Here is a 72,089-nt window from a genome sequence, read left to right on the forward strand (position 1 = left end):
GGTCGAGATGCTGGAGAATGTTAAGCACAGGCTGACACACAAGGGTATTCCAGGGTCTGTGGGTCGGTCTGTAACCCTGGGAGAGAGAGGCAGTGCCTTCAGCGCAAGAGAAGGACAGTCATCGGACGTTTTGTCAAAATTGGTCTTTAGCAGTTATCCAGCAGTTGAGAGATTTACAGTAAATGAATGTGGAGCGGCTTCGCAGGGATAACAGATGGGTCAGGAAAGATTCATGCCCTCAATATATTTCAGACCATTTGGACAGAGATGCTCAGCCACGGATTGTCGTGAATCCTTTTGTTTCTCTCAATAAAGGCTTTTGAATTACTAATAATCCATACAATTCATAAGTGGAGTCCTGTAGTTCAGTGGTTAGAACACTCGGGAGACCTGGATTCGACCCCCGGCAGGGGAAAACTTTTGGCAAGTTTCCTTACTCCACACGCCTGATAATAATCCCTCAAGAGAAAAAAACAATAATAAAATTGGTGACTTCAATCCACAACTGTTCGGCTGCCGTGTTCCTCCCACAAATATACAATCAATTCACTTTACAGTATATTCTGGGAAGCGCTTTGAGACGTGAAAAGCGCCACAGGAAAAAAATGCAAGGGTTCTGATTATTATAACGCAGCTATAACATCAAAACTTACACTGCACAGTAACTGCTGTTAACTGTAGTGACTGTGTATTTGTAGGTAAACAGAACAACCAACTTGCGCACAGCAATACCTCCCACAGACAGCCACAAAGTGAACAGCCAATTTTATTTGTGGGGTTGTTGGCCAGGACACCGGAGAGAGAGAGAGAGAGAGAGAGAAATTCCCTTCCTTCTATACTGTAAAGTGAATTGACTGTACAGGTGTGTGGTCGGAACACAGCAGCCAATTGCCAATTGTTTACAACAGGGTCCCACAAACAGTCGTGGATTGCGTACAGCAACGTTCCGCACATAGCCATGAATGCTGGGTTTATTTATTTTTATCTGAGGGATTGTTTGTCCGGGATAGTTATTGAACGGGAGATTGCAACAGATTTCCCCTCGCTGTGCTCTACAGCCATGAAGCTGTGCGGAGTGAGGTGTGTGATAGAATTTACAAAGCAAGAATATCTTGCCTCTTTGAACATGGCTGGCCTGAGATTGATTTCCACTCACGTCCCAAGACACTGACGTATCTGAGCAGGGAGTCAGGCAGAGAGGCTGAAGATATGATCCCTGCAGCACATCTGGCTCAAAGTTAATGGCTTCAACATGGCTTGTGACAAGAGCTCACAGGAGTTATGATGTCCCACGTCAAGGCGCTGTGAGATCAAGAGCCTTTTCACTGGCAAATCTGTCAAACTCCGGCTTGTACAGATTAACGGGCAATTCGATCTGTTGGACACATTATGATTTTATTTTAATTGGATTAAAACACGATTTCCTAAATTATCATTCCTTTTAATGGCTGTTCGTTAATGTCAGGCTATCTGGTAGCCGGTGCACTAAACCTGCATTCAGGATTGTCATCCATGTGAAATAAATCAGGGGCTTCACTGCAGCTCTCGGCTTGTTCAACAGATACCTTTTCCTGGGGAAAGCTTTTTAAAAAAATACCAATGTGGGACGTTGCTGGATGCAAAAATAGCTGCTGTGTTCGTCTATTAAAATACACACGTTCAACCTTCAAATCGTGTGAAGTGTTTTTGAGGCAATCCTCCTGATGTGAATGACGCTGTGTTAAAGGCAAGGATTATTAGCCCAGAACATGGCACCAGAAATCCCTATTGAGTGTAGTGACTGTGTAACCAAGTGTGGCACCCAATTTGCGCAAAGAACTCCAGAGTTCAACCTATAGACATAGGGCTCAAACCCACAATCTTCTAACCCAAAGGCAAGTAGGCTATCAACAGCCAAGCTGCCACCTGTAAAACATACCTGATAAATCTGTTACACATCACTTATAACAATAATAACAATAATGCTTGCGTTTGACACAGTGCCTTATCACGTCTTCGAGACGTCTCAAAGCGCTTCACAGAATATACTGTGAAAGTGAATTGACTGTACATTTTGTGGGCGAACCGCAGCAGCCAATTGCGCACAGCAGCGTCCCCACAAACAGCCGTGGATTGAGTGACCAAATTATAATTATTTTTGTATTTCAAGGGATTAACACCCCCGGAAAAGCGATGCACCAATCGACGAACAACCGGGTTCCTACTTACTGCTGGTAAACTTCTAGGAGAGATGAACACTTTATTCTTCTTGTTCTGTTCTTTCGTTTGAACAAAATCTCCATCTCAGGACATCTGATCTCAACAAGTCCGCTTGATGCTGATGCTCAGAGAGATGAATTACCATCCACAGTCACAGCTTAAGGCACCCCTGGTTATTGTATCTAACTTTAACTGATGTTAATTCAGCCGCTGACAGCTCCGAGACAAGTCCCTCGATGGTGCTGCTTCGATAGACATTTCCTCCAAAAAAAAAAATCAGAGGAAGAGAGCAGTAAACGAGAGGATGCCAATGATCAGAGGAAGGACATTTTGATGAAACAAAGCACTTTGGAAGTAGAGTAATGTTCTGTGGAGTCCTGTAGCTCGGTGGTTAGAGCATTCACCTCACAAGTGAGAGGACCTGGGCTCGATTACCGGGCAGGGCAAAACGTTGGGCAAGTTTCCTTACTCCGCACACCTCTGTTCAACTAGCAGTAAGTAGGAGCCCGGTTGTTAGTCGATTGGCGGATCACTTTTCCGGGGGTAATAATCCCTTCAAAAAACCCAGGTAAATTGGTTGTGTGTTTCATGGCTGTTCATGGGACATTGTGCAAATTGGCTTCTCCTTTTACCTACAAGTATATACCAGCCCTCTGACAAGCAGATCCCAGCGAAGCACTTTGAAAGATTTGGATGTTGCCGTCTCTACATCAGGTGCAAGGAATATGATTGTGGTTAGATATGACTGTCACTGGGATTACACACTTGCTAGAACATTGATCGTATTGATTTGTTCTTCTAGGTGTCCTCTGGCTGTCTATCGTGGCTGAGATACTGTATATCCTCCTGCTCTTGGTTGGTCTCAGCCTCATGTGCATTGAGATCTGCCATTACACCAATGTCATTGATGGTCTAAAGCTGAACGCCTTTGCTGCCATATTCACTGTACTGTCAGGTAATCCTGTTGTATGATGTCTCTCGCTCTTGCCAAACACTTTTACTCTGGTTCACTCAAATAATCCATTGGGAATTACATAGAACGTTACAGTACGGAAACAATAACGGCTACTCGCCGTGGTGTCCAGCGCCCTCAGGTGGGATAGCGTCTCGGATGCTGCACATTGGTGGGGAAACAGGTCATTGTGGTCTGACGAGGAGGTGCACCAATACAGCAGGATGAGAAGAGCTAGGGGGCAATTTCAGGACAGATACCAGGAAGTGTTTCTTTCCCCAGGGAGATAATTAATGACCGGAACAGGGTTGTTAGGAAAGGTGGGTTTAACATCTCATCGAAGGATGCCATCTCTGGCAATGTAACACACCCCTCAATGCTGGGTAGGAGTGTCAGCTTAGACACCGTGAATTCAAGTCCGACATGGGACATGAACCCACAACCTGCTGACACCGAGGCGAGACTACTACTACTGAGCCAGGCTGACACACCAGACCGTCCCTGTTGCTGATATTTACGCTGCGTTTCCAGCCGTAACTGTAAGCTGTGTGAACAGTTAAACTCCGGTGCCAGTCAGCGGGGAAATCACCGCTTTTCCTCATATTTCCCAGTGATATACTGCTTCACCAACCTTGAAGCCCTGCGTCTGTTTCTTGCTGGAGTTATAAGCTTCTAACAGTAACGCTGGGACTTGTTTCACACCCGTGCCGGCTGGCTCATCAAGATTCCCAGTACCGAGGCATAAAATTGATGAGGACATTAAGTTCCTCACAGTAAAATTCGACCTTCCATGTCTTGGCATCGGCGGCTGAGTGGTTGTCAGTTTCAGAGAAACAAAAGTTGTGAATCGCATCCTCCCAGCGTTTCGCCCACAAAACACACAGTCACAGCACTTTATGGTATATCCTGTGAAGCGCTTTGAGCCGTCTCAAAGACGTGATAAGGCACTGTATCAAATGCCGGGATTATTATTATTATTATTATTATCCATGGTTCACATTCATATCACAGCCATTTGGGTTTTTCAACCGTTTAAAATATCTTCATGATCTGCAGTTGATTATAAAATAATTCTGGCATTTGTTAATAATAATAATAATTCTACTGAATCATCCCTCTATTTGGGATGGTGAAGTGGTGGGAGTGTGTTTTGTGGGCCAACTCGGAAGCCAAATTGTCCCACAAACAACTACAAACGAACGTCCCAATTCTATCCTGGGGATCGTTGGCCAGGACCAGGGACAAAGCTCGGTTCCGGGGCCCCTAACAGTCATGTCAGTGGGTCCCTGAGCAACCGAAGTTGGGTGTCTCATTTCCTGTTTTAGCCATCAGACAACCAACAGCCAATAGACATTTTTTAGATATCCTGACTTTTGGGTCACCCTGGGTCTGTGTGTATATATATATATATATATATATATAAGAGTTCTTGGCAGTCAGACTCTATTTAAAACAGTTTTATTTTGCAATCGACATAGGCATAAGTTGTGCTGCTGTCAAGCACTCCGCGTTTGGCAGCTCTTTACCTGAGCCAATTAAACACAGGTGCTATTCACAGGAGACACTTAATGCCTCGTGCACTTGCCGAGTAATTAAGCCATGTCTGTGCTGTCTGTGTAGACCGACTAAACATAACACTTACATTTGGATCGACTCCAATAAGCAGCGAGTGACAGCACCACGTGCCTCGTCCCAGCGATCGACTGGGATGGTCTAAATCTGGGATGGTTTGCGTTGACCAAAGATGAATTACACACAACACAACTCTGTAAGCCTTGTTTGCTTTCAAAGAGACTGTCGCTGGGGGCGAGGACCCTTCCTCCCTCTCTTTCTCTCCCTTCCCCCTCTCTTCCTCTCCCTCGCTCTCACCCTGATTTTCTCTCTCTCTGTCTTTTGCTCACTTTCTCTCTATCTCTATTCCTCTTTCTCCCTCTCACTTTTCTGTGGCCTTGACATTTGCAGATTGTATCTCGGTATCAATATTTCATTGCTTGGAGGAGAGCCGTTGGCTTCACACAGTCTGACTGACACACGTCCACTCACTGAGGACACAAACATCTCCAATATTTGCAAGTGACATTTGCAAATCTATTTCCCTGCTTTCCTCAGTCCAACAACTTGCATTTATACAGCGACCCTCAGGCTGGGTAGTGTCCCAGAGCGCTTAAAGTACAAAGCACTCGCATACTCCTGATTGAAACAGGCGTTCACCTGCAAACACACAGTCACTACACTTCGCACTAAATCCTGCAAAGCACTTTGAGATGTTTCAATACCGTAGTAACAACAAACAAAATGCAACATCCAGAGTAAGGCTCTATGTTAAATGCAAGGATTAATATTTATTAAATGAATAAGTAAGTAAATAAACAAATAAGGAATTCCATTTAAAGATCACACATTTTGCACATTACCAATGGAAAATAGGGAGGCCATTCAGTCCCTCAAGCCTGTTCCGCCATTTTATAAGATCATGGCTGATCTGTACCTCAACTCCAGTTCCTTGCCTTGTAATCCCTCGACACCCGAACGTTCCACCCGGGTCCAGATTGACGCTGTATAAATAGCATTTCAAAGCATCCAGAATTTGGCAAGTTGTTCCAATTCCGTCTCCGGAGCTGCTATTCCGTGGCGTTTCTTACAGGAAACTTCACAGAAGCCCTGGTCTCAAAATCCAAGGCTGTATTTTAAGAACTCGCCTAATTCTGGAAAAATGTTACGTTACGAGAGCAAATCTCGGCTCGGGCGAACTTTTCCCCTTAATATCTGCAATAATAATCCGTGCGTTTGACGCAGCCGGTTCCCGCACCACGTCGTCGGGACGACTCGAAGCCCTTCGCGGCGTTCAGTGCAAAGTGTAAGTGACTGTGTGTTTGGTGGGCGAAATCCAATCACCTCGTCTGCTTGCGAGGAGCTCAGCAGTTTATTCTGGGGATTCGCTGACTTATCGGCGGTGGCTCTCAGGTGACTGCTGTTTGGCGGAGGCACAGCCTCGTTAGTGCGACACTGTCGGGGAGCAGCGTTGAGTGGATTCTGTCCGGTGTGAGGGCTTTTGTTGGTTTGGTGCCGCCACCTGCGGGTGGTTATTGGGAACTGCGGCTGTTAACCAGCGTTCGGAGCACACGCGCACACACCTGCAATCTGACCACTGTCTTACGTTCAATTCCCAAATCCCACCTGGACGAGGGTCCCAGGGACGCTGTGACCCACCAGGTTGCCAGGTGTCGGGCTTCCTGTAGCTCAGCGGTTAGGAGCCCTCAGCAACAACAGCAACAACGCCGCCGACGCCGTACACTCACCTCGCGAGCAAGAGGACCCGGGTTTGATTCCCAGGCGGGGTGGGGGTGCTGATGTTACTGTGCTGTGTTTGCAGGTCTCCTGGGGATGGTGGCCCACATGATGTACACGACTGTGTTTCAGATGACAGTCAATCTTGGGCCCGAAGACTGGAGGCCACAGACCTGGGACTATGGATGGTCGTATTGGTTAGTGATATCATCCCCGCGCTCTCTGTGGCTTCACACGTTAGCAACGTCCCTCAGACAGCAAAGTGCAGGAGGAATTGGCGGATTGTTGACCGGGCGAAACTCCCTTCTCTTTTTGAATACTGCTGCGTGCTGTTTTATTGTTACTATTATTATTATTTTTATTATTATTACTATTATTTTTACTGTTATCATTACTGTTATTATTACTGTTGTTACTATTGTTGTTACTATTATAATTATTATTATTGCTGCTGACTGTATATCTGCTCCTGTGTCACAGTCTGGCGTGGGGTTCATTCACCTGCTGTATGGCCGCCTCAGTGACCACCATAAACACCTACACGAAGACCATCCTGGAGTTCAAGCACAAGAGGAAGAACCTGGAGCGGAGCCTGAAGAGCAAACCCAAGCTGCTGGAGCACGAGGCAGGGGAGCGGGTGTGGGACAGGTACATCAGCTCAGCGCCCAGCTCCACCGAGGAGTTCCTCGATCTCTCCAGCAACGGCCGCAAGATGTCCAGCAGCTCGGTCTTCGCTGACCTGAACGACATCCTGGAGGCTCAGAGCGAGGAGTACTGCTGAGAGTCACAGCAGAAAGGGTTAATCGCTCTTGTCCCCACATTGTGTAAAGCTCCTTCGCCTCAGCTTCCCCCTCCACTGTCCATTGGTATTTTAGTTGGATTATGGCTGGATCCATTCAAAATTTTCAAGACTGAGGTGGATAGATTTTCTTGTTAGGTTCAGGGGCAAGGGCGGGTAATCGGACTTGAGGTACAGATCAGACTTGATCTTCTAGAATGGCAGAACAGGCTCGAAGGGCTGAATGGCCTCCTCCTGTTCCTATGTTCCTAGTGCAGGTAATGACAGACCCGCGAATCTCAGTCACCCTCAGTAGACCACTGCACTACTGCGATCCTTATAGAGTGGGCAGGCGGAAGCGAGGGAGTGGGGGGGTGTGGGAGTCGGGGTGAAGAGGGATGAGCAGAGGGGGGGAATCCCAGATGATTGCTGGCTATTAACTTGAATGGTTTGAATTGTTGGGGTGTAAACTCCCCTTCTGTAGCTTCGTACCTGTCACAAAGTGTCCGAGATCACGGCAATCTTAGTCCCCACTTCTTAATAATAATAATAACAATAATCCTGGCATTTGACACAGCGCCTTATCTCGTCTCCGAGACGTCTCAAAGCGCTTCAGGATATACTGTAAAGTGGAGTGACTGTATATTTTTATTTTGTGGGCAAAACGCGGCAGCCAATTGCGCACAGTAGCGTCTGATAGGTAGAATTTCAGACCTTAACCTCCCACTGATTTCCTTTCTGCCTTCCCTCCCTCCCTCCCTCCCTTCCTCCCTCCCTCCATCCATAAATTGATCCATCTACACTTTCTATTAAAAAATATTGAAAGTTGGAATCCAATTGTCGATGTGTTGTGTTTTACAACCTAAAAGGTTCGGTTTAAATAAATGCAAAAGTCTGTCCTTTTTGTGTGGGGGTTGGGGGGTTGGGAGTGCTGTAGATATGTGGAGTCCTGTAGCTCAGTGGTTAGAGCACTCGCTTTGCAAGCGAGAGTCCTGGGTTCAATTCCCGGCAGAGGGCGAAACCTCGGGCAAGTTTCCTCACCCCGCACAGAGCCTAATAATAATCCCTCCAAAACAAAACAATAATAATTTGGTCATTTTCAATCCATGGCTGTTTGTGGGACATTGCTGTGCGCAATTGTCTGCTGCGTTCTCCCACAAATATACAGTCAATTCACTTTACAGTGTATTCTGTGAAGCGCTTTGAGACGTCGAGAAGACGTGAAAAGCGCCAAATCAAATGCAAGGGTTATTATTATTATTATTTATTGGGCTGATAATATTCTGTGTAGTTTCTAAATATTAATTATGGTTTATAATATTGTAAATGATTGAATTTCAGTAACGCACACTCCATTGTTCTGTATATTGAGGAGACATTACTGTGGAAAAAAGTTTGATGTTTTTATGTACAACTGTATATTTTTAAGCAATGATTGTTAAGCTTAATAAATCTTTTTTTACAAAACAGGTTAGTTTTCGCATTAGAATTTTCCCTCTCTGTCTGCTTGTCTATCATTCCCCACGCACTCAAGATCCTTCCATTTGATATAGCGCCTGATCACGTCGTCGAGACGTCTCAAAGCGCTTCACAGAATAAACTAAAGTGAATCAACTGTGTAAATGGCTGCATTAAGCATCAAATTGATGCGATCTGGAAAGCGAAGTGTTTTACTACACGTAAAACGAGCATTCTAAGCCGAAGATTGTGTTTGATTGAACTAACGTCCCATTATCCCATTACTGCTTTGCTGTGAGTCTGGGAGATTAGTCCAATAATTCAACCCTGTGTGAGCGCTCTCTGTGGTCTGAAAGCATTTACCGCCCCTCAGGGGAGACGTGGGATTGCACAGGATACAATTATAATCCTCGCATTGATAATGATAATCATCACTGCGTTTGATGTAGCGCCTTATCATGTCTTCGAGACTCTCAAAACGCTTCACAGAATATAGTGTAAGGTTATTTTTTCTTTGAAGGGATTGTTACGCCCGGAAAGCGATTCACCAGTCGACTAAGAACCAGGTTCCTACTTACTGCGGGGTAAACAGAGGTGTGTGGAGTAAGGAAACTTGCCCAATATTTCGCCCTGCCTGGGAATTGACCTCAGGTCCTCTCACTTGCAAGGTGAGTGCTCTAACTACTGAGCTACAGGACTCTGTTTGATAGCACTCCTCAATCATGTCTTGATTGGGCACACAGGGAAGTAAAGTTCAGTTACTGCCAACTCTCTCACTCTGGAGGTCTTAATCCATTACGTTTTTATTCTGATTCGTTTTATGAACTAATCAACCGGTTGATTAATTGTCCTTGGCACCCTGTACGCAGATGAGTGTCAGATGTATAATGCATATTGATTTCTCAATTAGCAACCCATTAGTTTTGTGTTCAAGGCAGTTAGCGAGTCTGGGAGCAGACATGTTTCTGAGGACTATTTCCGTACTCACTACAATCAAGGATGACGGTGTGAATCAAACCATTTCTTTTTTTTCCACGGCCTGAGAGTAATCATTGTTAATGCTATCTCCAGCTTCCTTCTGTTCCTCACACATCGTACTCGGCCGTATCTTTTGAGTATAGACAGAACCACATGAACAGTCGCTCCATCATCGCCTGTGCTGGCTCTCCGACAGAGCCCCGAGCTTCGCCCCAGCCTCCTGCCCAAACACACGCACTCAAACCGCACACACACACACTATAATCAGACTTTAAACCCGATCAGGTGGTCGCTGCACGTAAAAGTATTCAGCGGAACTTTTCGAAAAGAGAAGGTAGTTTCTCCCACTGACTATCTCCCAAATCATGTCGGGCACTGACCCCCCCCCCAATCCGCGGCTGTTTGCGTGCGGCGTTGCCGCATTTCGCCCACAGGTACGTAGTCCCTTACAACGTTCCCCCGACACGAACGGCGCAGCAGCAAAATGGGACTTATCCTTTGATTATTTGCTCATTCTTACGCCCCCGAGGCTTCGTCGGTTGGTGAACGGCTGCAGTGCTGTGCGCTGCCAACGGGTGGCACTGTTGAAGCTCCTTTGAACTCGGTCCCATTTGCCATCAGAGTCCTTCGACTCGAACTAATGGTTTAATTCCATTTTATTTCTTACCGCGGTGTCTATTCCGTGTTACGGTGCAAACTTTCTCTCTCTCTCTCTCTCCCTCTCTCTCTCTCCCCCTCTCTCTCCCCCTCTCTCGCTCTCTCAGCGTGTCTAAGAGAAGCTGCAGGACAGTCTTTCCGTGTAATGATAATCCTTGCATTCGATACAGCGTCTCTCACGCCAATGAGGGGGGGGGGAAAGTCTCAAAGCGCTTCACGAGATTTGCTGTCGAGCGTAGTGACTGCTCGGTGTTTTGTAGTCGCAGCCAATGTCCCGCAAGCGGTCGCAAAGTGAAGGAGGAGTGTCTTACGGAGGGGATTGTCGGTCAACGCCCTCGACCGACGCTCCGGAAATTTACAGTGAGCTCCGTGTTCTGTTTTCAGATTGAAATCTGTTCTGAGTGAAGTGTCCCACCTCCGGCTGTGATAGCCCGGCCGGCCTCGGAGCTATCAGTGCGCATTCGCTTTGAATATTGATTGAATTTATCAGTCAAGATTTCAACGCCGTCATCAGTTACTGGCCTCTGTGAGGGGAATGAAGATGAACAAGAGGGGGAATGATGCAGATGGATTGCTCCCGATCTCGTGTGTCCACATCATGTCCAACAGCACCAGTACCTCTCAGCCTCGCTGGGTGTCATTCACACTCCCCCTGATTTGTTGAGGCTGCCCCAGCACAGCAATCTACAGTCATAACACTACCAGCGCCATCGGGTGTCACCCTGGCTCAGCGGGTTGGACTCTCTCTCTCGCCTCTGAGTCAGAACAACCTGTCTGCTCCGGCCTGATCCACGACCCCCAGCCCCACCATCAGCGGTCGGGGCTTCAGTCTCCACTGCCCCCACCCTTTAGGCAATAAAGGTTTGAAGGTCAGGGTGAGTTACTGTTGTTGTTGAAACAAGGATCCCCCCCCCACTCGCCCCACCACTCTCTGGGTCGGCATCAGGCTCCACCACCGTCAAGCGCTCCGAGACGCTATCCTGCCTGAGAGGCGCGATAGGAAAGCAAGTTGTTGTTGTTGACTTCAGAGCCTTGCGATGTCCTCCGACCGTGAGAGGTGTTATCCAAACATAATTTGTTGTTGTTATCGCCCACAAATATACAGTCAATTCACTTTACAGCATATTCTGTGAAGCGCTTTGAGACGTCGAGAAGACCTGAAAAGCGCTATATCAAATGCAAGGATTAGTGGTGTAGGAAGTGAAAGTGGATGTGGGAGTCAGTCTAGCGGGGCGGGGGTGGGGGCGGGGGGGGGGTAATCAGTGTTTGCAGCCGTGTGCAGGATGCAATATTGGTTGCAAAACAGAAAGCTGGACGTGAATCTAATATACAAACTGGAAACGATAGCTTGGTCCTGGGAGAAGTTGAGCAGTAACCTTTCAGCTCGGAAACTTCTGTAAGTGACATTTTGCAAATGAAAAGGTCAAGTCTAACGTCTGTCTATAATTCAGAGGAATACAATATTTTTTTGGAACTGGGAAGGTGTTCAGTCCTGTACCGTATCGGTTAGAGAGCTCGCCTCACAAGTGAGAGAGCCCGGGTTTGATTCCCAGGTACGTTACGTTTGGCAAGTTTCCTGAATCGTCTAAAAAGCCGGGTTCCTACCTACCGCAGAGGGAAACAGAGGCGTGTGTGTGGAGTAAGGAAACCTGTCCCGTGTGAGGAATCGAACCCGGGTCCTCTCGCTTGCGAGGCGAGCTACAGGAATACTAAATATGTTTGCGAGAGAAGTGACCAATAATATCAAACATTTGGCAGCGATTGAAAAGCGAGTGGGATTTTTATTACCGACTCCCCCTGGAGTCATCACTGACCAAACCTCGGAATGTATCACTCAGAGAGTACTGTGTGAAACACCCAGATTGCACATTTGTTCCCACTTCGAGCCAGCAAGTCCCAATCGGGTATTTTACACTCAGTGTTACATGACTAATGTGGCATTTTTGACTCGAATCCAAGAAAACAAACGCAGCAAAATTGGATTGAGAGCACAGCATTAAATGGTTTTATTTGGCACCTTTTAATTAAGGATTTCATTGAATTTATGTGTCAATTTAATACGAGGCTAGAAATGAGGTGTGTTCTTTTTTCACCAATCACCATTTGGAGAAGTTAATCACTAAAGCTGGTTGTTTGCCAGACTGACTCCAGGGATATTAGCCCAGACCTGGGACCTTCTGGTCTCTTTCACTGAGCTTGGGAAACCACCAGCGATCTCCTAATGGGGAACACAAGCCACAATTCAGCACACGGGACCCAGCAGGCTGAGTTTCTTCATTGGATTCCTCAATAAGAAATCAGAGTCTTGCACACACGGACTCCTCCTGGGAATTAATAATAATAATAATCCTTGCATTTGATATAGCGCCTTATTACGTCTTCGAGACATCTTCACAGAAAATGCTGTAAAGTGAATTGACCGTATGTTTTCTGGGCGGAACGCGGCAGCCAATTGCTCACAGCCGTGTCCCACAAACAGTCGTGGATTGAGTGACCAAATTATTATTATTATTATTTATTTATGTATTTTTAAGGGATTATTACCCCCAGAAAAGCGATCCGCCAATCGACTAACAAGCGGGTTCCTGCTTACTGTCAGGTAAACAGAAGCGTGTGTGTGTGTATGTGTGTGTGGAATAAGGAAACTTGCCTAAGGTTTTGCTCTGACCCCAGGAATCGAACCCAGGTCCTCTCGCTTGCGAGGCGAGTGCTCTAATCACTGAGCTACGGGACTCCACAGCCTCTCACATGATAAGATCAGGAGGAATTTCAGATCTCGGAATGGGAAATACTTTCAAAGCTGTGCTTTAAAACACACCTTGTGGAATGTTTCTCAATAAATCTGCTCCATCCTTTCCGCTGACTTTAAAATTGCTTCCGAAAGGATTTCTCACTTCAGTACAAATTGTATTTCCTTTCAGGGCAAGTTATGCAAAACTATAGCAAAGGTGCCAACAAACTGACATCGCTGTGTTGAATGACAGTAAATGGGGGTGGGGGAGCGGTTTTATGGGGGGAGATTGAATGAATCCTGGAAATTGTCACTTTCAATGTACCAACACACAGTCAATTCACTTTACAGGTTTATTCTGTGAAGCGCTTTGAGACGTCTCAACGACGTGATGAGGAGTTATATCAAATCAACATTGTTATTATTATTATTATTTTGTGGGCGATCGCTGATTTAAGGTTTCTCCTTAAGTCGGGGCCATTGAAGACAAAATGGTCTCGCAGGCTAAGACTGGGTGGGATTTCAGCACCTCAGCTGAAATCATTCCCGTCAGAAGAAAATTAATAAACCCTTTCAAGGGATCAAATCCATCTGCATCTCCCCCAGTCCCCACAAGCTCTCGCCTCCTCCCTCCACTTCAGCTGCATTGCATTACATTTTATTTTATATCTGTTGTGTTGAGCTCTTTATTGTCAGCTTAATGTAAGCAGCAGCTCACTCGTCTCCTTGTCTGGTTCGGTAATAGGTTCTTTAGGATCTGGGACCGGCGCTTGTTTTAAATGGACTCCTGTCAGAATGATGCAAAGTGTGGAGAGGGCTTCATCCTTTCCACTCCAGCTTAATTTGAATTAGATTTACCTCTTGCCTCGAGATGAATGGGGGCTGTGCGTTCAGTGTTAAAGTACTCTTCCATTAATTTGACCCAGTCGCTGCTGTTGCATCAAAACCTGTCTTCTCTGACAATTCTGGTACCGCGCAGGGAAGACTGATGGCAAGTCTCTCCCTGTCTAACCTGCGATTAAAATTCACCAGCGAGCATTTGGGTTTTGACATATTAGCTTGTTACAAAACAGCCTTTTTTTGTTTTGTTTCCTGTTTCCTTCATCCTCGCTGTAAATCCAACCGCTGCCTTGTCTCGTGGAAGTTGCCGGGCACAGCTGGTTACGGTGCCATCTGCTGCTGGCAACACCGACCCAGGGGGCGGTGGAGATCGTCAGTCAGGACGGAAACCGCCTCGGCCAAGAGCCACCTCTCCCAGTCACGGCGGGTTTACTGAGGAACAGCTCGTGCCGTGACAATAGGCAGCTCATGGGTGCAAATGGGTGGCTGCTGATATGTCCCCAATTGGCTGATGGGTGCTAATGGATGGATGATGGAGGTAGATGGATGTTTGTTGGGTCACGGTATTAAGGGATACGAGGCAAGGGCAGGCGGGTAACTGGACTTGAGGTACAAGTCAGCCTTGAGTTTATAGAATGGCGGAACAGGCTCGAGGGGCTGAATGGCCTCCTCCTTTTTCTATGTTGCTATATTATCAATGATTCCCTGATGGGTGCCAATGGGTGGTGGTTGGGTAACTCAGAGCGCTGTCTCACCTGCAAGGGATTATATTATTTGCTTCCTAAGCATTTTACACACACAAGTGGTTTAAGCAGGTAATTTGATATGAGGGGAGATTCCCTGACCCAAGCGAGCAGGACAAAGAGAGCAGATCGTGGATGGGTTTGGGGGGATGCATCTATACCTGTTAAACTGAAAATCTTTGGCTAGTGAATGCATTCATCCGATTAGTTTGTGTCTGAGTGCTGGATAATAGCTGGGGTTACAGGCGGCGGCAAAAAATATTGGGATTTTTAGATAATCTCGGCATCACGTGGATTAATTTATTGGAATCACGGCTGATATGAATGGAAGCAGCAACAGTTACAGTGAATCATTTAGTTTAATTCATTTTTTTGGGGCCTCTATTTATATCCTTGTTTCTAGCCTTTCCACCTGAGAAATTTCATGCCAGCAGCATTTTAATGCCAGACCCTTCTCTACCCCTCACCCCAAACACACACACTCACACACACACACAGACCCCATGAAGCACCAGCAAAAGGTCCTGAAACACCCACGAGACAAATGATAAGAGTATAATAATTCTTGCATTTGATATCACGTCTTTGAGACGTTTCAAAATGCTTCACTGTAAAGTGAATCGACTGTGAACTGAATGAAGGGCTTTGATATGTGAAAGGCACTGCACCAAATGCAAAGATTATTATATTATTTATTGTCAAAGTCACTGGCGTTAGCACCAAGGAGAGAACGGGTGCTTTAAGACTTGCCCGGGTGCCTGTCACAGCAGGTCTGATACAACTGCTCCCTTCCCATTGCATTGATTACCCATTTCCCTCTTTATTATAAGCATCCATCTTCTCTTTCAATCTCAATAAACTATTAATAAGAAAATAATTAAAAAGGCACATTTCAATCGAATGAATGTGGCCATTCAGGTATTTTGAAAGAAGGCTAATGTGAAAGCTGATCGTTTTTCTCCGAGACAAATGGTTTCTGAGCTTACTTGCACAAGACTGATAAGCGGCCACACACTAATAGGGTGCAGTCCAAATGCTAATAAATAGCTGAGCTGTGAGTGAGTGAGAGAGAGAGTCACCAGGAGAAAATCTCAAACGCTCCTCTCTGCCCCAAACTGCATTGTCATGATCAACATAACCTGTTTGCTTTGGATGAATTTAGTAAACTGTCTGATTAAAATAATAATGCCAGTGTGCAAGGATGGTATCGTGCGTGAAGAAGGGCACTGTATGAATGTGAGTTGTTGTTGTTGTTTCTGATTGCTCCCCATTGAAAGAACAAGCACCAGCGCAGACGCGATGGGGGGAGAGAGAGAGAGAGAGAGAGCAGAGAATGGGGTTAGAGGAGCGAGCTCCAGCGGGGGCGGGGGGGAGCGAGCCCCAGCACGGACACTATCGGCCGAATGGCCTATTTAGATAAATTGTTGGTGTTCGAAAAATGCCGTATATTCTTATGTCTTTGAACCCTTCAGGGGAGCGAACAATTTTGGCCAAAGTCAGCATTTTCAAAACATTTCCCAAATTTTAAAAAAAAAACTTCAATTAGGTCAAACCTCAAAGTTTCCTCTCCGCAAAGGAAAACCCATTTCTCTTCTGCAGAATAATTTGTGTCTCTCGGCCGTACTCTCCGAATAAGTGGGGCACGGAATAAAATCAGTCTCTTATTACTGGAAAGAAATTTAGCGAAAGGTGCAGCAATCTCAAAAGGGAAACACACACTAAGGAATTAAAGTATTCCTTCCACATCTCGCCAGGTTCCAATTTAATTAAAGTTTTTCCCGGCTGTTTCATATTTAATCCGGATCCCGGGGCTCAGACTGGTCCTCCTCGGTTCCTTGAGAACACAGCCTTTGGCGTCATAGAATCATGGAATATTACAGCACAGAAGGAGGCCATTCGGCCCACCTCGCCTGTACCGGCTTTTTGGGAGAGCTGCCCAATCAGTCCCGCTCCCCCCCCCACCCGCTCTGACCCCATATCCTTGCAAACGACAACTGATTGCGAGGGTGGATTGGCTTCAGTGAGTAACAGAGATTGCCGTGTGAAGCAGGCATTCATTCACAGCACAATCTTGCCCCAAGGTGGTGTCCCTCGTGCCCTCTGCCCCACTATTGGCAGCCGGGCTTTCAGCCAATACGCCACAAAGCTTTGGAACTCTCTCATTCCCTCCGCCTCGCCCCTCCACTCCTTCCCCTCTTTTAGGTCACCTTCCTCTTCGACCGTGCTTACGGTCACCTCCTCCCTACCTCTCCCCCGGCTTGGCATCAGGCTCTGCCACTGTTAAGCGCTCCAAGACACTGCCCCTCGTGAAGGGCGCTGTGTAAATGCAAGTCGTTGCTGTTGATGCTCCAGTGAGGTCCTGGCATCGTCTGAGATGCTGACCTTCAGATGAGACATTTAAACCGAGGTCCAGTCTGTGCCTGTTCAGGTGGACATTAAGGTCCCACGGCACAACTTGAAAAGGGATGGGAGATTCTCCTGGCCAACAATCTCCCCGATAATATTAATATAATCCTTGCATTTGATATAGGGCTTTTCACATCTTCTCGACGTCTCAAAGCGCTTCACAGAATAGACTGTAAACTGAATTGACTATATTTGTGGGCAAACGCAGCAGCCGATTGCGCACAGCAGCGTCCCCACAAACAGCCGTGGATTGAAAATGACCAATTTATTTATTGTTTTGTTTTGGAGGGATTATTATCAGGTGTGTGGAGTAAGGAAACTTGCCCAAGGTTTCGCCCGGCCGGGAATTGAACCCAGGTCTCTCGTTTGCGAGGCGAGTGCTCTAACCACTGAGCTACAGGACTCCACAAATATTGGACATTCACTTTGTGGCTTTGCTGTGTGCAAATCTGGCTGCCAGGTCCGCCTACAAGGTACAGTCACTGCACTCAACGGCAATTGCTTGCCGGGAGCCTGGTGTCGAGGGGCCGCAGCAAGTGCAAGCTTCATTACATTAGCATTTTAAAGACACCATTGTAATCCCCAGCCAAACCATTCGAGCATTTTAATACTCTGTGAATCAAATATTGGAGCTAAACGGGGCATTGACTACCCTACCGGTTCCGACACGTTCAGGCTAAAGAGGTGATCACTTTAGGTGCCCGGGTATGACACACACCAGACTACTGACAGTGCTTAAAGAGGCAATTAACACATCTTTTGCTTGTGGCCTCCTATTGATTTCTCTGCCTTATGGATTTTTGCCTTCATTTTCCGCTGGAGTGCGAGGAATCATTTTCTTGTAAGTCTTGTTAATAAGTCACCCAAAGGGTGGTCTGTCAAGAGCGACACAAGAAAACAGCCGCCCAAAGTGAATTGGACCATCTCCCCCTAACGGCCCCCTCCATTCCCCCCCACTCTTCCCAGCGCCCCCCAAACCCTTTCCATGCTCCAGAGCCGAAATCTGCAGCCAGTGTAAAATGAAGTACTTCTGTCAGGCCTCTGACAAACTCATATTTCATTGCGTGGCTCTGTCGTGCTGCGCCCTGCGCTATCACTCACACCACAAAATTAATATGTTCATTTCCTTGTATTCAAAAGCCCAATAAGTTATAATCAAGCTGCACATTTCAGTGACGAACGTATTCCTCCTGTTGCACTTATACCCACCGTGTGGCTCTCTCACTTACCCGCCGGCTCTCCTTAAGGCACTCAAGTTTCAATCGCGTCGCTCCGAGTGCTTTAAGGGCTCCGAGACCCTACACTACCTGAAGGGCCCTGTGTAAATGCAAATTGTTGTTGGTGTTAGTTGTTAAACAGAGCCTCTCAACCTTGGAACGGAAGCAACAACTTATCGTAACCTCTGACCCACACATTGCCTTTAACGTCTCGACATGCTTTCACAGGAAGCTGTCGAGCGTAGTGACTGTGTGTTCTGCAGACAAGTACAACAGCCGATTTGAACACAGTCTATAAATAGCCGTGAAGCTAATGACGAGTTTATCGGGAGGATTGTTGGCCAGAACACAATCGATAGATTCACCTGCAAAATCAACAGTCAATTCACTTTACGGTGTATCCTGTGAAGCGCTTTGAGACGTCTGGAAGACATGGTAAGGCGCTGTATCAAATGCAAGGATTATTATAATCATTTTAGAATATTCTTCCCCCCCTCCCCGGTCCCACCACAACCCCCCATCTCCGTATCAGATGAACCGCAATGAGCCATTTTGCATTTGTCTGAACAAACAAAGCAGATCCGAACAGTTTAATCCGTAAAGTTAATGATCCCATTTCTCACCTTTGCAAACATCCATTGTACATTTAAATGACTCTGTTGAACACCTCGTTTTTCAATAAGTGCCGTGTTATGCATTATAAATGTCACTTTTCGCAGCGCTTCCACAGATCGGAAATCTTTTCTCCACCGTTGTGAATAAAAGAAGAGTTTTTTTTTCCCAAACCAATTACGTTGCCTTTGCAGTTACAGCATCAATCCTCCCAGGTCCCTGGGACAGGCCTGGGTTGTGCAATGCAGGGGAGCTCTCTGTGGGCCAACAGAGCAGACATTTTGCTCACAGTAAGATCCCGTAAAACAGCCAAAGCCAGCCAGGATACTGAGAGATAGAAACTCCATTCTCTTTACTAGCAGTGCCATAGGATCTGTAAGTGGGAACCAGGTTGTTAGTCGATCAGCATATCGCTTTTCCGGGGATAATAATTTCCTCGAAAAGAAAATGTAGAAAACAAATGATCTGATCACTTCAATCCACGACTGTTTGGGGGACACTGCTGTGCGGAATTGGTGCCACGTTTCGATCACAACATGTACAGTTAATTCACTTTACAGTATATCCTGTGAAGCGCTTTGAGATGTCTAGAAGATGTGATAAGGCGCTGTATCAAATGTGAGGATTATTGTTATTATTACAAGAGATACGTTGGTCGAGGAAGGGGGGAAGAGAAAATCATGACATTATTGAAAAATGGAAGGAACATTGAAGCAATTGATTTAATAGGCGACTGTACATCACAGAGCAGTCAGTCTGTAGCTGTGGAGGTTATTATGTGCATTTTTGCTGATGTGATTTAACTAATCCTTCATCTTAACCTCCAACCTCACATAAGAGACAAATGACTGCTGGTGGCAGGATGACCATTTACAGATTATAATTAAATAATGGAAGCCTGAAACACGCCCGAGCAACAGATTATCACAAAAAAGTAGTTGGATTTTGTTCAACGAGAGGAAACGTGTTGTTGGGGGTTTGGTTATATTTGGTGGGACCCAATAAGCTGTATCACTCCTCAGACCCCATCATCAAATAACAACCAAGGGTCCTTTGCGGGGAGCCTGGAGCTTGTGGGTTCAAACCCCCACGTCAGGATTTTGAACTGATATAGTCTCGGCTGATCTTCCAATACAGTGCTGGAGGAGTACCACATTGTTGGAGGTTCCGTCCTGCGGATGAGATGTTAAACTGAGGTCTTGTCTGTCTGCACTGGTGGCTGTTAAAGCTCCCGGGACACTACCCCGAAAATATGTAGTAAAATATACACTTTACATAAGAGTCTGTGAAGCGCATCATTACTTTGATAAAACGCAAGCACTATTACTATTTTATTGATATTATCTAAATCCTTTACAAATAAAAGCAAGAGAAAGGGATGTGGCTGTTCTCAGCTGCCCTCCTCCACAGAGCAGTGCTAAGTGTTCAAAGTTCACAAGGAGGTGATTTGTGTACAATATCTAATATAATATAACTTGCCTTTCATTTAGCCGAGAAATTCTGGATTTCTAACCCCAAAGGCTTGGAAAGCCAAGTACCCCGTGGATGAAAACATTTTAAGAGATGAGATTTGGGACATATTTATTTGGTTATTTGGAAAATTGTCCCCTCCTAATCCACGGCAGCAACAGCACACAATCATCCATAATCTGAAATGCAGTTGAACTGTGATCCCTGCGATGAGGATAAGACTTAAACATTGGCCTGGATACCACAAACAAACATCCTTTGAGATCTCTTTGAAACGTGATAAGGCGCTATGTCAAATGCAAGGACTATGATTACTTTATTATTATTGTTATTATAATAATCATTGCATTTGATATAGCGCCTTATCACATCTTCGAGACGATTAAAGTGGTTCACAGAATATACCGTAAGGTGTAGTGACGGTATATCTTGTGGGCGAAACACGACAGCCAATTGGCACCCAACCAAGAGGATTGTTAGCCAGGACACGAGGAGATACAGCCTTCTGCTTTGGAATAGTGTCATGGGATCTATGTCAGAGACACATAGATATAAAGGTTAATACAGATAAATAGTATTAAATGATTTACAATCAAAGGGAACGAGAGATATAAAGTCTATGACTTTACCTTAGAACTGACTAGATTGATTATAATGGTCTTTCCCAGTCCTGTACGTTTCTGTATTTCTATCATCTGCTGAAAGAAATATCTTTCTTTGAGATGAAAAGTAATGAGGGTTTCCCTGGGATATCTCATAAAACAATAATAATGCTTACATCTGATATAATGCCTTTCAAAGTGCTTCGTGGTATACGTTGTAGAATGGAGTGACTGCGTATTTTGAAGACCAGAATAACAAGGCAAATGATTTTAGGCTCAATTCAGGTCGATAACGTAGATGAGCACTGCTCAATTGGTCAGAGGCTGTGGGTTCAAGCCCCACATCAGGACTTTGAGCTCACAGTCTAGACTGACACTCCGGTGCAGTGATGTGGGGAGCGCTGTGTTGTGAGAGACATTAAACCGAAGCCCCATCTGCCTGTTCAGGTGGACGTCACACATCCTCCTCTCCAACTACTCTAAAAGAGAAGGGAGTTTCTCCTGGTGTCCTGTCAGGCCAACAAATCCCCCAAATAAGTTTGGTCACTTACTGCCAAGGGGTGTTTCCTGTGCACAAACTGTCTGCCTCGCACGCCTACAAAATACACAGTCATTTTACAGTTAAAAAGCCGGGTTTTAATAATAATAATCCTTGCATTTATTATACAGCCATTACAATTACACGTCAGTGAATCGTCGCAAAGCACTTCACAGAATATACTATAAAGAGGATTGACTGTTTTAGGATGGTTTAAGCTGTCCTCTCCACGTGAGAGGTCCTGTATGAAGTGCGAAGATTATTATTATATTGTAAAAAAATGATTATATTGTATAAATTAGATTCAACATCTAATTCCTGGCAGAGCAAAATGTTGGGCAAGTTTCCTTACTCCACACACCTCTGTTTACCAAACAGTAAGTAAGAACCCGGTTGTTAGTCGCGATTGGCCGATCATTTTTCCGGGGATAATAATCCTTCAAAACAACCAATAATAATTTGGTCACTGCAATCCACGGCTGTTTGTGGGGACGCTGCTGTGCGCAATTGGCTGCTGCGTTTCGCCCACAAATCTACAGTCAATTCACTTTGCGGTATATTCTGTGAAGCGCTTTGAGACGTCTCGAAGACGTGATGAGGCCCTGTGTCAAACACAAGGATTATTATTATCATAAATTAGATTCAATTAGGACGTACAGCTTCTCGGCGGAAACAAAGATCGAGACGAAAGAGTGGGCCAAATGGCTTCCTGGGTGGGGTGGGGGGGGGGTGGTGGGGGTCTCCTTTTCTCTCTGGAAGTGAATCAGGAGAATCTGGTTGCATCCTCCCTCACTAACCATCACCTGTGGACCAAAGCTCCCATCCTCAAGCTGACTCCCGCGTGAACGCATTTGCCTTCTCTCCGTGCTAATGAGTCAACAGGAGGCAGCGAAGCGAGACCAACGCTCTGACAAATTGTTGACGGCTATTTCGGAATCGTCAGAAACCAACCTCGCTGTGGGAGTCGCGGCTCGCAGGAAATTAGTCTCCGTCCCCGGAACTGAATAAATCATGTAAATACCAGAGGGTTGAATAATGAGTGTGTATCGAGCAGCCTCCACTCCCACGCAAATGATATAAATACATGTTAGAGTGGAAGCAAAATCACTTGTTCTCTTTTTATGATCTGTCTATATTTGTCCTTCCTGTACTCACTCGTTGTAAAAGCGTGATAATAATTCCCTTCCAAAAATAAATAAATCAATAATAATTCGGTCACTCAACCCACGGCCGTTTGCGGGGGACGCTGCTGTGCGCAATCGGCTGCCGCGTTTCGCCCACAAAATATACAGTCAATCCACTTTATAGTATATCCTGTGAAGCGCTTTGAGACGTGTCAAGGACGTGATGAGGCGCTGTGTCAATCGGAAGGATTGTTATTGTTACTTTTAAATGCCCTTTCCTTAAAATTCCTTTCTTTAGAGAATAACTCTTCTTTGATCGGAGTTGACTCAATCCCTTTCCTATCTACAAACACGTTCCTTGCTCGGCTAGAATGGAAGGAAAATGCAGGGCGTGAGTGCAGTTCATGTGGTGAGGTTAGATAAGCCGGAACAAAATTAATTTTTATTTGCCTGTCATTAGATATTTCCTGACATTTACATATATAACGGACTGTGTCAGCAGTCGCTTTAATGCAGTAACCCTTATTCTCTGATTCCTAGTTATGTCTGACAGAGCGTACATTATTAATGACTCCCTCATTAATGAAGCAATCATAGAGTGTGTCCCGACTCCGAACACGTGATTCTCAGAGATCTACTTAGAGGCTTTACTGCCGCTCACGTTCCCCTCGTTCGCTCTTACCGTCTCACCATCTCATTCTCTCTCGCCCGCTTATTCTGTCATATTTCTTGCTCTCTCTTTTTCTGTCTCTCATGCACACGTAATAATAATTATAATAATAATAAGCCTTGCATTTAATATAGCAAAGTTTCATGTCAGACAAACGTGGGACATACCTGTAAGTGTAGTGATTGTGGATTCCTGACTATCCAGTGCTTGGGATGTCCTCCCGACTGAAAGGCGCTATACAAATGTAATTTGTGTTGTATTTTGTAGGTGAATGTAGCAGCGAACGTGCGCACAGCAATATCACATAAACTGTCCTGAAGTGAATGACCAATTTTATCTGGGAAGTTGCGAAGAGGATCTTTAACCCCCATCTGAATAGGCACAGATAAGATTTTACGTCTCGATTTAGTCTCAGCCACAGGATTCTTTACTAACCAGCAATATTTGCTTTCCTGTGGAAGCTGTGAATTTTCACACATTTATATCATAACAGTGCTATATCATAATTGCTCCTTCACAGCGTCGCAGCTATTCCCAATGTGTTTTGAAAAGCATTGTCTTGTTTTAGTTTAAAGACTTTGAATAATAATAATAATAAAAACCCTACTATCTTTTACTTGACTGTAAAGTAAGAAGCAGGAAGCTTCAGATTCACTCAGTGATTACACACACACTGTGGAGTCGCTTCTTTATGTATTTTTTGCTGTGGCTCGTCTCAAGACCCTCCTCTTACCGCGCCTTCGGTCGCTCTCCTACCCCCTGCCCTCCCCGCCCTCCTGATCCCAACCCCCAGCTCGGGTCCAAACCCCTGACTGTCCAGCGCCTTGGGACGTCCTCCCGACTTGAAAGGCGCTGTGTGAATGTCATTTGTTGTTGTGTATTCAGCACACACAGTAACAGTGACGAGCCTCACTGCTGTGGCCTTGGTGTCAGGGCTGAGTATAAAGCATTGTTTGCTTTCCACACAAACCAGAACCGGCAAACAAAAGCTACACAGCCATCCACACTCGCTCACACTCACTAACACCCACTTACACATACACACTCACAGTCACACCTACACACACACTCCCCCACACACACTGACACACAAACCATTCGAAACAAACATCTTATTTGGCAAACATACAAAGGCTTTTGCTAGAATCGAACTATAATTATTTGTTTCCATCTGTTCTCGGCTTCACACGCACACAGAGTCACAGCTATTCCCAATGTGTTTTGAGAAGCATTGTTTCATTTTAGTTTAAAGACTTTGAATAATAATAATAATAATCTTTGTTTTGTCAGTCCTGACAATGTCAAAGTGAAGTGACTGTGTGTTTTGTGGGTGAAGCATCTGCCAATTTACGCACAGCTATGTCCTTACCGACAGCCATGAAATGAGGGACCAATTTTATTTATATTCAGGGGGGAGTGTTGGCTAGGACACTGGGAGAAACTCCCTTGTATTTTCGGGATAGCACCATGGGATCTTTAACGTCCACCTGAACAGGCAGACGGGACCTCGGTTTAATCCGAAGGACGGTACCTCCGACAAACCAGAGCTCCTGGTGGAACAGGCTCGAGGGGCTGGTCCCCCTATTCCTATGTTTCTTTGCCCCACATATTCCATTATTCTTTAAAATACTCCCAAATAGTGACATAACTGTAACCTAGCAAGCCCAACTGCAATAAGCCCAGACAGGGGAATATTTTGAGGCAAGCTATAAGGCAACAGGAGTCGATGGCACAGGTTTGAACCTTGAAGAGCAATTTCGAGACAGACACCAGGAAGGTTTTCTTTACACAAAGAGTAATTAACAAGTGGAACATGTTGACAGAAAGGGTGGTTGAAGCTGGGACCCTGGGACCTTTAAGCAGTCGGTTGGTGCTGTAATGGGAGGACAGTAGGTAAATCTCATGAAAGAATGAGATCAAAATTAGTCGAAGGGCCTTCTTCATCCGACTCACTCTTATACAGTAACAGTGAAGTAGGGGTTAACCTGCCTTGTGTTACGTCTAGCCCTGGAGGGGGTGAAAATCAAATATCTCCCCCTAAACTTACCACCCTTCACCTTGATGAAGACTAATGTATAAGCCCCCATTCTCACCCCAACCCCCACACCTTGCCCTTTCCCCAACCCCTGACATAATAATCACAGATAAAACACTTGCAATACATCAGTGGGAATAGCATTAGTTAACAGCGAGAGAGGCTGATCATCGGAGATAAGATAGAAGGTGCCATTGCCACATCAAAATGAGCCAAGTACCTCGCCAGAGTTCACATCTCGCTGGAAATCATTGTGAAGAATTGAATCACTCTCAGGCTCTATCCACTGATTAATGGTGATGGAAAATGAAAGAAGCGAAAGCGCTGACTCAATTCCTCCTCAACAATTTCTTGATGAGAAGCCGACATCCCGAAGAACATAACAACTTAAAAACTGCACAAGGTGACGACGGGAGACTGGCACTTCCCAGTCCTCATTCGCTGCTTCACAGCTGACTGATGGTTTAGACTGTTATCACATTTTAGACGCCTTTCAATATTACATAATTCATGCCGAACTCTAGTGGCTTTTCTTCCTTCCCCCCCCCCACTCCTGTCTCCATTATTTAGGAATATGATTTGATATTCGAGTCCCATGGCAAGACCTTTGGAGCTCAGACTCACCTGACGCTGCAGTGTCGTGCTGGGGGAGAGTTGTATTATCAGAGGTGCCTATAGCTGTCTCTCCAACCTACCTGCCAGGATTCCAGTGTTGAGCTTTCTCCACCGTCCTCGGATTGAACACGACTGCAAGGTCCCAACAGAGGGTTTGGGTGAAGAAGGCCCTTTGACCCATTTGATCTCATCCTTCCAGAACACCAATCCTACCCTCTGCCCATCACAGCATCAATTTATGTCTTAACTGAATCCCATGCTTTTTCCATCCTTCCTGGTAACCTGTATCAGCTGTTGTTCCCCCTTCTGCACACAAATACTTCCTGGTGTCTGACCTGAACTTGTCCTTCACCCCCCCTGAGCCTGTGCTCCCTGCCCCACTGGCTTGGTGTTTTTGAATATATTGTTCTAGACTTACAGTCTCTCTGCAATGAAGTGTTCTATATGTCTCTGTGTGCCACTTTGAGATGTGTTCCTTCAAGGCTGAAGAGTCCTGGGTTCTCTGGTTGAGCTCAACCTTCTCTAACGCTGGGAGCCTTGTTGCTCTCAAACCTGGGGAACAAACACTCAGACCTTCAGTACACAGATCCAGTTCGTCACAGCTTTTTATTCAGATCAATAACAGAGGCTTGGAAAGGGGCTCGGGGTGGGAAGGAGAAACGAGGCATTTACTGCACGGCTAAGAGATGACCCGAGGAGCATTTCTGTCGAGTGTGGAGGGGCGTGAAGCTGCCCAGCGAGAGGAGGTGACCGACTGTGCCAGCCACTGTGTCTCTCGTGCTCTCTGTCCATCCAAGTCCATGCTGACGTGCCAGAGTCTTGTCATTGGAAAGCCATGGTCAAACAAGAGCAGAGAAGGGGAGCTCGCTGAGGGACAGGCAGGAAAAACCCTCAGCCGCCAGAGTTGCCAATAAACACAGACACCGACAATCCATGTTTTTTATTCTCTGCTTCTTGCTGCTAGACTTTAATTAACAGAGGACTCGAGATAATAAGAACCAAAAAAAAAGCCTCACTACTACCTTGGAGGATGGGTTTCGACACACACCGAAAAATAGAATGAATTTCTAGAAAGTGACGATATTCATATATATATATATATAATGCGATGGGGAGGACAGCGAGATGCAAAGACTTCCTGCCCAGGTGGACTCGTTAAGGATTTCCTTCACAAGATGAGTTTAAGCAGCTCGCAGTAACTGTACTGTTTATATCATGGGGTAATAGTGCAGGAGGTAAATAAATGTCAAACCTATCAAAACAGAAGCTCTCAAGTGTACCAAACGATTCAAAACCCAATGCATGGAGTTAAGATGCCCAGACTCCGTCTAACCCCCCAAAGAAAGTGACCTTCCCCACAGACACACACACACACACACACACAGAGCAATGTGGAAGAGCAACAGGTGGCCCAGTGACATTGAACAGTAAGTAGGTCGCTGTCTGTGATGCGGGTTAAGCAAGCCACACCAAATTTCGAGGGTTTATCAGTCTCTTGTTGTGAGATGGCCCGGTGACTGCCAATCTCCTCACGCGTGCATTTCAGCATTGGTTATATCAGCATCTTAAAATAAAAACACGAGAGAGAGCGCACACTCCCACACGCACACACACTCTCACACACTCTCACACACACGCACGCACACTCTCACACATGTACGTACACCCATCGGCTGCTGTTCATTATGATCATCGCCAGCAAAACAAAGTCACACACGCGAGAGCGAGCGACGCTGTCTCTTGAAACTGAGGTTCGTGAAAAACGGCAAAGGAGGCTGGCGGCAGCTGTCAAAATTGTCCCCAAAATCTCTGGCGTTCCGAGATCCGCAGACGCAGGTTATGCATAGATCGGCGAAATTCTTATGCTAAATGCATGCATGTGCTACATCTCCCAACTTGTGTGTGCCTGAAGTTTGGAATATTCTGTTCCCGCTTAGTGGTCCCAACAACGTCTCACTCGACCATCGATTCCCGTTCATTCCCACCCAAAGTCCTGTCCAGTCATTTGGTAGAACCTCCTGTTCAGGGGCCGGTAGAAATCCCGCAGTCTCTGAACCACCCTGGGGTCCATGTTTGGGTGGGTCCTGCCCTTGGTCTTCCCAAGGCAGTGAGGCTTGCCATGGCCTTGGGGCTTCTTCAAGCAGGGAAAGCCCTTGGTCTCGTTGAAGAAGAAGTGCTCATCTGTTATGATCCTCTGTAACCCCAGGAAGTCCTGCACCTTGCCCAGCTCCCCGCAAGGGTCACTGATCAACCTCTCCCCACTCACAAAGTGCATCTGGGACAACGGGAAGTACTGGAGCCAGTTGTCCAGGTGCTGGGCGTACATTCCGATCCATATGGGGCTCCAGGATGAATCGATCAGGTCTGTAGTCCTGTTTTTGAAGGTGAGCGTTTCGAAGCTGGGGATATTCGGGGATTTGGAGATGACCTGGGTGTAGTCGGAGATGGCTCTGGTGACCGGGTCCCTCACCACCACGATCAGCTTGGTGTCCTTGGACATGGCGTGGATGCGAGCTGGAGCCTCGGGGGTCACAAAGTACCTGGGCGTCTTCTCCATCACCACCTGGCCATCAAGCGCTTTGGGCATCAGGTTCCTGCAGAGGAATCATCACAAACATCTCACCGTTAAACCACCCAGGAGTGAGGTCTTTCCACAACACCTTTCCCCCCCCACCCCACAGCCTTCATTTTCACAGACTCAGGGCAAACACAATCATCCACCTTTTCTCTCCCAACTTTTCACGTAATGTTCCACTTATAGGCTTTCAAACCCAACCCAGCTCCCCCTCTCCCCTCCGCACACACACACACGGCCCGGGAATCAAACCCCATTCTTCTCTCGTGCGAGGCGAGTGCTCTGATTAATACACTGGACTTTCCCTCATTCACTTCATGGTTGTTTGTGGGACGTCAAGATTGGCTGCCGCGTTTCGCCCACAAAATACACAATCAATTCATTTTACAGTATATTCTGAGAAGTGCTTTAAGGAGTGAAACAGCGCAATATCAAATGCAAGGATTATTATTATTATTATTAATTACTCAGGCACACAAATCTCTCACTGACTCATAATAATAATAATCCTTGCATTCGATGCAGCAATTTATTATGTCAGGACATCTCAAATTGCTTTGCTGTTGTGGTTACCTTAAAGTGTCGCGATTTGCATGTGCAATTTGTAGATTTACACTGATAGGGTTTACAGTATTGGAATTTACGGAGCCTCGCCAGCTGTTTGTGAGGTTGGATCCTCGGGAAAAGTAAATCGTCATCAAGGAAACGTTCCCGTTTTAGATCGATTAATCCCAAAGATTGACAAAACTGCGCAGTGTTAACTAAATTCTCCACAGCAGTCAAATCAGCAGTAGCCTCTGGCTAAGAGTCTGACTGTTAATCCTGATCTTGTGTGCTTGTATTTGTTCCCCCACCCCCTCCCCCATTTTAATTCCTATTTGGTTACTCAATCCACAACTGTTTGTGGGGACGCTGCTGTGCGCAATTGGCTGCAGCGTTTCGTCCACAAAATACACCGTCGCTACACTTGATAGTATATCCTGTGAAGCGCTTTGAGACGTCTCGAAAACGTGATGAGGCGCTACATCAAACGCTAGGATTGGATGCCAGGATTATTCATTCTTGCACACACACACACACACACACACACACCCCTCCGAAACTGTAAAGTAATAAATCGACCCTTAAGGAGTTAAAAGCATCTTCGGATGAAAGAAAGTCCAAGGGTGGGTGTGGGGGGGGGGGGGGGGTGAGTGGGGGGAGAGAGAGAAATCAATTTCCTGTAACATTCACTTTGCAAAATATTGTGGTTAGGGATTGTTGATTTTAATGTGGCTTTTGATGCCCTTTGTTATTCATCCCTTTTAGCCTTCACTGAACACTCCCTTCTCTCCACAGGCCTGACAGGGGCTGTCTGGCTGATTGACTCAGTTGCAATTATCAATAGGCTCCCAATTAGTCATGCACTCGGAAGCAAGGAACCCAGTGAGTGTGTTCTGAAATCAGAAGGAAGTTTAATGACCACACAAGCATCGGCTTGGCTGCGGGAGAGTACATTTCCATCGACAGAGCATGAATTTTTTTGATCCCAGCAACACTTTGGGTCACTCCGTTTCAAGGATGCGCTTGCAACATCCAGCCTGACGATAGGCAGAGTTTTAATTCATGTGAGAAAGCGCTTGATTTTCTTTTCCCTCTCATGTTTTTCTGCCCGGATAGTGAATGAAAACTCTAGCTATTATTACTGAGCTGGTGTCAATTTTTCCCCCCAGCATTCTGTCTCATTATCCAACTGCGTTCCAACAGATGCCTTCTCAATGCAAAAAGACTTAAACAGTGTGAGAAATTCTCTCAGTACTGGACGGGGTGTTCACAAAGTCCTGCTACTCCCCCACCGGTGTTTTTTTTCTTATAATAAATTTGTACGCAACAAACTTCCTCCTCCATCCATCCATCCATCCATCCATCCACCCACCCACCCACCCATCCATCCATCCATCCATCCATCCATGTTGTGCAAGATGTGTCACCAGATATGGCAACGCAACTTTGTCTGCCATGAAAATGATGGCAGCGTCACAATGGAGTTTAACCATTAACGTTCCTGTAGATGAGATGTTAAACCGAGGTCCCATCTGTCTGTTCAGGTGGATGTTAAAGATCCTGCGGTGCTATTTGAAAAGAGAGGGGAGTTTCTCTCTCTCTCTCTCCCTTGTTCTGGCCAACAATTTTTCTCAATGACGTGATAAGGCTTTATAACAAATGCAAGGATTAGTATCATTATTATCATTATCATATAACCATTATTATTATTATTAAACAGAAAGCTGGATAAATATTTTAAGGGAAACAATGTGAAAAAACTACACAGTGGGGGGTAAAGAACAAGGAACGGGGGATAAGAGGAAGAGGCACCAAAGAGTAAGAGAAACCTGCCAGCAACAGTGCCGAGCTTGAACCCGAGGGCCTCCTACTGTGTTTCTAATTTCATGTATCTCGGAATCTAATTTGATCAGATTAAAGAGTGCTTGCTTGTCCTGCAAACCCAAACTGCTGAAGCAAAGAGTTCTTTGAAAATGATTTTCTGAACAAAAGGAAAGAGGGCCTCGAGAAAGCATCGCTTGCTGATTAGCGGGGGAAAAAAAATCTTAATTACGGTCCCCGTAGATTTAGTGGCCGAGTGCACAGAGCTAAACTCTGATATCTTTATTGAGTAAATATTCAAAATAATAGGTGTGTTTATTAATTCTCCCACATTGAAAACAAGAGGAAACGGAGTCAGTTAATGACTTCCCCACGGGTTTATAAGTTTTAATTGGCTATTAAGAGCCCTTGAGGAAACGCTCTCATAATCTGCTGCAGCCATTTAATACCGTTCAAAACAATAATTAGTGCTTAATTTGGAGGGCTGAGCCACGCAAGGAACGTACTGTGGAATTGAGCACACTCAAAGCCAAAACACGTCAAGGGGTGAAGTAATAAGAAATGAAAAATAATAGAATAATATTTCTTCCCACGCCCTCAAGGTTATTATGGACACGACGTTCAGCCTGTTCAGCACCTCAGCAAAGTGTAACAGTCAGCCTGAGAATAATTATTACCATCATCATAATAATAATAGCCACTTATAACAGAACCTGTGGAACTCTCTCCCTCAGTCCCCCCCACGTTGCCCCTTCCCTCCCCACTGTCAAACCCCGGCCTAAAGACCTTCTGTTTTGAGGCTGCGTACGGTCACCTCCCCCCCTCCCTCTCCCCTTGGCTTGGGGTCAGACTCCGCCACTGTCGAACGCTCCAGGACACCACCCTGCGTGGAGGTCGCTGTGCGAATGCAAGTTGTTGTTGTTGTAGTAAAAGGTCAGTCAGTCTGTGTGTTTAGCTGAGCCTGGCGGCCCACTTGCACACAGCTACGCCTCACAAACAGACAGCCATTAAGTGAAGTAAGTGACCCTGTGTATTTAATCTGGGGGGTGGTGGGGGTTGGTTGTCAGCCAGGGCACTGGGAGAGAAACTCTTTTCGAAATCGCGCCACGGGATCTTTGACATCCACCTGATGTTCAAGGCAGTCGGGACCTCGGTTTAACAGACAGCATCTCCGACAAAGCAGTGATCCCCTGAGCTGAGCGTCAGCCGAGGCTGATACTTGCTGACCGGGTAACTGCACCCCAGCAGGGGAAAACATGAATAATAATAATAATAATAATAATGATTAGTGTCCCACAAACAGTTGTGGATTGGGTGACCACTGTTTTTTTAGTGATGCTATTTTTTTCTCAACGATGATGAGGACAGAATCGTCAGCCGGGGACCCGGGCAGCCCAGCTTCGGGCTTGTGGTCCTTGTGTCTGGTGGTGTATCTGTGTGATGTGAAATCTCTGTGGGTGGTCACTTACAGACACACGTGGCTCAGATCAGGATCTGAGTCACTCATTATGATTCTTCCAAACACCGTGGCAGTGGATGATGCTGCACAGTTTAAGGCTGTTACACTAACGAGACTAACGCACAGGTTGATGCATTTATGCATTTCAACTTAAATCCCTGTGTGAGTCAGCCCTTCGTTTTGCAGCATAATAAATATTTTACTGCCTTTTCTGGGGCTTGACCTACGCGGCTCACTCGCCGTCTTATATAACTATTTTTTGTCCTCTTACACTTTTGTCTGGGAACCTGACACAGAACTGGAGCCCAAGTTAGAAGCCCATGACTGTTTGTGGGATGCTGCCGTGCGCAAAATTGCTGCCGCATTTCACCCACAAAATACACAGTCAATTCACTTTACAGTATATTCTGGAAGAAGTTTCTTCAGCCCATCTGACCTCATCCTTCCAGAGTATCCACACTAACCCCCCCACCCCCCATCTCAGCATCGAGTCCAGCCTTTCAGTCTTAACTAATCTTTCTGGCAATCTATTCCAGCCTTTAATTACCCTCCAGATTAAGAACTACTTCCTGGCATCTGTCTTGAAATTACCCTTTGCAACTCTAAACCTACGTTCTCTTGATCCACTGTCTCGGTGAATCCTAAAGTATTGTTCGGGGTTTACTTTTCCAATCCCATTTAAAATGTTGTACACCTCGATGAGGTGCCCTCTGAGACGACCGATTTGATTATGCCCTTGTAACGCACTCCTAACTTTGATGTTCTTTCCATTATACACAGCGTTTCTGGAAGTATCAATAGATTGACTGGCTGATACCTACACAATAGTTGGTTTCAAATGGGCAGTAACCTTCTCCAATTGTACCTCGTAATTCAAACTCTGCTGGTAATGGTTTTATTTCACAGCAATTTACAGGAAAACAGCGCTCCCTGGATCTATTACAGGCTAATAAAAGGCTCGTGTATCCGCTACTCTAGGAACCATTCCCCAAACTAATGAAATTTACACAGGAAACCTAAGACGCATTAAATAGGAAGTTGTGGTCTTGGCTGAATCCATCTGCGGCAAACTTTGAGGTGTGCTTTAAGACCAGCTATTCAGCACTAAGATGCTAACATCAATAGAGTCAATCTAGACCCAGTTGAAATGTCTCCCCTTAAGGGTATATCACAATAATTTGTAATAGTATGAATTATTGATTGTATTAATTATCATTATATTTATTATTATAAGAGCTCTGATAATGGAACACAACGGGAGATATTAACCATGAGAGAGCTTTTACCATCACACAAGGCTGTAGATTTCACAAGATCACAAGATGTGAAGTGAGGGTGAGGGTTGAGTGAGCTGAGGTACTGACTTCTCTGTCAACCAAGCACCGGGAGGTCATCGAGAGCTGACTGCCATGGATCAGGAGGTTACAGTCAGCACCAAACTGGTCAGGAGAGGACCATATCCCACACTGGGTGGGAGGGGGGGAAGCAAGGGCCACACACACCCTTCACACGGGGAAGGGGAGGGGGGGAGAGAAAGGAATGTTTTATCATGATTAGCCGTGAATAATTTGGTCACTTGATCCACGACTGTTTGTGGGACACTGCGTGCGCAATTGGCTGCTGCATTTCACCCACAAAATATACAGTCAATTTGCTTGACAGATGCTTTGAGACGTCTCAAAGACGAGATCAGGAGCTAGATCAAACACAAGGATTATTATTATTATTATTATTATTATTGTCACCTTGACTCTCTCCCCCTTCCTGCCCTGCCCCGCCCTGCGCTCCTCCCACACATACTATGAGTTAAATGCTCAAGACTCTATTTAAAAATCTTAACGTCTGGTTTGAAGTGTGTGTCTCCGGTCGATTGCCTCAGAGAGCCAAGTGCCTTGAAGAGGAGCTGAAAGAATCACATGCCATGATGTATTATCCATTATTTCACCTCTGTAGTGCTTCTCGCAAACACTCCAGTGTTTACACTGTGCCAATAGGGAGCCACACAGTCTATTAGAGCAGCCCATCAATTATTTAAGCTAACGCTTCTTTGCAAACCCAACCTCTCTGTAGGTCTCTGATGTATTTTCTCAATCTCTCGCTCTTTCTCTCTCTCGCTCTCTCATTGCTGGCCTGACCTTTCTACTGGGAAAGAAACCAGGTTTGATCCTAATGTCTAACGTTCTTCTATTGCATGTTTTCATCAAACCCTCGGTCCCCTGAGCTGCCGAGTGTGACATGGAGGCGATTGGGTTAGGTCACAGGTCATTTGCTAACTAGAAGTTCAGAGCAAAATATAAAACACCAAATAATTAACCTTCTCTCCCCACCCCCCACCCAACTCACTCCCCCCACCCACGCAATCACATCCTCTCTCCACCCATCCACCACCAATTCCCGCGATGCACAAGTTAAAATAAAATCAGCTCTAGTGCTTTGCGACCTTTCTGTGCTGGAGAGATCACTTTTGTCTAATTCAGCTCATCCGAGGCCTCAAATGCCAACACGCTCTTAGCCCATTTTGCCTCAAAATTTAAGGTGACTCAAAACTGTGGATTGAGTGACCGAATATCTTTTATTATTTTTCCGATGGAATTATTACCCCATGGAAAAGCGATCCGCCAATCGACTAGCAACCAGGTTTCTACTTATTGCTCGGTAAACAGAGGTGTGTGGAGTAAGGAAACTTGCCTAACATTTCGCCCCGTCTGGGAATCGAACCCAGGGCCTCTCGCTTGCGAGGCGAGTGCTGTAACTACTGAGCTGCTGAACTACTCCACAAATATCTAGAGCACACAGAGGATCTGATGTCAGAACCAACAAATTGCAGAGAGATTTACTATGAAAATAAAGGCGGACAGGTATCCTGGAAACACATCTGGAAAGATATTCGCAAACTTATTCTGGAAGTCAAATCTGAAAGTTTACGCTGAACGTCAATTGGGGAGATTTGCTCTGGAAGTGTGGATATTAATAGTAAATCATATTTAGTGTTTAATTCGCAGACACCCTTCCCTCTATGTACATACACACTCACAGACACATACACGCACACACACACACGTGTGCGCACACACGCACAAACCATGGATTTATTTTAATTCTGTCTATCCGTGGCGGAATAAATGATATGGTTGTTGTCACCGTAATGTAGACATCATTCAGAAAGCATTGCAGATTATAATCTCCACATCTAAAACTAACCTCAAATGAAGGCAATTCATAACTCGCAGGGCAGAGGCAGAGGCAGAACCAATGGCCTTATTTACATAAAGTCGTTGCATAGATGAATTTCGTGTTAGCTACTCTGGCATTTAATGACGAGCAGAGAATGTTTTATTTGCCAGTCGGACGTGGAGATGAGGAAGATGTACAGGTAACAGACAAGCTCTGAACTCCTCACCCACAGAGCAATGACGGCCTGTTTGTTAACGGCTCGTGTAATCTGCGGTCACCAGTCTGTGTCTCACTCCCTGACACTCACTTCGCACCTCGTTGTTGCAAGATTTCAACACGATAAAACAGGCTGCGCATTAGCATTAGCCTCCTAAACCCACATGACTACTGCCATCTTATATAATAAAGACCCTTGCATTTGACCTTATTCCATCACCGGAACGTCTCAAAGTGCTTCACGGGGCTGACTGCAAACTGTAGTGACTGTGTGTTTGGAGGCGAACGCAGCAGCCAATTTGCGTACAGCGACATCCCACGAACAGCTATGAAGAGAATGATAGATTTCACCTGGGGCATTGCTGGCCGGGGACACCAGGAGAAACTCCCATCTCTTTGCAAACCATGAAATGGGACCTTTAACGTCCACCTGAACAGATAGACGGGACACTTCGGTTTAATTTGGCATCTTGGGACAATGCTGTATTGTGGTTCGCTGCTCAGTCTTGGAGGTGTGTGTGTAAAAGGTCGCTGTGTCAATGGGCCTTCAGGCAGAATCATTTAATCAAATTGACCTCTGATCTGCCCATTGTGAACAACACAGGAGCTGCTAACACTGTCAAGGCCTGTGACTGACACAGGCTGTGGACGGTAATCACAGGCTCAGCTGTTTGGAGGCTGGCAGCTGGTATACTCTCTCACACGCCAGCGCTGATCCTCATCAGCTGTTTATTGCGTCGAGGCAGATGTGCAACAAAACGTGCAGCCCTTTCGGCCGCTCATTGCTTAAACGCAATGAACTTAAGAACATAAGAATTTGCTGGCAGAAGAAGACCGAGATCCATCCGGTTCGCCTTCCACCATCCTGGCAGTGGCTTGACATGTCTTGTCTCCAGCCTATACACTGTGTCCCCCAGATATTATTTTCCAGCAGAAATCTATCTAATCTGTTCTTGAAACAAACGACATTTTCTGCTTCCACCGCCTGCCTCCCGAGGGAGCCTGTTCCCAAGAATGCAAACCCCTCCCTGCCTTTCCTAACCCAGCACGCTACCCCCCCCACCCACCACCCCACCAACTCCAGAACTGGAGCGTAGGCCACCCCCAGCAAAATACACAGTCACTACACTTTACAGTAAATCCCGTGAAGCACTTTGAGACTTCCCCCCCTAACGCAATAAGGTACTGCATCAACCCCAAGGGTTAATTATTATAATAATTAGTTACAGGATATTTAGACCACAACAACGACCTTTATATTGTGGCAGTTCCCATCTGCTTCCTCAATGCGATGTTAAAGATCCCATGGCACTATTCGAAAAGAAAAGGGAATTTTTTTTTTTTGGAACGGATTATTTACCCCCCGGAAAAATGACCCACCAATTGACTGACCACCGGGTTCCTACTGACTGCTGGTGAGCAGAGGCGTGCGTGTGGAGTAAGGAAACTTGCCCAACATTTCGCCCTGACCCGCCTGGGAATCGAACCCAGGTCCTCTCGCTTGCGAGGCGAGGGCTCTAACCGCTGAGCCACAGGACACCACAATAGCAGAAAGTGGATTTTCCAAATCTTTTGTCAACATGTAAAGGTTAACGCTTGACCCCTGTGTGTTGTGTGTGAGCGCAGGCAGTGCCAGAAACTCATTAGCAATGTGTAAAATACGCCACACGCCCTCGCTTATAAAATATTCACACCAACACAATGTTCCGTGCTCTCCTAATGTCAAACCCTTTGTAAACAAGATTACAAAGATGTCTCGCAACGCAGCCTCCATTTCTCAGTGTTGCTAAGTTACTCTTTCCTTAGCGTATTGACTCAAATGTTTAGGAAGAAATTCCGCTGGGTCTAAATTATTATCTTCTTACTTTTGTAGGTCATTGCTGTCAAGTGTAGTGACTGTGCATTTGAAGGCAAACCCAATAGCTAATCTGCACACAACAAGTTTCTTTGAAGAACCACAGAAAAAAAAACGGCTTCAAAGTCAGGCCTGAAATTCAACAGATTTGCTAAATTCTGTACAGTGCAAAACGCCACAAATAAATCTGGAACCCAGGGGAGGTTTAGCCTTGTTTTGTAATGAATAAAAGCTCAACGTAAGATCAAACAGATCAGCGCTGATCTAAGGACTGGCAGATCAAGTGGGAGAGTAAATAAGTGGTTTATGACTGAAGACCTCCCTCTTCGACTGTGCCTACTTTCCCCGAGGCTCTGGAACTCCATCCCCCAGTGCCTTCGCCGCTTCCTCCCTTTCCTCCTTCAAGGCCGGTCTCAAGACCTTTCTCTTTGACCGTGCCTTCAGCTCTCCTCTCGACTCTCTACCCCCTCCTCGCTCTCTCCCTCCCCTCCCCTCACCCTGACCATTTCCCCCCTGCTCGGGTCCCGACCCAACTGTCCAGCGCCTTGGGACGTCCTCCCGACTTGAAAGGCGCTCTATAAATGAAATCTTGTTGTTGTTGTTGTTCCCCGGCCCTCATCGGTCTCCGCCACTGTTGAGACGCTATCCTGCGTGAAGGCTGCTGTACGAATGCAAGCTGTTTCGTTGTGGTGGTGGTGGTGGTGGTGTGTCAGTCTGGCTCAGGGGTTAGCACTCGCTCTGGGTCAGAAAACTGTGAGTCCAAGCTCCGTGTCAGGACTTGAAATCATAAGCTGACGCCCCAGTGCAGCACTGGGGTGGGTGGGGGTTGCATTGGGGGAGGTGCCGTCCTTCAGATGAGACATGAAACTGAAGGTCCCGTCTGCATGTTCAGGTGGACGTCAAAGATCTCACGGCAATACTCAATAAGAGAAGGGAACTTCTCTCTCCCGGTGTCCTGGCTGACAATTCCTGGGATAAAATTGATCACTCATTTCAGGGCTGCCGTGTTTGCCAACGAATGCAGTCACGACTGTACACCGAATGCTGAGATTAATTACAATGATTTAGCTATGGTTGTTCATGCTGGCGGTGTAGCTGCTGGGAACCAATGGCCCTCTCTTATGCAGAAGCCGCCAGTGATTTGAGAAAGGCATTTGCCCCCCACCACCCCCCGCTTTAACGGACTGAACTCATTCACAAGTCAGTCAATTATGTCAGCACCTTGTCCCGTGATTCCAGCCATCCATCACTCTAAACCCGGACAACACTGCTCCTCTCATTTGAATCTCGACACAATCGGCATATTGTAGAGGCTCGTGCTCTTATAGAAACTAATATCTTGGATAAAGGGAGACGGTGTATAGTTTGGGACACGACATGTCAAGCGACCGCCTGGCTGGTGGAAGGCAAACTAGAGGGACCTTGGTCTTCTTTCGCCAGCGAATTCTAATGTTCTTATGATGTTAGAGGCAGCCTGGCTGTCAGGCTGGTTTGAATGTTGACGTCTCTCAAAGCTAAAGGCTCATTCATTCAGTTAAAGGCCACTCCATTCACAGAAGCCACGCACCAGCCCTGAACAGCAATACAATTACTCAGAGAGAGCAAGAAAGAGAGAGAGAAATGGGTGAACGGCAGTGAGTTATGGTGCAATAATCTGATCGAGAGGGAAGACCTGTTTAATCACAATCTCCCGAGTCCCCCCGCTATTAGATTACACTTCGCCCCTCGGGGCCTGGGAGCTTTGTTCGCCGCTGGATGAATTGTCGGGGTCTGGACACGGTGAGGCAGGGCTCTGGGACCCTACTCTGCCTGAGGGCCGCTATATACATGCAGGTTGTTGTTGTGGGGTGTATTTACACACCTCCTGCTCCTGGCGAGCCTCACTGCTGAAAGACTGTGCCCAAACCTCACGGTGATGGTGAGCAAACATGCAAACCTCTCGGTCAGCCTTTTACCGTTTCACCCAAAATACACAGTCACTACCCTTTACACTATTTTCTGGGAAGCACTTTGAGATGTCTCGAAGATGCTACATCATATGCAAGGATTATTATTATTATTATTATTATTATAGGCATCACATCAGCAGCAAGAAACTGTGCCGTGAGTTATTGCTATTCTGACTCTATAAAAATCATATCTATTATATCTGTAAACGGATTTCATGCAATTTTCCTACATGAAAAACACCACGTAACAGGAATTATCATTGATCAGATCAAACAAATTGCCTGTAGAGAGAGAGACAGAGTGAGACAGAGAGAGGCAAGAGAGAGAGGAAGACAAGAGTGAGAAAGAATGAATGTCAGACAGAGAGAGAGAGAGACAGAAAGAGAGAGAGGGAGAGAGGGAAGGAGGGAGGGAGCAGGTGCAATGTCCCTCGCCATGCCAGTCTCCAGGGATTTGCACAAAGCCCTGATCCTCAGTGGAATTGCCAGCTTCTCTGTGATTAATACCCCAGGTATGGGCTTGTCTTTGGAACACGAGCATTCCTAATGGATATAACCCAGCCATTCCAGGTCGGGGAAAAGTATCCTGAACGTGCCTCGCTCCCTCCCTCACTTCATTCAAGGCATGTCGCAAGACCCACCTCTTCGACCGCGCCTTAAGTCACTCTCCTACCCCCACCCTCCCTGCCCTCCACCCCTCCTGATCCCAACCCCCAGCTCGGGTGGAAATCCCTGACTGTCCAGCGACATGAAAGGCGCGGTGTAAATGTACTGTGTTGTTGTTGTTGTTGTGTTGCTGCTCACAATGACAAGCCGACTGAACTCTCCCGCAGGTCAAAGCTGTAAAGTCAAGAGCATTTTTGTTTCCAGCGGCTCCCGTATCAACCCTCTGTCTGTCTGTCTGTCTGTGGCTCAGTGAGCAGCCAGGAATCACCAGAGACTCTGAGCTCACTCACTGCTCTGCGAGGCTGGTTGCACAGCTACTGGAAGCGATTCTAATAATAATATTGCACCACTGCAAACTGGGTTACAGCCGGGTGATTGAGAATAATAATAATATTAATAATCCTTGCACTTGACACAGTGCCTTATCACGTCCTCGAGACGTCTCAAAGGATACACTGTAAAGTGAACTGACTTTGTGTTTTTGGGGGCGAAAAACTTGCATTTGACAGAGCATCAAAACATTTCAAAGCGTTGCCCAGTTTTGTGTTTTGGAATAGCACTGCGGAGTCTTTAACATCCAGCTGCACATTTGTCTATTCGCAAATAACCAATTCGCAGCCAATTTGCACACAGCAACGTCCCACAAACAGCCACCAAGTGAACGATCGATTTTAATCCCAGTGATTTGCCGGCCGGGACATTGAAGCCGGGACCAAACTCCCTTCTCTCTTATATTTTCAAATTCACGAGTCGTCTTTATTGTTTAACCTGAACAGCCAGGACCTCGTCTGTGAAATCCGCTGTGACCAGGACCGGTAATTGTATTAAATGGGATTGCTTATGAACCTTTGATTAACGTTCAGTTTGTGTTAAAGGTATCTCGATGGCTCTTTAATGACAGAACAGATTCAGAACGAAAACTAATTACATGGAAAGAAAACAAACGAACGCAGACTCTAATTCAATAAATAACATTAAGGCCACGTCTAATGACCCCCATTACATTCTTCTTTGTTGATAGGGTTTGGTAGTGAGAGCTCGCCAGCTAATATCTGTAGCTGGGAGCAATCTATCAATGTTCAAACCGCATTAATAACATTATTATGCAAACCAAACTGCAGTTTTTTCCCATTTGTTTCTTGAGCAAAATCATTATATGACGGATAAATTGCATTCCTCTCTCTCCCCCCCACCCCACCCCCATTGCCTACGCTTTGATTAATACCCTCCACGTCTGTGATCAAAGTGCAATAAACCATTCATGTATTTTACACCACTGCAAATAGCATTTCTCAATGAATCTCAATGGTCTGAAAGAAACATGGGGGTATTTTCTTTATAACAGTCTGTTTGCCGTTTGTTTCATTTCCAAACAGCTCGTCTCCCCGCCTCTCCCCAAAGCGCTAACGTGTGGTCTGGGCAATTGTTCCCCAAACACCTCTCTCTGGAACCTTATCTTGTTCTTTACATGTGAAAACATTGATAAACTGATAATTATGATCCTGGCATTTGATATCAAGCCTTATCACTTTGTCGAGACGTCTCAAAGTGCTTTACAGGATATTCTATAAAGTGGAGTGACCCATCCTATCCTGCGGTGCTATTCAAAAAGAGGGGGGGTTTCTCTCTCCCGGTTTCCTGACCGACAATCCCCCAAATAAAATTGGTTGCTGACTCCCTGGCTGTTTGTGGGACATCGATCGCTGTGGCAAATTGGCTGCCGCGTTTCACCCACAAAACACACAGTTACTGAACTTTACAGTGAATCGTTTGAGATGTCCTCTCAACGGGAAAAGCGCTGTACCCAAATGCAAGGATTATTATTATTATTAATAGTAAATATAGTCTCTCCACATGGCAAAGGCTTGGAAGTGTTTCAGCGTAACAGACGCTAGGATTTGATGGGTTTTTTCCCCCACAAAGCTGTCTATAAAGCCAAGTTCCACAAGGTCCTTTCCCAGGGTCAGACCTCGTCATTCTGCCCGGCTCGATTTTCCCAGGAATATTTTCGGCTTCGCTGTCACTCCGACAGACATCCTCAACCTATCGATGTCCTTTAAACCTGAAGCGGGCAGCAGCCTGCAACACGACTCCCTGTGGAGAGCGCGGAGATTAGATTGAAGCAGGAAGTGACCCTGGCTGATGGTAACTGAATACCCACTGAAGGAGCCTCAGCATTTTCCTCTCCATCATAACTCGAGGTCAAACGGAGGTGTCTATCGATCCCGCTCACTGTGTGCGCTCGCTCAGTTACTGCTGTCGAAAGGTGCCTGTGAATCAACATTCAAACCTGCCAACCAATACCAGACACATGCAACCAACTAACCAACTCACCCACCCACTCACTCACTCACTGACTAACTAGTTAGTTGATTGGAGGACCCATTCCTGGGGGTAATAATCCCTTCAATAAAAAAAATTTGGTCCCTTCAATCCATGACCTTTCATGTGCAATTGGCCGCCGCGTTTCGCCCACAAAATATACAGTCAATTCACTTTACAGTATATTCTGTGAAGCGCTTTGAGACGTCTCAATGATTGCTATGTCAAATGCAAGGATTATTATTATTATTAACTAACTAACTAACTAAATAAGTAAATAAATATTTAATAAACATTTTCAGAACTTTTTTGAGGGGAAGTAAAAAATATGCCTAAGTTGCGATGATCATTGAATCGGCAGCGATTGCGGTGAGGGAAAAAAATGTGCAATAATTAGCAATTGCGCAACTCGGGAGAATGAGCTGATGTTTCTGACCTTGTGTGCCAAGAGTTAATTCAGTGGAATTAACCTTTTCACCTTTCGTGGGGACCATAAAACCTCTGAGACATTGGAACATCTGCCTATCACTACCTCTCAAGTCCGTGCACTAATCTACCACATCTGGCTGAGAGTGTATAAGTGCAGGACATTTAATAGGAACACAGTGTGAGAGTCGCTGAATACTAAGTTCAGGATTTACACTAAGTGCCAGGTCAGGATCTTTGCTATTAACAGGATTGATCCGGTCAGAGGTCAGTTTATCTCTGTAAAGGTATCCTACAATTCGTTCACGAACAAAACATGGAGTCTCTGTAGCGTTGTGGTTAGAGCACTCGCCTCGCAAACGAGAGGACCCGGATTCCATTCCCAGGCGGGGAGAAACCTGAGGCAAGTTTCCTTACTCTACACGCCTCTGTTTGTGGAGTATTTTACTAATGAGCTTCTTGGCACTGCCTGCGCTCACGCACAACACACAGGGGGTTAAGCTTTAACCTTTACATGTTGACAAAGGATTTGGAAAATCCACTTTCTGCTATTGTGGAGTTCTGTAGCTCAGTGGTTAGAGCCCTCGCCTCGCAAGCGAGAGGACCTGGGCAGGACGAAACGTTGGGCAAGTTTACTTATTCCACACACGTCTCTGTTTACCAGCAGTAAGTAGGAACCCGGTTGTTAGTCGATTGGCGGAACCAGTCACTACACTTTACAATAATTCCTGCAAAGTGCTTTGAGACGGCTTGAAAGGCGCTACAGCAAATGCAAGGACTATTATTATTATTATCCCCAAATAAAAATAAGTACTTTGCAAAGTGAATATTTCTGAGAAATTCCTATGAGATTGTCTGCCTGTACAACAATCTGTTCTGATCTGCGCATTAATGCTTTTTAACGAAACACACAAAAATAGCTGAACCAATTTATTGCAGGGTATAGTGGAGCACTCTCAATCTCTCTCTCTCTCGCTCCTCGCTCCCCCTATCTCTCTCGCTCCACCCATCTCTATCGCTCCCCCTATCTCTGTCGCTCTCCCTCGCTGGCACAGATGTCCTTCTCCCTTGCCTTTGATGTCGCTGAGAAAATTTTGACGCATTTAGAACATTAAAGCTAATGGCCTGTGACAGACATTATTTAACTTCAGTGACTGTGTCGCCCACTCTCTGAGTAACTACTCATCAATAATACAATCTTCCTGGCTTTCATCTGCCAGATAATAACAAGAATTATCAGCCACCGGCTCCTGTTGTCCCTATCCCAAGGACCAGCCCTCCTGTGATTCTCCATTCCACCCAGGTCCAGATCGAAACTTCTTTTTTTCCCCCGGAAAACTTTGGCAACAGCCAATTTACACCCAGCGATGTCCCTCAAACCACCACAAAGTAAACAGCCAACCCACCACTGTTTGAGGGACGCCGCTGTGCACAATCGGCCGCCGCGCTTCACCCACAAAATACACAGTCAATTCACTTTACGGTATATCCTATGAAGCGCTTTGAGACGTCTCGGAGACGTGATCAGCGCTGTGTCAAGTACCAGGATTAATAAATTAATTAATAACCAATTCTATCGGGGGGATTGTTGGCCAGGACGCCGGGAGAGTGAAACCCCCTTGGCCTTTTGAATAGCGTGGGGGGGAGGGGGAGCCACTCGCTGCTTATTGTGTGGGGATCTTTTTGTGATGACTCTGGCCAGGCTGATCAATATTGCTCCATCTTCACATTCCGCACAAAGCAATTAATAAATCATTAAACCTTGCTCCGCTGTGGGTCGGAGTTTACTACAGATTAGCCGCCTCAGCTCCAACATAAACCTCCACGCTGTAAAATGGGTCATTTCTTCTGTGAAGTGTTTTGAGATGTTTAGGACGTGATAAGGAAGCTCGCAAATAAATACCAGTTTTGTTATCATAATATTGAGAATCCTTGCAATGCTTTTCACATTCAGGTGGACATGTCAGAGTGCTTCAAGGGATTTACTGTGAGGGGTAGTGACTAGACTTCCAAACAGGCAAATGGGGGCAGACAGCTTTTCAAATAGCCCCACGGGCTCTTTAACATCCACCTGAACAGGCAGACAGGATCTCGGTTTAATGTCTCATCTGAAGGACGGCACCGCCAATAATGTAGTGTTCCCCAACACTGTACCGTAGTGTCATATTCAAGGCCCTTTGAACTGGATGTGGGGCTCGAACCCACAATTTCTAACTCAAAGGCAAAAGTGCTACCGACCGAGCCAGACTGACACCTCATTATCAGCAGCTTTTAGATTGAAGAAGCACTGGGGAGGGAATTTGTAATAATAATAATAATTTGGTCACTCAAACCACGACTGTTTGTGGGGACGCTGCTGTGTGCAATTGGCTGCCGCGTTTCACCCACAAACTATAGAGTCAATTCACTTTATCCTATGAAGCCCTTTGAGACTTCTCGAAGACGGGATAAGGCGCTGTATCGAGTGCAAGGATTATTATTATTATTAGAGCGAATGACGGGTCAGGTGGGGAGGTATATCGGATCGAGCTTCAGTGGGAGACAAATGCAGTCAAATTAAGAGGTAAAAATTGGAATTGTGTTTTGACAACTGCAACCCCACTGCCATTGCTGACTGACTTGATAGATGGAGCGTTGGAAAAATTTACAACAAAGCTGCATTTAACCTAACGCGGCGACATCTGGAAGTCATTACGCTTCCCGGCATCTATCTTCTGGCTGCTCGGTTTTTGCTCGAGTCCGTGNTTTTTTTAATGAAAATTACCGAGCATATTGATGAGAGTGAACGCCTCTTTAAATGGCTGTGTTTTCCAATTTAAAGAGAAAGACGCACCATGCATCACCGCACGGAAACCCCAATCAATCATTGTTTGCCCCGGACTGTGTGCTAACGTGCACAAATCTCACTACACTTCAGCTTGTAGTTCAGGTTGGGGGAAGAGGAGAGAATCGCTGCATTGTCGGAGGAGCCGTGCAAACTGTTTGGTCGGACGCTAAAAATCCTGCAGCGCTATTTGAGATGAAAAGGGAGTTTCTCTCTCTCCCGGTGTCCTGGTTGACAATTCTCCAGGTTAAACTGGTCGCTCATCTTTGTTGGCTGTTTGGTGTGGGACATTGCTGTGCGTAAATACCACAGCAGCGAGTGCCTGCAAATTACAGTCACTACGCTTTGCTGTATATCTTTTACCGTGAAGCGCTTTGAGACAACAACAAATCACATTTGTAAAGCGTGTTTCACGTCGGGAGAACCTCCCAAGGCTCCCCTTCTTCTCTAATCAACAAAAAAATAATTTCCCGTCAGCTAATGCCGAACACAAGTGACTCCCGTCGGGCTGTTGAGCTTTCTTACCCTTTGGGGAGTGTCGATAACTTGTGACCGTTTAAACACAAGGTAAATTTATCCAGAGAGAAAGACAAACTCTTCCCCCCCACCCCCCCATGGCTACAAAGTGCGGTCGCCTTGATCCCACATAAAGGAGAGATGTTTTGCTCTCTGAGAGGTTCTTCAGCATTGACCTCCCGGGTCCCATGACTGCCTGAGAAGCCACTCAGTCTCCGGTTAGAGCCACATGTCACCGTCACGTCACAGTGATCAACATTTCTCTAGCAAAGCTCTGGAGGATGGGGTGGGTGGGGGGTTGAGGGGCCGAGGCGGGGGGGGAGGAAACTTGCTCAGGCATCTACTTTTCAAAGGATGAGTTTGGTCAATGGTATTTGTGCAAACCAATGTGTCCGCGGGTGAGCGTGGAGTTCAAGGTCAGGTTGAGCAAACAAAGGCTAACGCCTCACTGACCAGTCACCCTCTGGTCAGCTCTCATTCCACTTCGTGATGCTTTTGTGCTGGGAGAGGAGTGGGTGGAAGGGGGGGGTGTGGGGGGGAACGGGGGGGGGACAGATCTTGTGAATCGTTTCCGTGGTGATGGAGGAAATAGCGCTTAACTCTCCCTTTCTTTAATGAACTTTCCTTTCTGTTCAGTGCCCTGTAGGGCCTCGAAACTGCCTCGCAGTATAACAGTTGTCACGTTTAAGTGACTGTGTTTTGTGGTAAACACTGGCAAAGAGACCCAGAAACAGCCACGTGACAAATGATCATATAATAATAATCCTCGTATGTGATCCCGCGCCTTATCACGTCTTCGAGTCGCCTCAAAGCGCTTCGCAGGATACACTGTAAAGTGTAGTGATTGTATATTTTGTGTGGGACGTCGCTGTGCGCAGTATAACTGGCGAAGCGCTTTGAGACGTCCTGACGTGGAAGGGGCTACGTGGAGTGTAAAGATTATTCGAGATGCTGAGATACTGGAGTCAGGTGGAAGCTCTACCTCTCTCTCTCTTCTCTCTCACTGGAAGCACTATAAGCCGACGCACCCTTCCAGCTCACTGCTGAGCAGCCAGGATCCTGGGCTTTGTTCTGTTGCCATTGATTTGATGATTGATTATTCCCGGGTAGGGTGCAATTACCACAAAAGGATTGCCGGGCGCAGATTACACACAACAGCTGTGTCCTCGCCTGAGCCACAACAGCCTCCTCTGCTCGTATGCAAATCAAACAGGCAAGTCTGGCACCAGCGCCAATAATTAACCCGGGCCATTATGTGCCATCCCATCAAACGCACACTTTTGCCTCATGCTGTTTGTCGCACTAAAAACTAACAGTGGCTCATTCGGGTCCAGTGGAGTTTCCTGCCACACGAAAGCAAAGGGACCCCCATCAATAACAGCTGACACTAACTCTAGGACATTCTTCCTCCATCCCTCCTCCGCCTTGCTCCCTCCTTCCCCATCTTGAGGTCGCGCCTGCCTGAAGCCCTTCCTCGTCGTCCGTGCTCACGGTCACCTCTCCCTCCCTCCCTCCCTCCCTCCCTCTCCCACCGGCTCAGGGTGGAGCTCCGCCACTGTCAGGCACTCTGGGACACTGGCCTGTGTGAGGGGCACTGTATAAATTGTAGCATTTTGTGTTTTTTGGGACCCAGCGCCTTCTCACGTCCTTGAGACGTCTCAAAGCACTTCACAGGATAATACACTGTAAAGTGGAGTGACTGTGTATTTTGTGGGCGACACGCAGCAGCCAAGTTGCGCCCAGCAGCGCCCCGCACACAAACAGTCATGGATTGAGCGACCAAATTATTATTATTATTAAATGCAAGTTGTTGTTGTTGGCTGCACCCAACACTTCAGAGTAGGTTTGGGTGGACACGCGGAGGATAAGCAGCCAGTTAATGATTAAAGAACGCGCCTGTTTTCTCCTGAGGGCAGTTTAATCTGTCACGTTGGCTCGAACTGGGCTCAGCTCAGCTCCCTGTGTAAAAGCTCTCCACTTGCTCTGATGGACTCTCTCTCACTCAAATCCCAGCCTTGAGGGTTATATCCGCGTCTGTCTGCAGTCTGGCTGATCCCAATCCCTGACCTTGCCAGGGACACAGACTCTGAGGGAGCCCAAACCACCCCCCCACTCACCCCCCTCTCTCTCCCCCTAAGGCTGCTTCGCTGTAGAGTGGAGAGTTTTGAAGTGATCAGCCCGGCCCGGCCCGGCCTGTGTACATGTAGCTGTATTCACGCTGCACCTGGTGGTATCCACAGCCCAAGCCAGAGAGGCAGAGCAGGGGAGAGCAACGAGGCTGGTACCCAGTGTCACAGAGATGGATGAGCTGTGAGGAACGATTGCTTTAAGTCACAGCTCATTCAGCCTCACAGACATCCAGAGACACCAGCAACCAGGACTTTATTGAGCTGTGATAAGATGCTGAAGGCGACTGAGAAAGCCAACCCACCATAAGACAGGACAAGGGAGCACGTCAGGAGGGCACAGGTCGAAGATCCTTCTCGACTTCAAGATCCTCACTCTCGTGTTCAAATCCCTTCACTTCCTCCCTCCCTCCCCCCTCCCTCCCCAATCCACCACCCAGTCAGTGCCTCCACTCAGCTGGCACCGGCCCCTCGCACCCTCCCCCCCACTATTGGAGGTCGCGCTTTCAGCCACTACGCCCCAAAACTCTGGAACACTCTCCCTCAATCCCTCCGCCCTGACCCCTCTCTCTCCCCTCTCTCAAGTCCCTCCCGAAAACTTTCCTCTTCGACCGTGCTTACGGCTACCTCCCCGCACACCCCCCGGCTCGGACTCCGCTCGGGATGTGAAAGGCAATGGTCGGGCAGTCACCAGAAGGTACTTCCTTGCGCAGAAGGTAATCAACAGCTGGGACAAACCTCCACAGGAAGGACGACTGATGCCTGAGCAATCAGTATTGACAGGAACACTCGATACTGTGTGAGGCAGGCAGTGGGGCGTATCAGTGCCGTTCAGTGCTATACGCATCGTGTCGGACACAAATGGGATTTCCCCATTACAATCGCACGTCGCTGAAGGCTGATGGACCGGGTGGTGGATTGGGGAGTGAGGGGGGAGGGAGGAAGTGAAGGGATTTGAACACGAGTCTCGATGACGCGATAAGGCGCTACACCAAACGCGAGGGCTATTGCATTGTAAGTATTTGTTGTGAGTCGCTGCCCTGCACAAGGTTATTGCATAAACACAAGTTGTTGTGGAAGGAGTTAATGACGAGAGAGAGAGGGGGGAACCTTCGTGTTTTCAGAACACTTTAATCCTCACTGTTCACCCCATCACGAGGGCGCCATCAACATCACAGGCTCCCGTTAAACAGCTAATTACCTCGGGTCGTCCTCGGGGAATGTACCGATCGGCCACTGTCATTACTGCTGAGCTCCTCTTCAGCAGATGGTAACTGTCAGCCTTACACTAACGCCTTTGTCCGTCCACGTGGCCCAATATGATGGGCAACTGACGAGAGACAATGGAGAGACCGAGGCTCTTGAGGAAGCTGAGCCACACTGGGCGAGCAGCGAGGCTGATAATCATAACAATAATAATCCTTGCATTTGATACAGCGCCTTATCACATCATTGAGGCTTCACAGGATACACTGTAATGTGTAGTGACTGTGGATTTTGTGGCCGAAACGTGGAAGCCAATTGATGCAAGGCCCAAAGACCCTGATGATGGTGGGGTTAGAATGGAGGAATAGGCTTGAGGCGCTGAATGGCTTACTCTTTGTTCCTATGAAAAGAGACATTTTATTCACCTTTATTTTCTAAGGGAAATCTATCTGATGGAAGAACGTCACAATGAAATGAGTATTTCTGAATAAGTCACTCTCTGCCTATAGCCTTTGCCCTGACCAGCTGGGATGGCAGTAGATAAATGTAATCTGCTTCTCCCTGGAAACTCCCTCCAACAGTTGCTCACATGAGCTTACAGGAACCTATCCTGTGGCCACGTAATAGCTACGTGCAGCCCTTCACCTTCAGCCTCGCCAACATGGAACCTGTCACAGCTACAGAGTGAGCATCAGGACAGTCGGCCAGCCTGTTGTCTGGTGGACAAGGCACTAAATCAAGTCTTTATCTTCCTCCTCGCTCGTTATGTAAAGAGAATTAAAGGTTGTTTCTTAAGCATCACCTGTCCTCTCTGCTCACTGTACACTGGGATCTGCTACCAGCCACCTTTACTCTCCTTAACAGTGACAGATTGAAGAACATGTTCGGGGAGACACATCCAACATGCAGCAGCAGCCGTGCAGTGCTCTCTACAAAGACCTTGGTTTTACCTTCATTTCAAGCGGAGGAGGCAGCCGTACACTGCGGACAAGATAGTACTAACCACCAGGGACACTGAGAGAGTTCGAGGAACACTCACTGTAAATTGCATTCAGCTCTGGTCAGACGACACCTTCAGTACCGTTCTCTACGACAATAACCTCCATTCAAAAAAAAATATCCACCTTCTGCCCACAAAATACACGATCAATTCACTAAACAGTGTATCCTGTGAAGCGCTTTGAGACGTCCTGAAGACATGATCAGGCGCTGTGTCAAACGCAAGGATCATTATCGTTATTACAATAACCCCTTTAACATTTTAGCCCTTGGCTCCATTTCTCTCTCTCTCTGCCGAGCTCCTCCCTGTGCTTGTCTACCTCGGGTTCTGGTGATGTTAAAATGGCATGTTGTCCACTTGCCCTGCAATGAACAGCCTTAATCAGTGAATACAATCCGACATCTGTTCACCTCTGACCTATTGACAAATGGGTTCATCTTCTGCAATTATTCAGTGTCATGTCTGCTTTGCTCGGAGCAATCTATTGGACAGACTCCGTGTTACCTTTGTATAGAGCGAGTGCATGCTTCAGGGCCTGAGGACAACAGTGACAAATGCTCAGTCTTCGAAACTGGCCACACAGGGGGTTTTGGGGAAGGGAATGTGTTGTTGGCCATCCATCCCGTACCAGAGGGTGCACTTCATCATATCTGCCACTAGATGTCTCCCGCATGTTACTGACCATTAACCTGCACTGTCAATCAAGTCAGAGGTGAGGTCTGGAGAGGGAACTTGATCCAAACATGAGGGAGAACGGAATAGAGGGGGGATAGGAATGTCTACAAATCCCTTCACGCCCTGGCACCTCCCTACCGCCTTCGCTCAGCTGGCTACGGTCTCCTGCTCGTCCCCTCTGCTCCACCAACAGCCACCGGGCTTTAAGCCACTACGCCCCGACGTTTTGGAACGGAACTCTCTCCCTCAATGCCTCCACCTCGCCCCCTTCCCCCCCCTTCCCCTTTTTTAGATCACAACTGTAGACCTTCCTCTTCAACCGTGCTCACGGTCACCGCCTCCCTCCCTTCCCCCGGCTCGGCGTCGGGCTCAGCCAACGTCAAGTGCTCCGAGACGCTGCCCCGGGTTTAAGGCGCTGTGTAAATGTTGAGGACTCTGTTGCTGCATAAATTGTCGGAGGGCTCTACGCGATTTAATAACTCGCTTTGCAATTCCAAGCTGCTATGTTTCCTGTGATTCCCTCACACAAGATGAACCCACCGGTCATCACCGCAGGGGAACCTGTGAATCAGTTACTGCAGACGCCCGCACATGCAAATGAGCTTCTCATCTCCACGCCCCCCCACCCCGCCACACCGAGGCACCCCACCCCCCCCCACACCCACACCCACACTCCCCCATGAAGACTGACTAAGCTGACACCCGTTCCACAGCAAATCGCTGATGTGAAGCGGAGCAACAGGGGATGTGAGATGGTGCAGGAGACGTGAGCTGGGAGAGGGAGGCTGAGCGGAGGAGTCAACCAGATAAAAGCTGCTCAGTACCTGGGTAGGTCCCAGCTAACCTGCTGACATCAGAGAGCGCGAGGTTGCCCACACAGAATGGGGTGGGGGGGGGGCCGGGGGAGCGGAGGAGAGGGTGAGAGAGAATGAGGGAAGAGGGGGAACGGAGGGGAGGAGAGACGGAGGGAGGGCGAGAGGGATAGAGGAAAGCACCAATAGGGGAGAGCGGAAGAGAACTGAATGTCACTCGTGCCTTATGTTCGTGTTTAAATTCCAGACACGATAGCATCTAATAGATGTTTTGTTACAGACAGGATCTATACAGATTGCACACTTTATCAGAGGACGGCTTGATGCAGTGAAAGCAAGTTATAGTGACCGTCAAGGACACTGAATGGTAATAAAGCACAGGTTACACGGCCATCTGTCCTTCAGCGGAGACATCAAAACCCAGGTCCCACGTGTGCCTGTCCAGGTGAACGTGCTATTGTAATAATATTAATAATAATCATCCTGGCCTTTGACACAGCGCCTCGTCACGTGCTCCGGACGTCTCGAAGCGCTTCACAGGATACGCGGTAAAGCGGAGTGGCCGGATATCTTGCGGTCAAAACACGGCAGCCAATTGCACACAGCAGCGTCCCCACCAAGAGTCGTTAAAAAGTGTACTCGCACTCGAGAGAGATGTGTTAAAGCGCACACCTGGGGGACACGGGAGAGGGCGGCGGTGGGGGGGGGGAGGAGGGGCAAGGTGGTAGCTGTTCGGGTGACCTTGCTGCGTGCAAATTGGCTGCCAAGTCTGCCTACAGAATACACAGTCACTACACTAGGCAGCAATTCCCTGTGAAGCTCGTTCTGACGTTTGCTGTCAGAGGTGTACAATCAAAGGCGAGAATTATTATTACTATTATTATTTTTATTATTATTACCACCAATTGACAGTTTTTCTCGGTACGCCTCTGATCAGTATTACACACACACGCACACACACGCGCACACACACGCACACACACGCACACACACACACACACACGCCAGCCTCCAATCTTGCTGGGTAAAGCAGTCAGACACCATCTGGGCGAGTTTCTTATTCAGCAAAGACACTTCCTCTGCAGCACAGTCACACTGTGCCATTAAAAATAGCTGCTCCCACTGCGAGTTGTTGAGTTCTCATCCTACACTGCTCTGAACCACAGACGGGTGCAAGACCTCAAGGACACGGACACAACACCGGTCACTCTCAACCCTGCGCCAGTTCGGCAAGTCATCGTTTTAAGCTTTAACATCGAATCGCGTCATTCGCAAAAGGTGTGTTAACCTCCGCGCGCAGAAATGGCTCCCTGCCTCACACACTGCCCCTCACCGTGGGGGCTTGCATTTAACACAGCGCCTTATCACGTCGTTCAGACGTCTCAAAGCGCTTCGCAGAATACCTTGTTAGGTGGATTGACTGTATACTTTGTGGGCAAAATGCAGCAGCCAATTGCTCACAAGATCCCAGAAACCCCAGACAGAATGGAACTGTTCATTCACTTTATGGCTGTTTGTGAAACACAAATTAGCTGCCCCCTCCCCCTCCGCCCCCCCACCCCCACCGTCTTCTAATACACGGTCACTACAATTTACAGTGCTTTGATATGTTTGCCCCTCTGCCTGTTCTGACGCCTCCCGCTAAATGCCTGAATGCCATAGGCCAAAGATTTCCTCCACTTGTCCTGACCTTGAGTGTGAAACAGGTGCTTTGAAATACAAGTATTGTGAAGGGCTGTGATATAACTTCGCATAAAAACAATCTATTGTTGCCTCGCTCACACCCCCGGGCACACACACACAAAAGGTCTGGGTTAAGCATTCGGTTTGAATCTTTTTACAGATTAAACTTGCTCAATACCCAATCTCCGGGGCAAACACACCTGTCTTTCCATGGGTTAAGCACGGTCCCCTATTTATGGTTTAATTTAAACTATTTGCTCANTTTTTTTTAAAGGAAATGCACACGAGGGCTGTTGGAAACGGCCTGGATTTGCATCTGAGGACAATTTGACTTCATTTATTTTGATAACTTTCCCGTGTCCGCTAGCCCTCATAAAAAGCAGCTCCTCTTTCCGGTCTACAGATCAACAAACCCTCAGTTTTATACCGTACATTACTGACAAGAGCACATCTGTCCCAGTAACTGCTAAAACCTGCCAAGACATACAGTCAAGACCCCATCTGGCCTGCACTGGTGCGTGCTGAAGATCCACAGCATTATTTTGCAGATGTGCAAAGGTTTCTCTCAGTGTCCTGAGTAACCTTCATCAACAAATGAGATCAATTTTTCTCTTCGTCTTGGACAGATGGGTGTCTTGACACACAGGGAAACCTATCCCTGTGCTTCAATGAGAGTCTCCAAACTAGACTGAAAGTTCTGTGCATACCACTTACGCCTGTAAATCTCCCCGTGTTTAGAATGGAATCCGCACTCTCTCCCCCCACCCGGAGAATATTAGCCGCAGGCTGGCGGGAGCCAAGGCTTGGGGGGACCCCAGAGTGTCGGATGGGGAGTAACTGCTGGTGTGTCTAACCGGCTAACACCTGAGCGACTGACTGAGCCAGGCTGACACACGGATGTATCTGGAGGATTGCTGGACAGGACTCCGCTCCCTTTTCGGACAGCGTCACGGGGGATAGTGCAACCGAACGCAACGAAGACAGGACCCGGGCGTTATTAACGTCTCATCCGAAGGACGGCACCTCTGAACCGCACAGCGCTACCCGAGCCCCGAACCCCCGGGCGAAAATTGGCTGCCGGGTTTCGTTTCGCCCACGAAGCGTACAGTCGGTTCACTTCGCAGTCTAGTCCGTGGGGGGCTTTGGGACGTCTCAGTGACGTGATGAGGCGTTATATCAAATGAAGGGATTATTATCATCATCACCAATTACCTGTCTCGTGACCCACGTTGCGGTGGAGTGGGGGGGCTGAGTGCCGCGGGCGGAGTGGTGAAGGGGTACCACCATTGGGTGGCGCTGTTGTGCCCCGTTTAAAGTGACAGGCGCCGCAACTTTAACCCCCTTCGCAGGAGCTCGCAGCTCCCTCAACGGCACATGTACGAGCGACAGTTGCCCGGGATCACCTTTGAACCGCAGCGGCTCACGGCACAGAAGGAGGCCGTTCGGCCCGTCGTGCCGGCGCCAGCTCCATTGAAAGAGCCACCCAGCTGGCCCCACTCCTCCGCCCGCTCTTACACCCTCGCCCTGCACCTTGTGTTCCTTTTCAAATAAATTCCCTTTTGAAACCTATCGAATCTGCTCCCGCCACCCTTTCAGGTGGTTGGCTGCATTTAATGCATCTCCTACATGATGTACGCAGACCCACACCCGCACACACAACACACGCACACAGACACAACGTGTTTTATATGGCACCTTTCACATAGGATAATATCTCGGGAGTGCTTCAGCACCGAGCTAGGAGGACGTGGGGGGGTGGGAGTGGGTGGGGTGGTGACTATGGCTGCGGTCAAAAAGGTTGTAGATAAAAAGCTATAAAAACAATCCCATCTATTGACAGCATTGTCTGTAAATAGTCACATCTGACGTTTCACAAACCCGAGTCCGGGGTCAGGAGGGGAAACGAAACACTGAGCGACCACAATGCACTGACAGCGCATTTTGCATGAACATGTGTTTTACGAAAGTAAGCAGAGGCTTTTAACAGGCGTTGAATTGGTGCTTTGATAAAGTGCTTCCTGAAATTACCATAAGCATAAAAGAGGAAATTAAGCAAGGCGGCAAATCCGCATAAATATTCTTATTCAGGAAGGGAGGCATGCTGATTTGCCTATGTTCTACTGCGTTTAATTTCAGGGTTTGCGTGTGTTATGAAAGCGTCAATTCAACGTGTGGTTAAAAGCCCTGGTTAACTTCCCAACACGCTACTTCACAGCAAACCGCTACGGTTAACGCAGTTGTCGATGTAATTTTAATTGACGAACATTTTCTTTTCCCCAACGAAGCCAATTACCATTTTCCGGCATCGATCGGGACGCTCGACAAAATAAAGATGATAAATCGAAGCCCACACGCTTTCGTTTTCCCCCGATATTTTTTCGTGCAGCCAGGATCGGAATCAATGACCCATATATCACATAAACGCCAATAAAATATTAACGTGCTTCTGATCATTCACGTCCATCCGAGCAACCGCTTTTAACAAGCTTCCCAACAGTTAATTCTACTGCATGTCTCAAAGCTAATGTTATTTAATATAAGAATTGTAGGATTGATTTAGACCCCCAAAAAATACTAGATTAAATGAATTTAAACCCACGTTGACCATATTATATGTTAAGGATCCAGATTAGGCAGACAGACAGACAAGACAGACCGATAAATAATAATAATAATAATAATCCTTGCATTCGATATAGCGCTTTTCACGTCTTCTCGACGTCCCAAAGCGCTTCGCAGAATATACTGTAAAGTGAATTGACTGTATATTTGTGGATAGAGATAGAGAGGTCAGAGAAAGTGAAAGAGTAAGTGAGAGAGAGTGAGTGCGTGTGATAGATGAGAGTGAGGTGAGTGACAGAGAGATTGAGTGAGTCAGAGACAGAGGGTAACTGGGATAATAAAACTGCTCAGTGTTTATACACCAAACAGATTAATACACGATACAGACTTCGATAACAGATAGTTAAGTGCAGATAAACACAGAGAATGGATTAATTGATTGATTGATTGGCTGATTGATTGATTGATTGACAGGCGGACACATCATACATTCCCAGTTATAAAGTTAGTTCAGATTAATATGTGCATTAGTCCTCAGTGTCATCAGTCACCGCACAGTGGGAGATTGGGATTTCTTTCCCCAACACAAGTCAGTGCTCCTGTGTGAGTGTCTCTGTCTCTCTGTAATGTGACACGCAGCTGAGGACAGTCACTACAGTCTTTCTGAAGAGTGTTACAGTACCAGTCACCAACCCCTAAATACAGCCCCCCCCCACCCCACCCCCCAAACACAGCCCCCCACCCCACCCCCCAAAGACAGCCCCCACCCCACCCCCAAACACAGCCCCCCACCCCACCCCCCCAAACACAGCCCCCCCACCCCACCCCCAAACACAGCCCCCCCACCCCACCCCCCAAACACAGCCCACAAACACAGCCCCCCCAGCCCAAACCCCAAACACAGCCCCCACCCCTCAAACACATCCCCCAAACACAGCCCCACCCCCCCCCCCGCCCCATCCCAGCCTCAGCCCCTCTCTGTGTCCCAGTCCCCCCCCATCCCTGTATCCCCCATCCCCTCTCCCAGTCTCCCTGTGCCCTTGCACCCCCCCCGCCCCAGCTACCCCAGCCCCCCCAGACCCCCCAACTACCCCAACTACCCCAACCCAACTACCCCAACTCCCCCAACCCAACTACCCCAACTACCCCAGCCCCCCCCCAGCCCCAGCCCCCCCAGCCCCCCCCCAGCCCCAGCCCCCCCCCCCCCGCCCCCTCCACCAGCCCCAGCCCCCCCGCCCGCCCCTCACTGACCTGTACCACAGTAGCCCTTTGCTGTAATGTCGGTCGAAGAAGTGCGGCTCTGCCCCCACCGCCCTGACTGTCGGGTGGAGCCGCATGAACTCGAGCAGCGCCCGTGTCCCCCCCTTCTTCACGCCGACAATCAGAGCCTGTGGCAGGCGGCGGAGGGCGCTCCACCCCCCCGGGCCCCCCCCGGGGCCCCCCTCCCGGCTCTGGTGGCCCAGGGTGTCCCGGGCTCCCCGCTGCCCTGCCCGGGCTCCCCGCCCTCGGGGGGCAGTGGGTGCGTGTAGGAGCCGCTGGAGGCACCGTCCTCGGTCCTGGCAGCGTCTGGGCTGTGCTGGGGGGGCGGCGGGGGCTGGGGGCGGGGTATCTGGGCTGGGGCTGGGGGGCTCTGGCTGGGTTGGGGTCGGGGTTGGGGTTGGCTTTGGGGTCGGGTTTGTGGTTGGGTTTGGGGTCGGCGTTGGGGGATCTGGGCTGGGGGCTGTGGCTGGGTTGGGGTTGGGGTTGGCTTTGGGGTCGGGTTTGGGATCGGGTTTGGGGTTGGGTTTGGGGTTGGGGGATCTGGGCCAGGGCTGGGGGTCTCTGGCTGTGGTTGGGGTTGGGGCTGTGGCTGTGGCTGTGGTTGGGGTCGGGGCTGTGGCTGTGGCTGTGGTTGGGGTCGGGGCTGTGGCTGTGGTTGGGGTCGGGGCTGTGGTTGGGGTCGGGGCTGTGGTTGGGGTCGGGGCTGTGGCTGTGGTTGGGGTCGGGGCTGTGGTTGGGGTCGGGGCTGTGGTTGGGGTCGGGGTGGCAGCAGCACCAACACCCCGCACACAGCAGGTACAAGCCCAGAGCCCACACTGTGAACAGACTCAACATGACCAGGAGTTTGGGCGGCCACACAGACCCCCCCCCGCCCCCGCCCCCGCCCCCCGCACACAGCCCGACCGGGAGCGGCAGCAGCAGTGGGAAGAAGAGGGCTGTTGTTGTTGTTGTTGTTGTTGTTGTTGTGGGGGTGGGATGCCCGGCTGGTGTGGTGCTGGGCGGGGTGTCTATTGCCACTCGCCATCCCTCTGCTGCTGCTGCTGCTGCTGTTGTTGTTGTTGCTGCTTCTCGTGGTTGTTGTTGTTGTTGTTGTTGTTGTCCATGTCCACCCTCTGCTCCATCTCCGGCCATTCTCCGGGGGTCAGTGTGTGGCCATCGCCGGGTACCCGCAGAGCCGTCCGCAGCTCTCGCATCATTCCATCACCACAGGAGCCCGAGAGCCAAAGAGCGGCACAAACCCTCTCCAGTGGTCAATAAGTCTTCACAATATCCGTCTGTCTGTGTTATATATATATATATATTATATATATATATCTACGTCTCTCTCTCTGTATCTATATGTGTGTAAAGCATCGCTTGCGGAGCAACTTGGAGTTATATATTTTCTCGCCCCCTCTCCCCCCCCCTCCCCGCTTGGTAGGGGCTGAAAGCTCCTCTCCCCCTCCCTCTCCCCGTGTCTCTCTCTGTCCCTCTCCCCCTCCCTCTCCCCATGGTGTCTCTCTCTCTCTGTCCCTCTCCCCATGGTGTCTCTCTCTCTCTGTCCCTCTCCCCATGGTGTCTCTCTCTCTGTCCCTCTCCCCCTCCCTCTCCCCGTGTCTCTCTCTGTCCCTCTCCCCCTCCCTCTCTGTCTGTGGTTGTGTAGTTGTCCCTCAGGCTGGCGGGGCTGCTGTGAGAAGACGGTGCATTAAAGAAGAAGAAGCCCCTCTCCCTCCCTCCCTCCCTCTCCCTCTCCCTCTCTCCTCCTCCCTCTCCCTCTACATCACAGCCCTGAGATGCCACGTTCGTTTCATTCATTAAAGTCAACCAGAGGGTCCCGCCAGCTGAGCTGGGAACCCAGCCCTTCCCATTGGTCCAGCAGGGATACGGGGCGTGGCCAGGCAGGCGACTCCTCCCTCCCATTCCATTGGACCACAAAGAGGGCGGGGCGTGAACTCCCCCCCCCCCCTCCTCCCAGATTCCCACTCCCCCCTTCCAGGTTGGGATGATCCCCAATGACACATTGGGATTCGGAGTCTTCGTTCGATTAAGACAGTCACTACCCTTTACGGCGTGTCCTGCGAAGCGCTTTGAGGCGTCTCAACGAGGTGGGGTGGTGAGGGGCCGGGTCGCGTGCAAGGATTGTTGTTGTGGTCGTGGTCGGCGTCGTCGTCGTTGTTGTCGTTGTTGTATCAAACGTCAGGATTATGATCGCGACGAACCGTCTCGGCTGATTGCGCCCTCGCTTCCGATCGCGGAGGTTTGTGGGTTCACAGCCCCCACGATCGGAACTGCGGACGCGCGGCCGGTCAGGGACGGTGCTCCCAGTACAGGGTCGGAGCAGTAGATCGTCCGCGACCGTTCACCTTGAGCGAGCCAAACACACTCGCGGAGAGGAGAGAAAAGGGGGGGAGACCGCTGGCCGTGAATGGGTGGACCACTCAGGAATGGACGTCACCGCTCGCTCCTCCCCGTTGTTCCTGATTGCCTCTCGATTCGATCCTTGCTCCCCACGCGGGAGAACGCTTACGATGTAATTGTAAGGTGAGGAGTCAGTCGGAGCTCGTTAAGATGAGTACAGCCCTCAGGCCGGTCATATGCAAAGTGCCGTGAATTTGACTGTACAATAAACTGCACTTACACGACGCCCTTCGTGCGTTTCATCTTTAAGACGTCTCAAAGTGCTTCGTAGAACATACTGTACAGTGTAGTGGAGTGACTGTGTGTTTTGTGGGTGGAAAGCGGCAGCCAATTGCGCACACCAGTGTCCCCCAAACAGTCATGCATTGAGTGACTACCCTTTTTAGGGGGGTGGGGGATTATTACACCCCCATTCCCCGCCCCCGGAAAGCGATGCACCAATCAATGAACAACTGAGACGTCTCAACCCCGCGATAAGGCACTATATCAAATGCAAGAGTTATTATTATTATTAGAATATCAAACACAAGGATTATTCATTTATTTTTGAAGGCAGAGAGGGAAAATGCGAGACGCAGACAGGGATTTGGGGAGAGTGTTGGAGAGCGCAGGGAGCACGCAGCATATGAATCGCAAATGAAAGGTTTGAACGTTATAGCCGTTTAAATCAATCGTCAATTCAATCTGAAGAATGGGAAAGAGTGACACAGAAAGATAAACATTAATTAACCCTTGTACTGAGATCAAACATGGTGTCAAGTGGAAGATGAACAAAAACAGGTCTCTCTGCTCATCACACAATGCCACACAGGCTCACTGAAGTAAGCCAGTCTGCCGCACGCCAATTAACATGCTCCATAGACCACAGCATTCAAATCTCGGAAGTACCCGCACTCTCTATGCAAATAATAATCAATTTTCTACCCTGAATGTGGAATAAGAGATTGACAAGCAATCTTGTCGTTTCGCCCACAAAATACACAGTCAGCTCACTTTACAGCGTATCCTGCGAAGCGCTTTGAGACGTCTCGATGACGTGATGAGGTGCTGTGTCAAATGCCAGGATGATTTTTTATTATAGGCACAGAGTGGGCCAATTTGACTACAGCTCCTCTCTGAATTTCAATACAGTAGAATACGATTAACATTTATACAGCGCCATTTATATCGGGAAGATATCTCAAAGCGCTTGACATCACTGGCTGGGCACCTGAGCTGTGGGGGGGGTGTGGAGTGGAAGCTAAGGGGGTGGTGTTGGGAGCTGGAGAGTGGTGGGAGCTGAGTCGGTGGGTGGGGAAAGATGAGGTATGTGTTGAGACAGGCCTTGAACGAGCGGAGGGAGATAGGGCGCGAGTCGGAGGGATTCCAGGATGGAGTTCGGGAGAGGGGAGGCAACAGAGCTGAAAGCCAGCCCGCTCGCTCACAGAGCAAAGCCAGCTCCCAAACCCAAACCAAAACACAAGCCAAGAACTTTTCCACAATTCTGCACTACCTTAAATTTTAAGACCAAATGGTCTCACCGGCTAATTTCAGGCTTATTGAATCAGACAACCCAAACAATCCAATTATGTAAGTATGACAAGAGCCTTTAAGACGTCCTCCCGACCTGAAAGGGCCCTGTATAAGTACCGAGCCGTAATAAAAAAAACATTAAGAGACACGAGGAGAGAGCTGGAAAGTGAGATTAATAAAACATACAGACAAACAGGAAGCAGTGGAGGCATCATCCTCTCTAAGACACCTCTCTTCCAGACCGAAGTGCCCTCGCTTATCTACACCACAGCTATTAGCATCGGAAATAAACTGAACGGAGACTGTTCTGGTGGGATTACTTATACACACACACACATACATACATACACACGCACATATATACACACACATACACACACACACACATACACGCACAGGTGTTGAAAGCCTGTAAAAGAGGAGCCAGCGTTAAAAGGGTTAAGCCCAATTCTGCAGTCGGTGCGAGCGAAGATGGACTGTTATTGTTGGAGCCATCAGTTCGTCTACAGTGAACACTGTGGGTTGTAATAGGATTGGGAAATCATAAGCAGCTCAATCCCAGAGCCTACCTGTCACCCCCCACAACTCACCATCTCACCATCCACTCGGCAATGCTGCAAAACATCACCCCGAGCCCCTCCCCACCCCCCACCCCATACGCGTCCCCACCACATGTAACGTGCACCCATGTACACGCCTCCGAGCATACACATGATTCCTCACACACATGCGCACATATACGTACATGCACACACACTCACGCAAACGTGCACTCAGGCAAAACTGGTGATTGTTGGAAGCAGAAACGAGTGAGTGAGTGAATGAGGGAGGGAGGGAGTGAGTGGGGGGGAGTGGGAGAGAGGGAGTGAGGGAGTGAGAGGGAGGGAGTGAAGGAGGGAGTGAGTGAGCGAGTGAGTGAGCGAGTGAGTGAGCGAGTGAGTGAGGGAAGGAGTGAGTTGACATTAACATTGACATTGACCCTGACCCTGATTCTGACGCTGACTCTGTGTATCAATCAGTTTTACCCATAAGAGGCGTTACCAGCAGACAAATTTTGAGTGGAATATTCCGGAATCTTTGCAGAACCCGTCACAAACCTCGTCAGGTCAGCTAAACCCTGACCCCGGCTCTCCTCTTCCCCCCAGTGACCCCCAGGGTGTGCTTTATTGACCGTTAACAACATGTGTCATTGCTGAGTGCAGACACCTTTAAACCTGAGGGGGGTGGGAGAGAGGAGGGGTCTCTTGGCCTGCGGAGGGAGAGCAACCAGGGAATACCACGAGCTCAGTAAATTGAAGTCTCCATCTCAGCAGGAAGGCTGGGCGTTCAGAATTGCTGTCCTGACATCCCGAGAGCAGTTGGTCAGTCTCCAGATTACCACTTGTTTCCACTAACTTCAGCATTTATGACATTTCTACCAATTACTTTCACTCATGCGTTCTTCAACTCTTTTAACTCTATTTTCTCCTGACTCCCCCCATCCTCCCTCCCTCCCTCCCTACCTCTCTCCTCCCTCCCCATCTCTCGCCCTCCTCCCCCAGCTGTTGAAACATCAGGAAGAGATTATGTCTACACATTGGCTCAGATTGTCCATTGGGAACATGTCAAGTGTCAGGAAAGGCAATTAAGGGAGCAAGCCTTCAGACCGACCATTGAGAATTGAAGCTCTGATTAGAAGAATACAATCATCGCATTTGTTACAAACCTTTCACGTCAGGTGGACAACTTAAAGCTCTTCTCAGGATTTACTGTGTATTTGTGGGTGCAGGTGGCAGCCCATTTGCCCAGAGCAACATCCCACAAACAGCCAGGAAGTGAATGACCAATTGATTATTATTTTTTGGGGGGGAGGGTGGGGATGAGGTGGGGTGGGGTAGGGTGGGGGAATTGTTAGCCAGGACACTGGGAGGAGAGGGCCAAAGCTACTTGGCCGATCAGACCAGGCACAAAAAAGACATGTTAAGCAGTGCTATAAAAGTGACATTTATATAGTCAACATTTGACATCTGACTGCAAGGTCAGCTTTGCCAAATCCCAAAGCTGCTTGTCAGTTGGTGAATTTAGTCAATTCTCCGAGAGCAAGTCTCTGATCTCCTTATCTCTCTGATCGCCTCCTGCCCCCACTCCCCTGCTCTGCTCTGCTCGTCTCCCGGCTGGGCCTTAAACTTCGTCCCTAACCCCCTATCCAGGTCACCATGGCTGCCGTGAGTCTTTGGGCACCACATCTCTAACCTCCGCTACCAACTGAACCAAGCTGACTGGATAAGCAATAAGGCGTTGTTCTAAAAATGATCACACTGGTCCGATTGAGATATCCTTCTTCACCTCTATAACCCTGGTCTCTGACAGCTTATAGACTGAATAGCATCAGGCGATTGGCCAGATGTTTCTTATACAAGCCTTCAGTCTGGATTAATGTGACTCATTTCAGATCTTAATTTAACTTTGCATCATAAGTCTCAAAGTAATTCATTTTCAAGATTTCAAGGCTCAAAAGATCGCAGCACTTTGCTGAATTAAAGAAACAAATATTGTGATCAGCAGAGAGAAGGGTTAGCCTTGCCCCTCTGACCTTCTGTTTATTATTATTATTGGGAAATGTGAAGCACGAGTCGATTGCAATTTACATTTGTATGGGGTTGAAGAGGGTTGAGTTTTGAGGCGGGCTTTAAATGAGGGGAGGGAGTCTGGAAGCCGGTTCCACTTTAAACGTTTTCCAAATTAAAACGCTATTTAAGATCTGTTCGTAATCTGGCGCGACCTTAAATTCTTGAGACAAAATTGTCTCAGCGACTGAGAACAGGCAGGATTCTGAGCTGAATCGGAGATGAAGAGAGTCGGAGAGCTTTGAGATACATCAAGGAGCAGTGGGTAAATGACGCAAGCTTGGAAATTAATGGGGAAGAGTTTCCACCTGGGTCTCGATTGAACAATGTCTAATTACTTTACATCTCAGAGCATTGCAGAATCTGGCAAATTGTTAAGTACAGCGATAATTTTGACGGCGGTTTTCATGTAAGTTTCTTTGATGAAGTACAAAAAAGAATGACTTCAAAGATAAGGCCGAAGTCAACAATTTCCCAGATTGATTTATCAGCCCGGTCGGTTCAGTTGCTAGCACTCTCATCTCTGGGACTCAAACTCACACTTCCATACAGCACTGGGTGGGGGGTGTTGCATTGTCAGAGGTGCCGTCCTTGGGATGAGACTTTAAATTAAGGTCTCCCTGTTCAGGTGGCCGTTAAAGATCCCATGGCACGAAACAAGAAGGAAGTTTCTCTCTTTGTTTGTGGGACATTGCTGTGTGAAAACTGCTGCCACATTTGCCTTGAAATACACAGTCACCTTGTTTCACAGTAGAACCCTGTGAAGCGCTTTGAGACATCCTTCCAACATGATAAGGCGCTATACCAAATGCAAAGCATTATTATTATTAAAATTGGCCGCCGTGTTCGCCTACAAAATACACAGTCACTACACTTTACAATAAATCCTTCTGTAATGCTTCACGATCTCCTCTCAACACGAAAGGCGTTATATCAAACCAACGATAATTATTATCATCATGTACATGTTGTGCGGTACCCAACAGTGACCACATAAACACCAGTGATTTAATGTACTTTGATGTCATGTAGGACATGCTTCAGTGTGAATTTTGCTGGGAAGAAAGAGAGAAAGAAAAAATGAAATTGACAAGGTCTCGTTCTCCTGAGAATCCTCATGGTTCAACTAAATAATTCACAGTTTTTATTTCAAGAGTCAGAGAGTACCGTGACAGAAGGGTTTATGTAGTGCTTTATGTTTCTTGGCAATGCGTTTAAGACTTCTCTGTGTTTTTATTGAGAGAAAAAAACAGGTGGAAGGAACCAGAGACGACCAGAGAGTGCCAGAGAGTTCAAGACGAGGAAAAGCAAGACGCAGTGGTTAGCTGATGCCAAGGTTGGGTATTAAATGTATTAGACTGTAGGAGAGAGGGCAGGATCTGTAAGATTAAACCCTGAAATATTGTGCGATCATCTCTCTCTCTCTTCCCCCTCTGCCCCCCACACCCACCACCCCGCCTTCTGTAATGTTTGCCTCCTTCTTGCAATTAATAATAATAATAATAACAATAATCGTTGCATTTGACATAGCGCTTTCCACGTTTTCGAGAAGTCTCGAAGCGTTTCACAGAATAGACTGTAAAGTGAATTGACTGTATATTTGTGGGCGAAACGCGGCAGCCAATTGCGCACAGCAGCGTCCCCACAAACAGCCGTGGATTAAAGTGAACAATTTTATTATTGATCTTTTTTTCTTGAGGGATTATTATCAGGCGTGTGGAGTAAGGAAACTTGCCCAAGGTTTGGCCCTGTCGGGCATCAAACCCAGGTCCTCTCGCTTGCGAGGCGAGCGCTCTAACCACTGAGCTACAGGACTCCTTAAAAGTAAAAATAATAGAACCACTTAATTCCACTTAATAACGATAATAATAATCTCTGCCTTTGTTATAGTGCCTTTAACGTTAGGCAAGGTTCTTTACTCCACACGCCTCTGTTTACCTAACAGTAAGTAGGAACCCAGGTAATAAGTCAATTAGCGGATCGCTTTTACGGGGGTAAAAATCCCTTCCTCCAAAAAATAATAATAATTTGGTCACTCAATCCACGACTGTTTGTGGGACGCTGCTAAGCGCAATTAGCTGCCGCGTTTCGCCCACAAAATACACAGTCACTACAGTTTACAGTATATTCTGTGAAATGCTCAGGGACATCTCGAAGACGTGACGAGGCGCTGTATCAAATGATTAGGTTATTTGCACAAACAGAGTGCGAGTTACTCACTGAATTACCATGAAAGGCGCTGGAGGCCAGCCTGGCGAGCTTTCCAGGGCTGCGCGTCACCACCTTGAATTGTCTTGAATTGTCCTCTCGCTGACACATTAAAGGCCTCGAGAGAAAATTGCTTTATATATTCACCGCAATGACAAGTTAATATTAAGCCATCAATACCGGGTGTGAAATTGAGACGTGTCGAGAACGATTGCTATCAATTACGGAGTGAAGGCACGTGTAAAAAATGCCTTGTGTGCGCGGAAAGCCATCGTTTCACTGACATACCGGCTATTGAAATCACCTTTACTGTTGCCTGACAAATGGCCCGAGCCTTCGGCCTTCCTGCAGTCATTAGAAGCCAGTAACTAGCATATTGATTTAATTACTGGCCAAACTTTGACAAATGCTACCGTGTGTCAGTTAAGCGCAGAAAAATAAAGCCTGCTTCATTATAATTTTTTGTAACTCGTGTAGCTATTTATATGGTTTAAAGGACAGTGGCAGGGCCCAATATTAAGTATTGATTGGAGTCTGCACTGTAGGGACTGAGTCACTTTAACATGGAGAACCCTTTCTGTGCATTCTTCACCTTTCCTTCAGCCGGGGTGTATATTTTTCTTCAGAAAATGTCATGACTGGGGGGACTGTGCGATATTTATTGTGATATTCATTTGGGTTCAATAATAATAATCATTGCATTTGATGCATGAGGGAGTCCTGAAGCTTATTGATCGGAGCACTCACTTTGAGATGTCTCAAAGCGCTTCACGGGACACACACTGTAAGGTGACTTGACTTTGTTGGGCGAAACAATGGGAGCCAATGTGCTCTCAGCAATGACCTCCAAATCAGTCGTATTTTGCTCTGCATTCCTCTTGCAGGCGAGTTACTTAAGCTGGAATTTCCAGATGGCCCGGGTCTTTCTGATCAAATCCAAACAAATTAAACAAATGAAAGAAGCTTAGCTTCGACTGAACTCAACCGTAAAATCGGGCCAAGACATTATGAATACGTTCTGGGGTCAGACAGATGGACCGATAAGAGGATACCGTTTACCCCGCAAAGTGCAAGAAATAAATAACACAGGGGGTTGAAAAATCTGTGTAACTCCATGCGATAGAAGGTATCCATTGGCTTCCATAAGGGGATGGTCAACAGCATGTTATGCGGGCACATTGATGGGGACAGTAAATCAATAGCACTATTAAGGTAGGTACATAACATCAGAGATAATACACTGGTGCTTTTATTACTATGTTCAATTCACTATTCCAAAACAAAGTGAAAATAGGAGCAGAGACCATAGCAATCCTCAACCCTTGGATGATCTAGCTTTCCTCAGGGAGACATTCACAATCAAGCACTTTGTAATAAAATTGCTATCAAATGAAGCCCAATCGATCTTAATAGGAGCGGCCTCCTGTAATTTTGTGTTGATCGCGGTCGGTATTATCTTTGAAAGACATTTGTGTGGCCTCACTCCGCCAAAACAACTCGCAAGAGGCAGATTTCTCTGTGAATCTATTAAAGTTGGAAAACAAGAGGAGGCAGAACAATCTGTTCAGAGCAGTTGTCATGTGTCGGTGTCAGGTCAGCTGGCTCCTGTTTTGCTGTGGGCTATTGTTTTTCCCCCAAATGTTGTTTCCACAACAGGCGCTGGAGCTCAGGCCTGGGAGTAAACAGGAGCAGGTGCCAGTGACGGTGATTGTCGAGGTGTTGGCTTGGCTCAGTGGTTCTCACTCTCAGCTCTGGGTCAGGAGGTGGTGGGAAGCTCAGCCCATCACAGCCTGGGGACGTCCTCCTGACATGAAAGGCGTTTATGTAAATGTGAATTTGTTGTTGCTTTGAATTTTAGATACAAATAGACCGGAAGGTTTCGTATCCATCTCTCATTATGCTTTGGAAAGTGATATTGGCCTCTAAATAATGTTAGTCCCAGAGTAGCTGTGCTTCATAATTTGCACCAGTGAAACAGAGAGCTCGGTGAAACCTTGTTAGGAAACTCACTGTTATTGCTTTAGTCATTGAGTGAACTCATTCCCTGATCATGACATTTCCCTAAAACAGAGTTTATGAGTCCCTGAGGTTTTTCTGTCCCATTTTTCCTGCTTGACCACCAAACACAAGGGGTCAGTGATTTATTTCCAATTATTGAAGTGCTAAATCTGAGTGAATCAATCAAACTTTTGATTGATGGTATGGTTTTCCTTCAACATTAAATTACCATGTGAGAACATGGAATATAGTTAATGTGTCTGATAGCGAGACACATCGATGCCTTGAGATCCTTCCATCTACATCCCGGTAAGATGGAACCAGAGGTAACAGATGTAATTTGGATATAACATAACAATATTAATAGTAATAAAGTATGGATGTAGCCAGAAAAGGTCCCTGGCACAATTGGCAACTTCCTTTGACCATTGGCCATGTAGACAGGGAGCGGATTAGTTAGAGTACTCGCCTCGCAAGCAGGAGTGGAGTCCTGTAGCTCATTGGTTAGAGCACTCGCTTTGCAAGCGAGAGACCTGAGTTCAATTCCAGGCAGAGGGCGAAACCTTGGGCAAGTTTCCTTACTCCACACAGAGCCTAATAATAATCCCTCCAAAACCCAAAACAATAATAAATTGGTCATTTTCAATCCACGACTGTCTGTGAGACATTGCTGTGCGCAATTGGCTGCCGCGTTCGCCCACAAATATACAGTCAATTCACTTTACAGTGTGTTCTGTGAAGCGCTTTGGGACGTCGAGAAGACGTGAAAAGCTCTATATCAAATGCAAGGATTATTATTAGTATTATTAAGAGGACTTGGGTTTGATTGCCAGTCAGGACGAAACGTTGGATGTGGGGAAATGTAAGAAAAAGACACAATTGGGATGTTTAAGATGGGGGACAAGATACTTAGGAAGTGAGAGCATTAAAGCTGTTACTCCAGTGTAGTGCTGGGTGAGTATTAAACCTGTTACTCCCATGCAGTGCTACGGACGAGATGTTCCATTGAGGTCCCACCTCCCTGTTCAGGTGGATGTCAAAGATCTCATGGCGCTATTCAAAAAGGGAAGGGAGTTCATCTCTCTCTCTCCCAGTGGCCAACAATCCCCCAAACAAAATTGATCATTCACTTCATCGGCTGTTGGTGGGATATTGCTGTGCGCAAATTGGCTGCTGCGTTCACTTTGCAGTAAATCCTACGAAGCATTTTGAGACATTTCGTGGACGGGATATGGAGCTTTATAGCAAACGCAAGAATTATTGTTATCATTAATCACAGAGGAACATGGCGTTATTATTATTATCATTGGAACCTATAAAACCAGGAAAATTTCAATTCAACCTCTCCCACTTCTGAACAGAATTGACGGGAAATGAACCGTGTATTTTGTGCCCAACCGAGGGCATTGTTTTGCGCGTGAACATTCCCTGGAGCATAAAAAATCACACCATCAATAATAATAATCCTGGCACTTGATATAGCGCCTTATCAAGTCTTCAAGACGTCTCAAAGTGCTTCACAGGATATACTGTAAAGTGAATTGACTATATTTTGTGGGCGAAACAAAATATATATGAACGATAAGGAGCTCATGGGCTTCATTGGCTGAGAAATCACTCGTTTCACACAAACTATCTATTATGTCAGAAAATCACAATTTCATTTTAACATAAATGTCAACCGTCGAGAAGACTGTCAAGGGGAAATTGGCCAATAATTCACTCCACCCGCCGATCTCCATTGTTTGCTCCGTGCAGCCTCTCCTTCTGCAGATCACACGGAGTAAAATCATTAGCGTTTACTATGATACATTGTGAAATTCAATCTGCATCAAGTATGGACCAATCTTTTGGAAAAGCAAATTTTCATACCCCACTCGCCTCTGATTACCTTGCAGCAAGTAGGAACCCGGTGGTTAGTCGATTGGTGGATCACTTTCCGGTGGGGGGGGGCGGAGGGGGGATGGTAATAACCCCTCCCCCCAAAAAATTTGTTCACTCAATCCACGACTGTTTGTGGGACACTGCTGTGTGCGCAGTTGGGCTGCTGCATTTACAAAATACACAGTCAATCCACGGTAACGTTTTGAGACGTCTCAACAACATGATGAGGCGTTGTATCAAATGCAAGGATTATTATTAATTGACGGGTTACCCAGAGTGTTATTAATGACCGGAACAGGAAGGGTGAGGCCAGGTCACTTGGACTAGCTTTAAAAAGACAGCTCATTGCTGTGATGAGGGGACGGCAGGTTCTGGAAGGATGCGATCGGAGGGGCTGAGGGCGATTTCTTCATCCGAACCGATCCTGTGATCCCTGTGTGTTTTCCCACAGTCTTGCGCGCCCTTGCATTTTAAGACGTGAAGGTCTCACAGGTTAAGGCTGAGTGGAATTTCAGGCTGAGACTACGTACGCACTGAGCTTATTAGCTGCTCATTATAAAGCCATTCAGAGCTGCGTGACTCACTTTCCTTGATACCTGCCTTGTACATTATTTAGCAAACTTTGAGAGGAGCCTGGCTCTTCTTACATTCTTGCAGTTTATCCCCCTGATGACTAATTGAATGGACTTGCTGCCAGCAGAAGGAAAATCTCTTTGATTATGGATTAAGATAAGAAGAAACATTTTCATAGCGCTTGATATGACAAGACATCTCAGAGCACTTTACAGGGAATCGTTGTCAAGTGACTGTGTATTTTATAAGCAAACCCCGGCAGCCAATTTGTGCTCGGCAACCTCCCACAAATAGCCATGAAGTGATTAGCCAGAAAACCAGGAGAAACTCTCTTCTCTTTCCCAATGGGGTCACTAACGTACAATCCAATGGACAAATTGGCCCCTTGTTCAGTGGAAATATTTGACCTGAATCAGGACACCAAGCTTTTCAGGTGATTGTTTAGAGTCAACGCTGACACTCCAATGCAGGACAGCATTGTCAGAGGTGCCGTCCTTCGGAGAAGACATTGAATCGACTTTGAATTGAATCTGACTGCTTGTTTGGGTGGATGTTAAGATCCCTTGGCACTGTTTCAAAAGAGAAGGTGTCCTCGCCAGCGATCCTCCAGATAAAATTGATCATCGATTTCATGGCTGTTGGTGGGCGTCGCTATGTGCAAACAGCTTGCCACGTTTCACCCGAAAAATACACAAGTCACGGCACTTTACAACAAACCGTGTGAAGCGCTTTTGAGACACCCTCCTGCCTTGGCACTGTATAAAATGCAAGGTTTATTATCGCGAGGGTAAGGAATGGCCACGTCGGAAGTTGGGGTTGATTCTGGATGCCAAACGAGTGCACCTTTGAAGACGGGAAAGAAATCCTAACGTGATATATCTGTGGCAGGAAGATCAGGGAGGAAATCAAAGTCTCGTGATTCAGGCCCTCCACGAGGAGCAATGAAGGTTGCTTTGCATCGAGGACATGTAACCTGAACAGGTTGATGAATAGAATCATCAGCAAGCGAGGGGATAGGGTCGGGTGATGTGGGAGGGGGTGGGGGGAGGTCATTGATATGGAGAAAGAACCAAATGAAAGGAAGGAGAGAGCCCAGGGGAACCCCTGAGTTGATGGAATACAGGATGAATCATCAACAACAACACAGAGAGAGCCGTGTGAGCGGAATCCAGAGCAGCAACTCGATTTCAGAGACAGACTGCAAATGGGGCTTTGCAAACCGGTGCTGCAGTGAGTGTGGCAGTGAGGGTCAGTCAGTCAGTGTCACAGGGAGTGTCACAGTCAGTGTCGCAGTCAGTGTCACAGTGAGGGTCAGACTGTCAGTGTCG

At 47.3% G+C, this 72,089-nt stretch overlaps 2 protein-coding genes across 2 annotated transcripts in view; one reads left to right on the forward strand and one right to left on the reverse strand.

Annotated features, from left to right (window-relative positions):
* LOC103175685 (germ cell-specific gene 1-like protein) overlaps window positions 1-7,347 on the forward strand; it is a 9,674-nt gene extending 2,327 nt beyond the window's left edge. The window contains exons 3-5 of the mRNA XM_007888839.2: window positions 3,002-3,154; window positions 6,525-6,636; window positions 6,920-7,347. Of these exons, the coding sequence (XP_007887030.1) occupies window positions 3,002-3,154; window positions 6,525-6,636; window positions 6,920-7,220 (566 nt within the window). The 3' untranslated portion in view covers window positions 7,221-7,347. The remainder of the gene's footprint in view (window positions 1-3,001; window positions 3,155-6,524; window positions 6,637-6,919) is intronic.
* Window positions 7,348-27,528: 20,181 nt separating this feature from the next.
* Window positions 27,529-58,776, reverse strand: hs3st3l (heparan sulfate (glucosamine) 3-O-sulfotransferase 3-like). The gene is made up of 3 exons (XM_042342553.1): window positions 58,693-58,776; window positions 57,575-57,858; window positions 27,529-28,507 (listed from the first exon to the last, which is right to left on the reverse strand). The coding sequence occupies exons 1-3, from the start codon at window positions 58,774-58,776 to the stop codon at window positions 27,889-27,891; spliced, it is 987 nt and encodes a 328-aa protein (XP_042198487.1). The 3' UTR covers window positions 27,529-27,888.
* Between the last annotated feature and the right edge of the window lie 13,313 nt (window positions 58,777-72,089).

The sequence above is a fragment of the Callorhinchus milii genome, unplaced genomic scaffold, assembly GCF_018977255.1.
Source record: "Callorhinchus milii isolate IMCB2004 unplaced genomic scaffold, IMCB_Cmil_1.0 Scaffold20, whole genome shotgun sequence".
Lineage (NCBI taxonomy): Eukaryota > Metazoa > Chordata > Chondrichthyes > Chimaeriformes > Callorhinchidae > Callorhinchus > Callorhinchus milii.

Bases quoted from the DNA above. Each gene is read 5' to 3' on its own strand.
- hs3st3l (XM_042342553.1), bottom strand. From the start codon at position 58,776: ATGCGAGAGCTGCGGACGGCTCTGCGGGTACCCGGCGATGGCCACACA. The intron at 57,859-58,692 runs GTGGACATGGAC...CGGTGCCTCCAG, and splicing joins GGCCGGAGATGGAGCAGAGG to CGGCTCCTACACGCACCCAC. The intron at 28,508-57,574 runs GTCAGTGAGGGG...ATTCCTCTGCAG, and splicing joins AAAGGGCTACTGTGGTACAG to GAACCTGATGCCCAAAGCGC.